This window comes from Prionailurus viverrinus, chromosome B3 (genome assembly GCF_022837055.1).
Source record: "Prionailurus viverrinus isolate Anna chromosome B3, UM_Priviv_1.0, whole genome shotgun sequence".
Lineage (NCBI taxonomy): Eukaryota > Metazoa > Chordata > Mammalia > Carnivora > Felidae > Prionailurus > Prionailurus viverrinus.
In genome coordinates, this window is record NC_062566.1 from 140,612,605 (window position 1) to 140,680,958 (window position 68,354).

General features: G+C 57.4%; 2 protein-coding genes across 13 annotated transcripts; both read left to right on the forward strand.

The window, feature by feature from the left end:
- The first annotated feature begins 9,000 nt into the window (after positions 1-9,000).
- EXOC3L4 (exocyst complex component 3 like 4) lies at positions 9,001-27,433 on the forward strand. 10 transcript variants are annotated; one of them, XM_047862774.1, is made up of 14 exons: positions 9,001-9,148; positions 9,578-9,729; positions 12,381-12,466; positions 12,986-13,398; positions 14,313-14,964; positions 15,729-15,840; positions 16,112-16,234; positions 16,600-16,700; positions 16,937-17,017; positions 18,523-18,637; positions 19,196-19,315; positions 19,408-19,560; positions 20,142-20,263; positions 21,599-22,226. In XM_047862774.1, the coding sequence occupies exons 4-14, from the start codon at positions 13,002-13,004 to the stop codon at positions 21,789-21,791; spliced, it is 2,169 nt and encodes a 722-aa protein (XP_047718730.1). In that variant the 5' UTR covers positions 9,001-9,148; positions 9,578-9,729; positions 12,381-12,466; positions 12,986-13,001; the 3' UTR covers positions 21,792-22,226. The 10 variants fall into 10 exon arrangements, with proteins under 10 accessions (XP_047718730.1, XP_047718737.1, XP_047718735.1 ...); XM_047862779.1 differs by lacking the exon at positions 9,001-9,148 and adding an exon at positions 26,982-27,433 and having other exon boundaries at positions 9,171-9,729; positions 21,599-21,822; XM_047862778.1 differs by lacking the exon at positions 9,001-9,148 and adding an exon at positions 22,872-23,116 and having other exon boundaries at positions 9,171-9,729; positions 21,599-21,822.
- Positions 27,434-30,958: 3,525 nt separating this feature from the next.
- On the forward strand, positions 30,959-44,541 carry TNFAIP2 (TNF alpha induced protein 2). Of its 3 annotated transcripts, none has more exons than XM_047862783.1 (12): positions 31,065-31,169; positions 34,056-34,422; positions 34,641-35,289; positions 37,211-37,325; positions 37,487-37,609; positions 37,805-37,905; positions 38,500-38,598; positions 39,126-39,246; positions 40,147-40,269; positions 40,508-40,663; positions 40,849-40,970; positions 43,099-44,541. In XM_047862783.1, exons 2-12 carry the CDS (start codon positions 34,071-34,073, stop codon positions 43,238-43,240), a joined length of 2,103 nt encoding a protein of 700 aa, XP_047718739.1. In that variant the 5' UTR covers positions 31,065-31,169; positions 34,056-34,070; the 3' UTR covers positions 43,241-44,541. The 3 variants fall into 3 exon arrangements, 2 of the variants coding, with proteins under 2 accessions (XP_047718739.1, XP_047718740.1); XM_047862784.1 differs by lacking the exon at positions 31,065-31,169 and adding an exon at positions 31,514-31,671; XR_007152984.1 differs by lacking the exon at positions 43,099-44,541 and having other exon boundaries at positions 30,959-31,169; positions 40,440-40,663.
- The last annotated feature ends 23,813 nt before the right edge of the window (positions 44,542-68,354 follow it).

Sequence of the window (68,354 nt, forward strand, 5' to 3'; positions counted from 1 at the left end):
GCGGGGGAGGGCGGGCGAAGCGGGGCTGGCAGCTCGGAGCCGAGAGTGGCGACCCGGTGCGAGCATCCAGCGCGGGAGGGTGAGTGTGAGTGAGGCCCAGGGGGCGCCCCCTCCCCACCCTTGTCGGGGCCCTCGCCCGCGGTGCGCCCTGGCTGCCGGGCTTGGCGAGGCTGGGAGAGGAGAGAGGGGGAGTTGGGGGGGGGGGGGTCCGAAGCTCCGGGAAAGAGGAGGCAGTGGGGGCCGTGGTCAACCCCTGGCTGCTGGGGCCGGGCTTTGGGCGACAGCAGTGCCCCTGGGGGGCTGTGCACGGCCTGACCCGGCCTTCCGCACCTGGGAGCCTGCGGAGGTGTGGGTGGTGGGGCCCCTGATGGTCCAGTGCTGCGGCTGGCACTGGCCCCGGGCAGCGGGAGGCTGACCCCAGGGACTTGCTCTCTGCCTGCCTGACCCCTTGCTCTGCCGACGTGACAGCTCTCTCATGTGTCTCTCTCTGTCCTTCTGTCTGTCTGTGTCTCTCTCTCCCTCCATCTGTACCCTCCCTCCGGGTCTGTTTGCTTCTTCTGTCCCCAGTCCTGTCATCTCTGCTTTGCCTCTGTGGCCAGCTGTTTTTCTCGCCTTCCCTCTGAGTCTCTGTGCCTCTCTGCGTCCAGTCTCTTGGTGTCCCTCCTGGCTGCCCTGGGCTCTAGCTGAGCTTCTGAGTCCTGCGGTGGGATTCCAGGAGGGGCTTGTGGAGGATCTGACCCCGGGGCATGGGGCTCTGTGAGGGAGGGTAGGGGCTGCCTCCCTGGCTCTGGGATTGGGTGGAGGCACATGGCCCCCCCTCCCAGCCTTCCCTGGGTCTCCGCGGGACCCGAACTGAACCGATGTTCGGTGAAGGAAACCCCATATCCCAGAACAGCAGCCCCCGCCCCCCGCCCTGCGTGCCCACAGGACCCCTCCCCCACTACCAGCAAGGTGGCACAAGCGATCCATCCTACTGGTTACTGCTGTCCCTCTGCCCACTTCCCTCCCAGTGCCCCCGCCCCTTGCCTGCGGCCCCCTTCCAGCCTGCCCTGAAGTCAGATGTCGCCTGCCGGACCCCACCCCCTCTTCTGCCTCTGGCCAGGTGCAGGTGGAGGGTCTGAGGCTGGAGCAGCGTAAGCCAGGTTCGAGTCAGCCCGAGGCGAAGGTGGCCAGGTCCTCTCGGAGAGCTGACACCCCACACACACCCAGGGCCTGTCCAGTGCCCCCCGGTGGCGGGCGGGCGTGGGCAGAGAGCAGTGGTGACAGAGAGCCAGGGGGCAGTGGGCAGTGGGTCCAGGGTGGGCTAGCTGTGCACTGGAGCGGTCTGAAGCTTCCAGGAGGAGAGTGGGCTCCAGCGCCTGGCCTCGTTTCTCCCTGTCTTCGTGCAGACCGGCAGCAGCAACGGCATGAGTGCTCCCCGGCCCACTGTGCAGGAGCTCAGCCCAGCTGAGGAGTCTGGAGACCCAGCAGGGAAGGTATGTACGTGGGGCCCTGGGGCCTGCCAGCCCTGCGGGACAGGAGGAAGCAGCCTCAAGCCCTGGCCCGCGATTTGGGGCGTGCCTCAGTTTACCCGTCGGGGTGGGAGAAGTGGTTGCTCTTCTCTAGAAGTCTGGTGCACAAAGCAGTGGAAGGCCGAACCTCCCTGGCTTACTCAGCACCACTTCCCAACCAGGGTTTGCTCCGCAAAGCAGTTTGCTCTCCGCTGGGTGAGGCAATGCGAGTCCCCCGCCCTCGGCTCTAGGTTTCGGGGCTGCTCTAGGTTTCGGGGTTGATAGAGCTAAAAAGTGAAGTCCCTCCACAGGCAGTGCAGTCTTGATGTTCCGAGTTCTAGAGTTGGGACTCTGTCATCGTCGCCACTGCCGGCGGGCAGCGGGGCTGGAGAGGGGAACCCGCCCCGGTCACCCAGGGGGCCAGCCTCCACGGCACGGCAGATGGAAAAGGGGGACACCGGGCCTTTGAACTCCACGTGCTGCTGGCTTGGACCTCCCCCATCCCGGTGGCACACTCTGGGCCGAGGAGGGCCCCTGGTTGGGGGTCACAAGGCCTTTGCAGAGGAGGACAGGAAGCGGGGTGGCAGGTGCGGTGGGGAGGGATCCCAGGAGAAGGGAGCCCCTGACCCGGCAGTGTGAATAGGAGCAGCCAGGATGGCCCAGCCGCTGGGGCTTGGACGGGTCCCTGCTGCGCTGCCCCTCTGATTCCACAGACGTCCCAGTCAACAAGGTCACCTGCGGTACTTGGTGAAAATGCCGATTCCTGGGCCCCCCCATTCAGAGAGTCTGGGCGGGGGCCCAGGAACGTGCGCTCAAACACGCGCAGATGGTTGTGCTGTGGCGGTTCAGGGCCGGTTAGCAAAGTCCTCGGGCTGTGTGTCTGCCTTTCCTCAAGGCACTCGTGCCACTGGGGGAAGGAAGACAGGCACCAAGCGACTCTCCTTCTATGTAGAAGGGTGGGGGGTGGGGAGGTCCAGGGAGGGAGACCTGCAGGAGCAGAGGCGTGGACGTGGGCAGGGCGGGCGTCAGTGCTGCTGTGGCCTTAGGGCCAGAGGGCTGGGCGGTAGCACTCGCAGCTGGCCCCCCCACCCTCGGTCTCAGAAGGCCTTGAATGGGAGGGAGGCGGAGACGCTGGGGGCGCCAGGAGGGCATGGGGAGGCAGCCCCCGCACACTCTTGTGGGCACTGAACAATGAGCCCAGAGCGAGCCCAGAGAGCCGCTGAGGTTGCCATGGTAACAGCTTCCCAGCTCCTCTGAGCTGGGGAGGGACCAAGGGCCCAGCAGGGAAGACCCCAGGAAGGGGCTGCGAGGATACAGGGGGCAGTTGGGGATGCACAGAAGCCCTGGGCTCACTCACCATGTGGCCTTGGCCTCTCTGGCCTCAGGCTCTTGTCTGTGAAATGGGCCTGAGGGCTGAGCCCCGGTGGGTCCTTTGGGGCCCCGGGGAGAGCTGCTGCCCCAGGTGCTGAGTGGTGCTTCAGCCGCAGTGGTGGGATGGGGGAGAGGCCCGCACCTGCACGACCACACACACATACACACACACACACACACACACCCTCCTTCCTGCCCTGCAGCCTGGGTCGGCAGGGCCCCCGATCCTCCCAGTGGACACAGTGCAGGACAGGTGTGGGAGGGAGCAGGGAGCCCAGGGCCCGGCGTCGTCCTGACCCCTGCCCACCCCCCCTGCAGGCTGCGGTAGGTGCCCGGGAGAAGGGCCCTCGGCTGGGCCAGCGACTGCCCTCGATCGTAGTGGAGTCCAGCGAGGTGGGTTCTGTGGAGAGTGGGGAGCTGCGTTGGCCCCCCGAGGGCGCCTTGAGGGGGTCAGCCCAGAGCCAGGTTGCTTCTGGTGAGTGAGGGGCTGCCCACGGGGGTCGGAAGCCGGGCTCCCCCTGCCCGCTCATGCAAACGGGGCCCTCCACCCCTCCAGCCTGTGCACACCATCACCCCCATCTACCCGTCCTTGGAACTCTGCTTGGGCGCCTGGAAGCCTCCTGGCCTTGACCCTCTCTTTGTCCACGTGCCCCCTCCTACCTGCCCTTAAGGACTCTATCGACTGTGGTGGCCCCAGGCCCAGCCCATCAGAGGGGCCCGTGAAGCGTCTGTTGGACACAGGACCACATGCTTCCCCCTCAGTTCCAATTCCTTCCCCTCTCGCTCCTGATTCATTGCCTTTGGGGCACGTGTGCGTTCAAAGGGCTGGCCCAGGTGCCCGTGAGATGGGGCAGTGGACCAGCCCGGCGGCAGGCTCCTGCACTGGCCGTAGGTGCCTGGTTAAAGGCCAAGGGACTGCCAGAACCAAGGGAGCTCCTGGGGGGAGGGTGTGTGGGTAGGAGAGGGGGATTCCGTGTTCCAGATGCCAGGGGTGAGGCTGGGCAGTGGGGGCCTTCTGCCGAGGGCACATGAGGGGTGAGCTGTGCCCTGGGAAGTTTTGTCCCCTGGGGAGTTTCCCCCCTGATGAGGAAACGAATTCAGCCTCACTGGGGCTGCCTGGCACCCCCTCCTCACGTGTCAGCCCCCCAGCGGCTTGGGCCCAGAAGGGGCCCATCCACCCCATACCCCCCCACCTTTCCCCCAAAGCCTCCTCCGCCTCTGTCAGGTTGCACCCAGGGCTGAGAGCAGCACCAGGGACCACGCCCTGGGTAACCGCTGGAACTTGGGCTGTGGGGAGGTCTCCGGGTGGGTAGAGGTGCCGGGGGAGGGAGTGCCCCTGCTCCCGGGCCTTGCCTGCCCCGCCCAGGTGCAACCCCCTCCTCCCCGTTCCCTTGCCAGCCTGTCCGAAAGGCAGCCCTACCAACAGAGGGGCCTTTGTGTTTCTGCAGCCCCCTCACCAAGTCTGCCGGGAGCACCAGGGAAGGTTCCGGATGACGCTGGCAGTGAGCGAGCCAGCTGCCAGGCCCCGGCCCCCCAGTGAGAGGACTGGGACAGGCATGGCCGGATTCTGCTGTGCTGTGCGAGGGCCCTGCAAACCCCGCCTCCCACCCCTGCTCCCGAAGCTGAGCGGCCTCAGCCCCAGGGTGGCCGGGCTGATGCTTGGAGCAGGGAGAGCTGAGCCGCTGCCTCCTGCCTCAGAGGGTCTGGCCGGGACCACGGGCCTGCCCTCTCCCATCCACAACCCGGGGTCCAGATCACACCCTCCTTGTTCCGTGGTTTGAAGCAGAAATAAAGGCTCTTCCTGGTGGTCGGCGGGCACACTTGCTGGGGACTCGAGGGGGGGGACAATTTTGGTTTTTCCATGGCCTTCCAGACAAGGGCCTAGCCTTGGAGCCCACGCTGACCAGGCCAGAGTGCCTGGGTGTTGTACACAGGGTGGGGGCCGGGGTGGGGCAGGGGCTGTCCAGGGGCTGTGGGGTTTGCTCCTCTGGAACCCCTGCCAAGGGCCCTGAGCTCTGCTCCGCTCTGCCTCAGCCAGGGCTGCCCAGGGCAGGACTGGCTTCCCCCCAAGTGGCCTCCTCCCCTCTCCCAGGGGTCTCCAGCTCTGCCTGGACCCCGAGGGCAAGATTCCTTCCTCCTCACTGGGTGCACAGGGCACAGAAATGGACCGTGGGGTGGGGTGTCCTATTCCAGGCTGGATCTTATTAACGCCTTGCAAAAGTCCCACTTTACAGATGAAGAAACGAAGTGTGAAGTGAGGTGCCCCAGCCACGATGGGATCCCTGGGGCTGGGAGGCACCAGAGCCCATGTGGGAGACTGGGTGGGAGAGGCACCTGTTCCTGCCCACGTGAGGGTCCCGTTCCTCCATGGGGTCCAGCAACACTGTTTCTTGGCTCTGTCCCACTGCACAAGGGGAGCCCCACGGGCTGGTTGGGGTTGGCATGGTGGGCGGGGGGGGGACAGAAACCCGACCAGTGCCTGGGCCCAGGTTGCCTCCCGCCCTCCCCTCCTCCCATTCTGGTCCCTTGCCCTTGGCTAGCCTGCCCCAGGGCCGAGGAAGCCCGGGGCCTGGCAGGAGGCAGCCATGGATAAATGTTAGCTTAACAAAGTCCTCAGGACCAGGCAGGGTCGGACAAGACCCCGGTGAGCCTGGAGGGGCAGGAGGGAGACACAGTCCCCTCTGTTCTTTCTGGAGGCCTTGCTAACCTCAAGGATGAATAAGGCACTTTCTCCAGCACGCCTTCCCTCTAAAAATAACCCGCCCCCCAAACGCAGGAGAGGTCGGAGGCGGAGGTGTGGAAATTTGGCTGGCAGCCTGCTTTAATTTTAACCCTGTGGCCCCATGGGCCACGTCCACGGTCCCAGATGTCTCCACGTCCTCCCTGGTCTCTAGCTTAGGCAAGGCGTTGGACTGTCCTTCCAAGTCCTTCCTGTCCTCCTCCGGTGCTTTTGTGGTTCCCCAAGGGGATGGGAAGGGGGCAGACGTTTCCCAGGAAGCCCCGCCAGGACTTGCTGACGCATACGATGTGGGGCCAGGGACTCGAGCCAACTGGTGATTTCCGTGTTCCTGGTGCGGAATGTGGGGTGGGCACCGGTGTCATTTAGGAGATTTCATCCTGGCCCCTCCCAGGCACAGTGTTCCCCCCACTTAAACACGACTCTCCCAAGGTCTCACAGCTGACAAATAGCTGAGCTGGGACAGAATCCAGATCCACCCGAGACCCAGGCCTGAGTGGTACCCACAATGCCACCGTGGAGCCCACCAGCTAACAGGGCAGGTCTTGAGTGGAGGTGACCCATAATTGGAGGTCCCAGGACCCTGTCGTGCCCAGTGAGCTGGGGGAACATCTGCTCGCCCCAAAGAGTGTGGGCCCCCACCCTGCAGGACCCAGTTCCCTGGAGTCGGGCCCCGGCCTGCTCCCTTCCGGTCGGAGCTGGTGCCCTCGGTAATGGTAGGGGGCGGTGCCGGAAGCGGATGCCCCACACATATTCCCTGAGCCCCCGCCACCAGCACTCAGGTGTGGGCGACCTGGGGAAAGCGTTTTGGGAATCATCCTGTGGCTCCCTCTGGCAGGGGCTGGGGTCACCCCTAGTGCCTTTCGGAGATGGGCCACCTAAACTTTGCAATATTCACCTCAAGATAGAGGCACCGTCCCCTGTCCAGGCCCAAAGCCAGTTAGGGGCAGTGGGTGGAGCTCAGGCTTCCTGCTCTCCCATTGGTCTGTGCCTTGGTCCCAGCAGGCTGCAGTGTGGGTGAAGTTCGCCGCCTCTGGCATCTACATTTGGGGTGTGGCAGCCTGGCGTCCCCGGAACCCCTAGGACAGGCAGGCATCTGGCGTTGAGAGTCCTTCTCCCTGCCCTTCCCCACCTGAGAGCCAGGTCCTCTGCAGAAGCGGACCCATTTAATGCCAACAACACCTCCATTTTATGGAGGAGTAAACTGAGGCTCAGAGTCAGAAGTGCCTATCCCAAGGTTGTGCGGCCCAGTGCAGGGGAGCTGAACTTGTACTCTACTTGGGGTCCCCAGCTGTGCCTCCCCTTCCCAACTGCCCCCTCTGCTCTGCCTTCTCCTGACCCAGCCTGCCCAGCCCTGTGCCCCGGCCCCTCTGAGACAAGGCTGGGACTTTTCCAAAGGGATTTTACTGAGAAATTTGGGGGAAAACAACGTGGAAATGGGATAAAAGAAACATCACAGTCTTATGCTGAAAGGTGGCCACAGGCTAGAGTGTGGAGTGGATCTGGGAGTTGGGGGAGGTCCAGGAGTGACTCCCCAGGCCCTGGGCACCACCAGCTTTTCAGGGACCTAACTCTTGAAAGGAGGTGACCCATAATTGAAGGTCCCAGGACCCTGACGTGCCCTGTGAACTGGAGACCAGGAAGGTCAGACAGAGGAGCCCCCGGTGTCTGTCCACCAGGGTCTGGCCTCTGTCCTGCCAGCTGCATGGCCACGAGCAGGGTCCTAGGCCTCTCTGAGCCTGTGTTCAAGTGCAATGAGGTGGAGAATATTTACTCCACAGGGGCTCCAGGAATCCCACTGAAGAACCCCGGGCAGTCATCTTGGGGTGTCCCCTCTGACTCCTGAATTGTGCCGCTCCCGGCCCCCCCCCCCCCAATCTCTTATTCTGACTCTCATCCTGACATGGGACAGGACCAGCCTGAGCCAGGAGGAAAGGCCCACCCAGCCACCGGGGCATGAGCTGGGACCCTTATGACCCACCCTATTTCACAGGGGGCACCCAGGGATCAGGGGGCTAATGACTCAAGTGGTAAGCCAGGGGGCTTCTTGGAGGAGGTGCTGGCATCTCTGGGTCCAACTTAGCCTGTCTACAGAGGGCTATGGGGTGCTGCCGTCTCTCAGGTGCCTTCCAATCGGTTATGGGCTGGATCTTGTCCTCAAAAAATTCTTATGTTGAAGTCATAGCCCCCAGTACCTCAGAAGGTGGCTATATTTGGAGATACGGTCTTTAAAGAGGTGATTAAGGGGGCGCCTGGGTGGCTCAGTCAGTTAAGCGTTGTACTGTGGCTCAGGTCATGATCTTGGGACTCATGAGTTCGAGTCCCGCATCGGACTCTGTGCTGACAGCTAGGGGGAGCCCGGAGCCTGCTTGGAATTCTGTGTCTCCCTCTCTCTCTCTCTCTCTGCCCCAGCCCTGCCGACCTCTGGGTCTTGGGTTTCCAGCCTCCGGATCCTTGAGGAAGTCACTGTGTTGTTTAAGCCCCGGCCAGCCACACTGTGCTGTGGCAGTGCCCGGACAACAACACACAAGCTTGTCCCTGCGTCCTCAGCACCCCGCTCGGAGCGCCTGCCCCGCTCGGCTTCATGCCGCGGTGGCTTCAGCCTGGCTGGGACAGGCCTGGATCTGTCCTCCCCGGATTTTCCCCAAGTTTCTTCCTAGGATGCTGGCATGGGATTCCCCCAAGAAGATGTGCAGCCTGCCTCTTCTGGGAAGTCTCGGCGACCCTCTCCACAAGACGTCTCCAACCTGAGCCACTGTGGAGGAGGAGGGCCCGGCTTCTCCATTCAGCAGGCTCAGGGCCCCTCTACACCTTTGCCCAGAACGCCCGCCATCCCTCCTCCCCTCTGAGTGTAATCCTTCCTTCCTTCAGCCCCCATCCCCTCTGGCTCCTGAAGCCTTTCGGAATGGCTGTGGCTTAGGACATTCCTTTGCTGTCACTGTGACATCCCCTCCCCCTCCCTGTGCCCCACGGCCCACGTTTCTGCACGCCTGGCTCTCAGGATGAGCCTGGCACACGGGCCTGGCGCCAGCATCTCTGTCCTGGAGGGAGGGGTTCTTTGGGGCTTTGGTGCGGGGGGCTGGATGTCCCCTTCCCCCCACCCCACCCTGCACGCCCTGTCCCTGCACCTCTGGTCTCGTGTGAGCACGGCGGGGGACGGCTGGTCCATTCCCCCCACCTACCTGCCCCTCCCCTCCCCCCCCCACCTGCTGCCTGGAGCTATGGAGCGCTGCCCCTCCCCTCCCGGACTCTCAGGACTCAGCCCGAGCCAGAGCCACGAGCTGCCAGGGATCAAAGGTGGCAGTGACAGTCTCTGGAATGGGGGGAGAGTAAGAGCCTTTCTGAAAGTGAAAGTCTGGGGTCAGGGTGGAGGGTGGGGCCGGGGGTGGGGCTGGTGGGCCCAGGGCAGCGTGGAACAGGCTGGGAAGTCCCAGCTGCTGGTCATTCGCTCTGGCTGACCCAGGGGCCCCACCACAGAGGCCCAGCTCCGAGGGCCCGGCTTCCCCTGGCGGCCCCGACCTGCCTGGGGCCCGATCTACTCGCTCAGCAGGTATGTTCGGGTGCAGGTGGGCACTGGGGTGCTGTGGACAGTGGGCGGGAATTCAAAGGGCCCAGGGTAATTCCGGTTCTGCCAGTGGCTTTCCAGGCCAAGGGCCTCAGCTCGGAGCCCAGGCCCGACTGCCAGCTCCAATCACAGCGTTCGTGCACAAACATGCAGAAAGCAGACAGATGCGGACATCAAGACACGCACGCGGGCACAGACACACGGACGTGGACTCATGGAGAGAGCGGCTTGCACACATACAGGGAAACACACTCAGGTCAACGCACAAAGCCCATACGCACCCCAGTGCGGCAACATACCCCCAGGCTACACTCTCACATTAGATTGCTTATCTTTTTCCCCTGGGTACCGGCCCTGGCCTGGTGGGCTCCTGGTCAAGCGGCAGATGCCCCAGACCGTGCAACTGTCCCTCAGTCAGGGGAGAAGGTACGCCCAGTGCTGGGGCCAAGCCCGGAGAGAGAGGAGCTGACGATGGTCAGGAAAGGCTGCTTGGTACTGAGGCTCGAAGGCGGCTCGAGAAGGTGGGGGTGAGGTCACTGCTGGCAGAAGGAACAGCCTGTACAAAGGTATGGAGGAGAGGCGAGGCGGTGGGCGGGTGGTGAGCGAGGGGGGACGGAGCTGAGGGGTGGGTTAGGAAGGGCCTCGAGTGCCCAGCTAAGGAGGGGTCTGCTTTTCCTGAGGGCGATGGCACCCCAGGAGGGCTATGCTTTATCGCTACTGAGAAGAGGAAACTTTTTAGTGCCTTTTTCTGGTAGGCTTTCGTAATACACAGGAAAGCCCTTGTAAGCAGGTCTCATATCGCCTATGAATAATGACAAATTTCCCAGGTCCTTCCCAATATTCAAACCTCATTTATTCTCTTGCCTTATTGCCTTGACTAATCCTTCCTGGCAAATGTCAAACAGAATGACTGAACAGACACCAGGCCTGAGCCCCAGGTGCGGCCGCCAGTGCCTCTGAACATTCAGGGCGATGGGGCCAGAGGGCCAGAGAGAGAAAGAGCCAGAGAGAGTCGTCACGGGAATGGGGAGGCAGGTACGGACGGGGCAGGGGCCGAGGTAGAGTCAGCAGGACATCCAGTCCCGCAGGTACCCGTGTGGCGAGGGGCGACCCTGATCCTGACGGTCACTCCTCCTTCAGGCTGGCTCTGGGATGATGGGGAGGAGCAGATGGGCAGAGGCTCCCAGGCCAGTAAGGAAGTGTCCCCATCCCCACCGGGACAGTGGTGCAGCCTGGCCCAAGGACACCTTGGAGGTGGGGGCACCCATGCCCCTGGGCCACGAAATCCAGGTCAGTTTTGGGGGAGCAGAGACAGGGAGGCTGGGAGCAGAAGCAGCCTGCGAGGAAGCTGGAAAGCTGGACATTCTAGGGACAGGGAGGTGCCCCGGAGGCTGGGTGAGCGCAGGTCAAGGAGGCGAGGCTGGAGAAAGTTCTGTCCCAGACTGGAAGGCTTCCAGTGCGGGGCTATGGGGAGCCATGGAAGGATTTAAAGCAAGGGGGTGACCTGGTTGGCTTGTGCTGTGGGAAAGTCAGTAAGAGCCTTTCTGAAAGTGAAAGTCTGGGAAATGGCTTGGGAAACTGTGGGAGCAGGGTCAAGGGGGCAGCGAGACTGTCCGGGGGCCTCGGTGGGCCTTCGGTACAGGTCTAGTTCTGGACGAGGGTGGTTGAGCAGGCTGGGGGGACCCGTCTGCTTGTGTGGCCTCAATAAGACCCAACTGCCAGCTGCTCCTCCTTCCCCCAGAATCTGCCTCTAGACCCCAGTCCTGGCATCTGAGAGCTGCCCCCACCGCGGGCCCTCGGCCGGGAGAAATGGTTCCTGGGGCAGCGCCTGGCTTCCCGGGGCTGGAAGATGTGGGAGCCCAGCCTCTGCTCGCCTTTCCACACAGGCCTGAGCTGGCTGAGGCTCCCCGTGCGGGGCTGTGTGACTAGAGGCAAGGCCCTGGCCCTTTCTGAGCCTGTTTTCTCATCTATGAAATGGAATGACACCCTACAACTCTGTTGTTACGGGCATCTGATGTATGCCAGGCCGTGGGCTGGGCACACAGTAGGTGCTTACTAAGTGTGAGCTCTACTCAACCAAGGCAGGGCCCACTTGTCCTGTCCCCACGTCCCCCTGGTGATAGAGCTTGAACTGCATCTGGGCACAGCACAGGCCCAGATGATTCTCATCATCACTCAGAGCCTGCTGGATGCTGAGGGGCACCAGGAAGAGGGGAGTCGGGGAGGGGCAGGGTGCAAAGAGCTCTTGCGACAATGTTCTGTGTGTGCATGGGTCAGTCTGAGTCAGGGCAGGAGAGGTGCCGGGAGAGGACAAAGTGAGTCCTGGCACCAGGAGACGACAAAGACCTGTGGCCTGGGCAGGGCAGATAAGGCCTCATCAATCATCTGGGCCTGCCCCTCTCTCGGTGAGGCCTCTGTCCAGCTGTCACATGGCATCTGGGAAGAGGAAGGTAGGCCTCAGCCAACCCCTCAAATGTCTGACCCCTGGACAGACATCGCTGGAGGGCATAGAGGGGTGATTGAGGGTCTGGGCCCTGCCTATCTCAATAGGCAGGCAAAATGGGGGCCTGGGAAGAGGGATTCCACCTGATGTCACCTAAGGGTCAGGTGCCGGCTCCAGCCTGACCTTTGTCCCAGGGATGGGGGCAGCCTGGAGAGGTCTCGGGGTTCTGGCCTCTGGTTGGTCAGTGACTTCAGTAGGTCCAGCCCTCCTCTTGGCTGCTCTCTCCAAGGCTTAAGTAAGATCTTGCTGATCTAACACAGCACCCCCCCCCACCCCCACACAACACCCTCACGATGGGGTGGGTGGGAGGTCCCAGCAGGCTATGAAATCTCTCTCCTCTCTCCCACCCCAGCTTAACCTAAAGCCAGAAAATCAAACACCACTGGGCTGTGCTTAAAAGGAGAGTGGGTGCAGCCTGGGGAGGGCCTGGAGCTCAGGGTGGGACCTAGGCAGCCCCTGCTTTGCACCTCCATGCCCTAGGGACCCCCGCCCCACCCCCTACAGGGGAGTGGCCGGAGCCCATGAGGGGTGGGTGGTGGGGAGATGCACCGGTGAGGAACAGCCTCGGGGAGCCCCAGTCCCTGGTTAAATATAGACCTGGGGCCCCTCCCACCACCCCCGCCCACAGGGCTGCAAGGCTGGGATAAGCAGATAAGCCCCTGGGGGCAGCCACGGGTGGCCACAGACCTCAAGCCTGACCCTGCCTCCCTCCAGGTCTAAACAGAAGGAGCCTCTTCCAGGGAGGGATCCCTGAGCCTCCCTCTGAGCAGAAATAGTTGGACCTGATGGGCTGAATGGGGGTGAGCTGAGGGCTTGGCGGGGGTGGGGGGGGGGCAGTGAATGCTAGGTGGTGTGGAGATTGGGCAGTTAGGCCTCAGGACCTGAAGTCCAGGAAATCCTGGATGTGGTTGCCGGGCCCAGCCCTGGGGACCACGGGCTGCCGTCTCGGCTGTGCCCCCAGAATCTGCCTGTTTAACCCCCCTCTCCAACTCTGATGATGGCCTGGCAGAGCCAGAGAGGGTGGGCACCTGGGGGTGCCCTTCGGAAGATGGTATCAGGGAAGTTTTCCCGAAGGAAGTACCTGTCTGTCTACATCTCAGTGCCAGCTGCGGTGTGGCACGGAGAGAGCTCCGGCCGTGAGAGCTGCCCGGTGACAGCTTGGGGGTCATCTCTGGGAGAAGCTTCTCTGACCAAGCCGAGCCACTGGGCCCCTCCAGGTCTCACAGGGCTCTCACGAGGTTTCTGTGCCCATTCCCCAGGGCTGCCCCCCCCCCCCCCCGCCCCACCCCAGGCCTCCCGAGACTCCTTTTCATCCCCAGCTTTCCTGCTCCCAAGATGTCGTTATCACCGACAGTGACCTCCTGGCCAGAACCGCACAGCCCTGAGGAGTCTGATAAGCTGCAGACCCCAGAGCAGGACACTCAGCAGGCAAGCAGTGGGGACGTGCCCAGCACCCACCGTGAGGACACTCGGCCCAGCCTGGGCACCCTTCGGCGGGCCTTCTCCAGGGCAAGCCGGCGGGCCTTGGGCCAGGCCCCCGGGGAGGACACTGGCCTGCTCCGACGCAGCTCCCACTTCCTGCGATCCTTACGGCGCCCCCGCCCCCGGGATGGTGGCCCGGCTGCTGCACCAGGGGGGGACCGCGGCCCAGAGGGGCCCTCAGGCGTCACGGATGGTGGCAGCCGGCCCTCAACCACTGGGGTGGGGCCTGAGGAACCAGGACAGGAGGAAGGTGAGAGCTTCACAAAGGATACCAAGCATGGGAGGAAACTGAGGCCAAAGAGGGAGCAGCACAGCCCAGGCTTCCCGACAGCTCCCCCAAACACCCCCACGCACAACTGCATTTTACATTCGCCCAGCCTTTCAAGCAGGGGAGCATCCACTGGGCAGCTCAGAGAGGCCAGAGTGAGCTAAGTGAGGCTCAGAGAGGTTAGTGATCTGCCTCACATCCCACGGCCAGGAAGTGGATAAATGGGAGTTGAACCCACATCTGTAGGACTCCAGAACCCTCACCTCTCCACAGACTTCCACAGCCTGGCCCCTGGCCAAACTAGAGTGATGGATAAGGCGCTGGTCCTCTCAGAGCACAGGGCCGCAGGGGGTGGGTGGCAGTAATGGGCCTGGAGGGGAGCTCAGGAGGGCTGCGGGCGCAGGATGCATTGGCGCTGGGCTCCAAAGGGGGGGCTGCAGGTGGAAGTAGAGGGCTGCCAGGGGCTGGGGGCTGGCCCAGAGCAGGGAACAGCAAGAAGCGTGGGAGCTGGGCACAGGGACAGGATGCGCCCAGGCTGAGCTCTGACCCCAACAGACCTGCAGTCAAGACAGCAACATGAGGCCACCAGGCCCAGCTCAGCATAGCTGGTTGCAGGGGAGAAGGTAGGGACCGAAAGCCGGGAGGGCAGGGCCTGATCCCAACTGCTGCTTTCAGCCAGGTTTGGGGCTTGGGGTTACCCCTCTTCCAGAGTGATTCCGAGGGACGATTCCCCGCAGGTGGGGGCCGTTGCTCCTGGAGCAGACCTTAGGGGAGGGCTGGGGCCAGGCGGCCCAGCTCCCGGTGGGCGAGAACAGGGCCCACAGGCCTTGGTTGGGGGCCGAGGTTCCGGCGCGGCACCCCCCCCAAGGCCCTCTCCCTGCCTGTCCTTGCCAAAGGCAAATCTGTGGCGGACCTCATCACGGAGCGGCAGCTGCTGGCGGCCTTCGAGCAGCTGCGGCAGCTGGAGACGCGGCTCCTGGCGCAGAAAGCCTCGGGCACCTTCGAGCAGGACCCCACCGGCTTCGCGCGGCGCGCCATGGACGTGTGCCTGCTCTACGACGGGCTGGCGGCGGAGATCCGCGCCATCGTGCGCGAGACGCTGGGCCCGGGCGGCGTGGACGCGGCCGCGCTCGCCGAGCTGGCCCGCGTGGTGCGCGCCGAGGAGGAGGCCCACCCGGTGCCCCCGGCCGACGGCGACTTCCTGCTCACGCCGCGCCGCTGGCGGCGGCACTGGGAGGACGCGGTGACGCGGAGCGCGCAGGAGCGCGTGCGGCAGGCGGGCGCCGGGGACGCCGCGGGGGCGGCCGAGGGCGCGTCGGGCCTGGCCCGGCTTCTGGCCGAGCTCGGCGGCTCGGTTCGCCGCGACCTGCGCCAGGTGCGGCTGCAGGTGCAGCCCGCCTACTCGGCCGCCGGCCTCCCGGCGTGGGAGGCCTACCTGCGCGCCTTCCACGGCGCGGTGGCCCAGCGCCTCCAGGAGCTCGCGCGCGACGCCCGGGGCTGCGAGCAGCTCTACGTCCTGCTGGACTGGACCGCCAATGTCTACGGCAGGTGAGGCCCCAGCCAGAGCGCCGAGCCGGGCGAGGGGAGGCCGGTATCGCCCACCTGGCCCTGCCCACCCGGAGGCCTTTGGGCGCCCGCCCCGAGGAGCCCTGGGCACCTTTTCCCTCTTTCTAACCGGGAGAGGGCTGGTGGGTGGGCGGCAGAGATCCCGGGGACTTTGACGTTCTTTTCTTTCCCCTCCTCTGGGCCGCGGTATACTCTGCCACCGGGGGTTCCTACGGTGCTACCCAGGCACCCGGTCCCGCGAGCGGGACAGCATCCGAGGGGAGGTTGCTTCCCTGACAGGGAGCCCAGATGGAGGCCTCTGCTAGTCCCCAGGACGCCGTTGAGCGTTTAGAAAAGGGCCCCCCACCCAGGCAGGACACAACCGTGGCTCACAGATGCCCGGCGCGGGTTGGACTTCACCCGCACTCTTCCCCTTGGATGGGCACCTGGGTATGGGGCCCGGCGGGCTGACAGCTCCCAGCTCCAGCCCCGCGCTGCGGGACGGGGTGGGTTTCCTTCGCTGCTGAGCCCTCCTCAGCTCCGAAGGCCAGAGAGCGGGTGGGAGGAGGGTGCCTAAGCTCCGGGGCTCATTAATTTGCTGTGTGGCCTCGGACAACTACCTGGGCCTCCCTGGCGCGGCTTGGATAGTGGCAGGTCCCTGAGCTGTGTGGTGCTTGGGTGCCTAGGTTTTGGCCAGGGGGAAACTGGGGCAGCCACTAGTGCATCAGAGCGGGGCCCAGACCCTCAGCCCCTACCCTGCCTTCCAGTCCTGACTTCCTCGGTGCCCCGGACCTGACTCTGTCCACGGAGCCGCTGCCCCCACTCCTGGCACCCAGTGTGTGGGCGCGCCTGGAGAGCGACTACACCAGCTTCCTAGAGGTGAGGCCCTCGAGGGGCAGGGCCTGAGGGGCGCCATCCAGGCTGAATGTGGCTGCCTCGCTGTGGGGAAGTGTGGAGCCCAGAATCACCCTGGGTGTGTGGCCTCGATCAGGGGAGAGCCACTCCTCACCCTGTGGCCTTCAGCATGGGCCTGGGCCCCAGCAGGGTGGGTCAGTTTCTCCCAGGGCCCAGGACAGGGCTCCGAAGGTAGGGGGACCCACGCCTCCCTCTTGGGAGGGGCTCACTGTGCCCCTGTCCCTACCTTGCACAGACCAAGATCACAAGCTGCTTCGAAGGCATCCTGCAGCTGGAACAGAGCCGCTGGGGGGCCACTGAGGCCCCCGATGTGCTCCAGGGCCTCTACCACACACCTCTGTCCATCGACATCCACATGGTGAGTCTTGGGAGGGGGGACGTATGTTTGGGCCTCAGGTGGTATCTGTCCCCTTCCAGGTGGGGACACCCAGAGCTATACAATCCAGTCCCGACCTCCCTTCCCCAGTAGGCGAGAGCCTGAGGCCCCCACCTGGGTGGAATCAGGGACCCTGGGTCGCCAGCCAGGCTGGGAGTGCCAGGGCACAGCGCCCAGCTTAGCAAGTGGCCCGTGGATGTGGGGGTGCTGGGAGGCTGCTGGAAGCTAAAGCCAAGACCACTGGAGCAGGGCAGGTTGGAGACGTCATTGGGCCACAGGTGAGGGACAGGGGGCATCAGGTGGGATCTGGGCTTCGACGTGGGTTCAGCATGTGGCGTCTCTTACAGCTCGTGGCTGAGCATGTGAAGGCGGCTGGTGCCATCTCTGCAGAACTGGAGGCCACCACCCTGCGCATCTGCGCACGGGCACTTGGCCTCTTTCTGCCCAGGTGCAGGCATATCCTTGGCCCAGGGTGGGGTGGGTGGAGGGACCAGGGTAAGGATGGTGGTCGTCCCTGGGGAAGGGCCACCTGTTTGCTCAGAGTCCGAGATCCAGGGACAGATGAGAGAGAGGAGCCTTCTTATAAGGCCCCGGGTCTGGGTAGGGACCTGAGGGGGAGGGCAGACCCCAGGTCATCGCGCCATGGGTAAGGGTCCCTAAGGCTTTTGCGTACTTTGCCCCCAGGTTTGAAAAGGCTTTTCTACAGTCGGAGGCGGTGAGCGAACCTCATCTGGGCGCCAGCATCAACGCCTGCGAGGAGCTCAGGTGGGTCTCCACCCTGCTCCTCCGCAGGGAGGTGCCTGGCGCGGCCAGCAGGGGGCGCGCGAGCTCGGGGAACCGGGAAGCCGTAGGCTCCCGTGGCGGCCGGCGCGCATTGAACAGTCTGGACCATGCGCCTGGCGTTGGAGGGACTTCCCGGAAAGCCTCCCAGGAGGGCACCCGCGTCTCAGCTCCCGCCCCCGCTGGAAGGTCCTCCCTCCTCCCCACAGGGGTGAGGCCCTGGAAGGGATGCAGGGAGTTTCAACGCTGAGCAGAGGCTAACAAATTCCAGCCACCCCAGTTATCGCCTGTTGTCTGCCCAGTGTGTCCCAACCCCCCAACCCCCCCCCCCCCCCCGGCCCACGCCACCCTGGGCTCCCTTCTTTCCTCCCTTTACCCAAGTTGGCCGGCTTCCTTTTTAAAGACACTCCCTCCTCTTCCCCACTACCCTGGGTCCCTCTGCCCCCAGAAGGCAGATGCAGGCAGTGGCTGCCCCCCTCCTGGGCCTCCGGTGTACCCCACATTATGGATGCACCAGCTGCAGCAGGTACGGCCATGGACTTTGAGCCGCGCAGTCTGGGTTCTGATCCCAGCTCTGCCACCTGCTCCCTGTGTGCCTAGAGATAAGTCCCTTCCCCCTTCTGTGCCTCCTTTTGTCATCTGTCAGATGGAGCCGTGGGGCTCCACGCCCTAGAGGGAATCATTTCGTACTCACTTTTTGTGAGTGCTTGAGATCCAGGCACTGAGCTGGAGCTTTACCCGCCTGATGTATTTCGTCCCGAGGGCAGTGTCCCCATGTACTGGGACAAGTGGAGGCTCAGAAAAGGAGTGCCACCGGCCCACCATCATGCACCGTCCAGTATGTGCTGGACCTGGGACCTGAACCACACTTGTCTGAATGCAAGCACGACCATGACGAGGACCACTTGTCTAACACTCTCTCAACCCTGATCGATGCCAGGCTGGTCCGTCCCCTTCAGCCTCAGGAAACATTCTCTGCCCCTTGGTAGGGAGCCTCTGACCCAGCCCCTGATGGAACTTTTTAGCCTGCCTTTCTGTGTCCCTGTTCTGAGGACTGGGCATAGCCTGGCCCTCAGTCTCCTTGAAAGTGTGTGACGGGGTGGGTTTGAAGTGGGGGACATTGTCACCTTCAGAGAGGCAGTTATGAGGCTCAGGGGAGGGCCTCTGTGCCAGTCATGGCCAGGCTGCCCTGTCTCATCACCAAGATGGTTGGAGGTTTGACCCAGAGACACCACAGGGGGGTTCTGCGATGCAGTGGGGACACCACCATCACCCTGCTGACCTACCCTCTGGGATCAGCTCCTGGGGCTTTGGAGCCATCTTCTCACCTGACTGTGCCTTCGGGGCTACTACACTGTACAGCCCCAGGGGCTGCCCTTCACATTATAGTCTAAGTGAATGGCACCTGGCCTCCTCGGCTGTCTACCGGAGCTTGTTCCACAGCCTGCTCCTCCTCGCCCACTCCATCTCCTGTCCTGGCCCCTCCCCAGGACCAGTCTTCTGGCCAGGTTCCCAGGAACCTTTGAAGAGCTGGAGAAACCTCTAGTGGCTGCCATCTGTGCCTTCCAAAAGCGGCTGCTCCAAGGCTTGCAGTATGATGTGCAAGTGAGTGGGACAGGCCCTTCTCTCCCCACTTTCTACACCCAGCGGCTGCTTCCTGTGCCCTGGAGCCCAGGGCCCCCAAGTCCCAGCATAACCTCACCTCAGGGGCAGTTTCGGGGGTGGTGCGTTGGGGGGTGGGCAGGGGACCCAGATAAATTCCTAGTTGAGCAGGGAGGTCAGGAAACGCCTACCTACTTGAGACTCTCAGAGAGGGTGTGTTCAAGGAACCAGACCCCTCACCCTGCCCCTCAAGGCCTCCCCAGGCTCCCCTAAGCAGGGCCTGCCTAGAGGCTCAAACTCAAACCCTGTCCCCTGGAGCTCAGGGCTTGGAGGAGTCATCCTTGCAAGAGGCTTAATGACATTCATGGCTGAGAGAGATGTTACTCGGGTGACATTAGAAGGGGGTCAGTCCCCCCAAAGTTTCTTCCTGGCGACAGATTGTCCATCGGCCTGAAACACCTCTGTTAGGAACCACGCACTGGCTCTGAGGAGAGGGTCTAGGGGATGAGGAGGAGACGGTTTGAGGAGGGTTAGAAGACTCCTGTCCCCCTCTGCCCCCAGCCGCTTTTCAGGGTCCTGTGTACCAAGGCCTGGCTGACACACGACGTGCTGCAGCCCCTCATGGACAAAGTGGTGGCCTTCGCCCATCACCTGGAGCACGTGGCCCCACTGCGGGCACAGGTATTTCGGGACAGGGCTCTGGTGGGGCCGTGCCCTGGGCTGGGGCCTGTGACTCTGACTCTGACCCTGGCCCTGATCCCCCGACGGCCCAGGAGACTCTGCAGGAGGCACACCGATACGTGGTCCGTGAATACCTGGCACAGGTGCTGAGGCCTCGTGAGCGGTTCCGCGGTGTCGATCGCGTGACTAGCTCCCAGAAGATGGGCCTCGACGCCCAGGCCATTGGCAACACCTTCCAGGGCTTGGTAGGAGCATTGACTGACTGCCCCCAGTGCTCGCCTCCTCCTAGGGCCTCTGGCGTGAGGAGCCTCCCCTGGCACCCCCTATTCTCATTTCCGGGAGGGGGGGCTCCGCAAGAGCCCCCTGGGGCGGGCTTTGGCAGAGGTGGTTGTCCCCACTCTGCAGCAACCGGGAGAGGGTTTGGGAGCGCTGGCACAGCGGGGGCGGGGCCAGGTGGGATCATTTCCATATATTTGCATACGGCCCTCGCGACGTGAGCAGCCAAGGGGCGGGGCCTCCGGGAGGCCCCTCCAGCATCCAAGACCCAGCCTTTGGAGCCTGGGCACCTGTTGCTTACGCCGGCGCGGATGCGCTGTAGGATTCCCGGCAGGACTTCCGGGCCTGGGTCTCGGTTTACCCACCTGCGCAGAGACCGGAAGACCTCTCTGAAAGTGCTGCGGCTCCGTCCACAGCGCCAAGACCCCCTAACGCCGCCCGTGCAGTCACAGCGGGTGTCGGTGCCTTAGTGTTGGGGCTGCAGGCAGGGGTGGCAAGGGGGCTCCCGCGGGAGGCGGCCCGTGCCCTAGGAGGCTCCCTGTCCCCGCAGGGCTCAGAGGCCACGTGGCTGGGCCAGGCTATCCCATGCGTCGCTGACATTCTCGGCGAGACTTACAAGGACGACATCGGGCGGCACCTGGAGACACTCATCGGGAGCTACCCAGACATCAGGTCTGTTCCCCACCTGCTCCCTCACTGGGCGCCGCCGGCCCCGGGGTCGGGGGACCGGGGCCTTCAGAAGGGTCCCTGTGGCTCTGGCGGGGGGGGGGCAGGGGAGGAACCAGAGGGAGGTGCAGCGCGTCCCGTACGGAGCGGGGCCGGCACCGGGCGCGGGCTCGTGCCCAGGTGCGTGAGGTCCTGGGCGTGCGGGGTGGCCCTTGACCTTCAGGCGGGGGCGGGGCGTGAGAGCCGGGCGGCCCCTCCTTCTACCGCTGTTCTCGGATTTGGCGTTCGGTGCCTGGGGTCCCCAGGCCTCTAGAGTGTGAGGGGGTCGGGGCCCCTCCTCATGCGTCCGAGGATGGGGACAAGTACCCGTCCCGGAGTCTGAAGGGGAGACGCCCCCTCTACGAGAAAGCCCTATTGGCAGCCCGGGACTCCTGAGACCTGGCCAAGAGGAAAGAGGCTTTGATTCCGGGGTTTGGAGGGGAGGTGGGGGGGATGGTGAGTCATCGAACCCGTGGAAATTCCAGCCCGAATCTCTCCATAGCCTTGGAGATTCCGGGATGGGGAGGTCGCAGAGAGCCTGGGACAAAGCCCTTTTCCCCAGCTCGGACTGTCTCCGCCTTTGGCCGGGAGTGACTACTTCCCCCACAGTGCTGCGGGGTCCCCGTCCCCCCCCCCCCCCCCCCCCCGTCCCTGGGGCTTGTCTACTCTTGGCTGCCTGCCCCTGTCTACCTCCCCCCACCCCCTCCCCGCCCCCATTCCTGGAGGCGGCACTTCTAGTGCTGTGCCTGGGCCTCTCTTCTCGCTGCCTGTCGGGATGGGGAGGTCGCAGAGAGCCTGGGACAAAGCCCTTTTCCCCAGCTCGGACTGTCTCCGCCTTTGGCCGGGAGTGACTACTTCCCCCACAGTGCTGCGGGGTCGTCCCCCCCCCCCTCCCCCGTCCCTGGGGCTTGTCTACTCTTGGCTGCCTGCCCCTGTCTACCTCCCCGTCGGTGGCTCCCGGCACAGTGCTCGCAGGAAGAAGCCTCAGACACCTCTGGGCCTGGACCCGCTGTCCTTGAGGCCTTATCACTTCTCTCACTCCACTGATCTTTGAACCTCTGCTTAGACTGTGCTCCCCCACGGGCATGCCCTTTCCCCTCCCCACCCAGCTCAGCCCCCCTCGAGGCCCAGCCACGCTGTCCAGGGCCCTGCCCCTCCCGCTTCCGTCATTCGCAGCCTTTCTCGGGCCAGCTTCCGGGAATGCCGGGGGCACCCGCACTTGGGCCCAGGGGCTCGCCTCGCTCAAGGCTGGAAGTGCCGCGGAGATGCGGGGCCTACAGCGATAGGGGCGTGTCTTTGCAGGCGGGACCACGTGCTGGCCATTCTGGCGCTGCGCAGACTGGGCCGCCGTCGGAACCAGCGCCTCTTGCAGCATGCCCAGAGCCTGCTGAGGGCTGCGGCCAAGGCAGAGGGCTCCGAGGCTGCTGGCGGCCATGTGCTCTTCGAGGAGATCCAAGTGCCTACCTCCGTGGACCTGCTGATCACCTGCATCTGATGCTCCAGGTCTCGGAGGGAGCGGGCCTCAGGTGGGGGGCCGCATTAACTGAGGGGTCAGCACCTTCACCCAGGCATCACCCTCACCCAGACGCTAAGCCCCAGGCTGGGGGTCTAGGGAGGCGCTCTCAGCCCTGCCCCCAACCTTGAAGCCCGTGATCACACGACAACGTTCGTCCTCAGCTGTGCGTGGTTGCTTACCAGAAGGAACAGCACGAAGAGAGGCATTTCAGGCATTTGTGGGGGAGTGTTTGGGGGTGGCGGAGGTTCCTTTCAATACTGCCTCCCGGCCTAACGGTCCAGCACCACCCCCAGTCTGAAAGTGAAGCAGAGAGTATTTATTTTTAAAATAAAGGTGAATTAAAACGGTGCCTCCCTAAAGAGGGGGCAGGGCCAAGTTGACGGTCTGAGTCTCCAGGTACCAAGGGGTCGGGATGGAAGGTTCTGTGGTGACTCCATTTGGTAGATGGTCCTTTCCTGTGCATTGCACAAGTGGGGAGACTGAGGCAGGCCCAGAGCTGGGAAGGCTTGTGCCTGTGGCTGCAGAGAAAAACGGTCTTCAGCCCTGGGATCCTGGGTGCACTGGCCTCATGTGCCAAGTGCGCCTCACCCAGCAGGAGTTGGCACGGTTCTGTCCTGTTCTAACAGGCCTGGGCCCCTAGGAGACAAGAAAAGGCCGAGGCTTGTTCTGCAGCCTGAAGTATTTGGGTTAGACGTGAGAGGGACTTCCCAGCAGCGAAAGCGGTAGAACTGGTGGAGGGCAAGTGTCAGCCCTGGAGAGTGGGGTGGGGGTGGGGTGGGGTCATGATCCTACCGGTCTCAGCTTGGCCGGCAGGGCTGCAAGGAGATTGCCCCACCGTGCACCTGTTATCTACCCCCATCACCTGGTTCTTCTCTCCCGAAAAGCTGGCACTGAAATCTGACTCTAGCCTCTGGCAAGGCTGCTGAGAAACCCATTTGCATTGGCAGCCTCCAGCTTGCCAGGGAGGCTGAGTGCTGAGATGGTGTGTGCGTGTGGAGGGGGTGGGGTAGACGCCGAGGCAGACAGTGATAGGTGCCTTCCTGGCCCATCCCTCTGCAGCAGACCCCCCATGAGCCTGACCGTGACCTTGGCAGAGGTGGGGAGCAAGGAACTGCAGGTGGGCCAAGGTTCTAAGAACCCAGTGAAGTTGAGCCTCCCAAGGACAAGGTGAGAGGTCTGAAAGGCTGCAGGGCCAGGCCTGTGGGGGATCTGACTCCCCTAGCTCCTTTCAGGCCCATCTCCCTACACTGTGGACAGCCAGGGGCGGGTCTGCCACAATCCCTACACCAAGGCTGGAGAACTGCGTCTTGTTGGGGTGCTGAAGGGAGCGGGAGCAGGTACCAGGGGCAGCCCCCTCCGTGGATACATGGGGGTCAGGGGTGGGCGGGCAGGAGGCCTGGGTGTCCAGCCCTCCCTAAGCAGGTAATGCAGAGGGGTGGGGTGGGGTGGGAGGAGCAGGAGTGAGGATCAGGAGTGGTTGGGGCTCCCGGGCTCCAGGCTAAGGATGGGGACAGTGTGTTCCAGTGTCGACACTGACGAGCAGTCCTGTGTCTTTCCTTTGTGGGGAAACTGAGGCCAGCAGAGGGTAGAGGTTGCTTCACATCAGGCCCCAGCACAGGTAGCCTGAGACCCTCACAGTCAGGAGGAAGGGAGGTATCAGAGGGGTACCTCCTTCCCCAGGAAGGGCAGGGACTGACAGGTCAGCCTGACTCCACACTTGACCTCAGTAGCCATCAGTGGCCTGGGTGAGTCCAAGGCTGGGTGGGGTGGGGCATAGAAGGTTTGATTTGGTCCTGGCCGGGTTCTCCCTAGGGAGCCCATACCCCATGTTTGAGCCCCAGTCTCCTCACAGAAACTGCCCCCCCACCGGCAGCCCCTGCCCTGACCCCGGCCCTAACATGCCTGCCCTGACCCCCGCCCCCCTGAGCCCCTGGCTAGGGTGAGAGCCCTGGGGCTGGGTTCCCAAGGCAGGCTGCAGAGGTGGGGAAGGGTGCAGTCCCAGCCCTGCCACTTTCCCGTCATGAGACTGTAGGCACATTCCTTTACTTCTCCGTGCCTCTGTTTTCCTCGCTGTGAAATGGGGGTGCTGTCTGTGCCCCCCAGGCTGGGAAGGGTTACATACGAGCCAGCCAGAAAACCAGATGCCTGGCTCTCTTGTAATGCCATCCCCAGGGCCTGGCCAGGCCATGCTCTGCAAGCAAAACTTAAAAAGGCCCTGGTGCAGGAGTGGGGGCCAGCGAAGCCTGAGGCCGGTGGGGTCGGTGAGTGGGGAAGGCGCCCAGGAGGAGGCTGGGAGGAGGCGCCAAAGTGGGGGAGCCCCTCGCTGACAGGAGCATCCTGTTGCAGTGGAAAGGATTCAGGCTGAGACCCAGGGCCATCTTCCGGAGTGTCTGGGCCTGGAGACAGGAAATCAGATTCTCCTGGAATGCCAGGCGGGTATGTGTGCCTCATGTGTGTTCCTGTGAGCCCAGCAGCGCCTGGAGGCAGGGGCTGGCTTCCCGAGGCCAAGCTGAGATGCACAGGAGGCTGGACAGCAGCTCCTCCGAGGCTGTGGTCAGGACGGTTGGGGCCCAGAGGTGGGCCAGGCCAGGGGCACCGGACTCTGGCCATTGACCATTCTGCCTCAGACCCCCTGGCTCTCCCATCCCGCCAGGTCTTATGAGGCCTTGCGGAGAGCCTGGAGTATTTCGTTGGCCATCCTGTTGTCCGGGCCAAGTGTGGGGGAGGGGCTGGCCCTCAGAGGGCAGCTTCCTGACTTGTAGGCCAGGTTGTCTGGCTGACAAGGAAGCATGTGCGCATGGCTGTTCCTGGAATGTGCCTGGGGACGGAGGGCCCTTGCCCCGTGTCTGCACTCCCCAGGTGGGGCAGGACATCCGATCTGCCCCTAGAACTCGGGTCCTGGGCCCTCCCAGCTGATCCCTGGTTCCGTCCCTGTCTGGCCACCCTCTTTCTCCTGCACGGCTCCCTTCTCTTTCCTCTCCAGCTCAGCCTGGCTTCCTTCAATGCTCACGTTTCTTGGGGTTCCTTCCTGCCTTGGGGGTTGCTTCTGGCCTCTGGCCCCGAGCCTGCGGGCTCTTGAAACAAGGCTTGCTCTGAGAAGTTTTGGGGACCCCAGCCCAACCTGGGGAGGGCAGTGAGAATATGCGGAGGGCCACCCTGCCCAAGGCAGAGTGCCCAGGTCCCAGGACATGGTGAGCCACAGCCTGAGAGTCCTGCTAGCCCCAGGACAATCCTGGGGTGACAGACGGGGACTGGAGTGTCACCTAGGAGCCTCGCCCTAGCTCAGCCTCGGACTCGTGCCTTCTGTGGGCTCCTCTCCCTGCTGGGACTCGTGGCTGGGCCCAGCTCCCCTGGAGAGTGTTGTGCCGTACGAGCCCACGGGGCCATACCAGGCAGCAGTGTTTTCGGGTCTCGGCTCTGCCCTCCTCGCTGGTAACCCGGGGCCATCTCCTCCCTGAGGCTCTGTCCCCTCATCTGCAGCACCCCATAGGTGAGGGAGGGCGGGAGTAGATGAGACCGTCCTCAGATCCGGGCACGCTGTGAGTGACAGTGTGTCGCCTCTGTCCCCGTACAGCCTCTCTCTCTCTTCCTTGCTTGCCTGGTGACCCCAGCCCCTTCCTTCCTGGCCCCTGACCACATGGAGCCCCCGTACATAGGGCGGCACCCTCATCGGCCAGCAGGCAGTCCTTACGGGGCCCCCACCCCTTCAGGGGAGGGGAGAGGAGGCTGCAGTGTTCCCAGAGTCACCCTCCAGCCGCATTGTCACTTCCTTCCTTTGCTGCCACCAAGTCCCTTTGGGAACTCCAGCAGGCCAGAGGAGCCCTTCTCCCAGGTCAGGGCCCGCCCTTCCCCTGCTGGCTGTGGAGCCCTGGGTGCTGAGGGGCCCGTAAGGATGCTGCTGATGAGGGCCAGCTCCACAGAGGCCTGGGTCTGGGAGGACCAGGCCCCCCTGGTGGCAGCGCAGGCCCTCTTGTGGGAGAGATGTGCCCGGTGCCGGGAGCTCCCCTGGGCAAGTGCTGCCAGGGTCTCAGCCCGCGCCCCCCCCCCCCCCCGCCCCGGGCCCTCCTCTGGTGAAATGGTTCGAGGGGACCAAACCCCAGACAAGTCAAGCCCACCCCTGGGTCCACTCCTCTCCTGGGGCCCGTGGGGCCTGGACTGGTCCATTGCAAAGACTTTCCTCCTCTCGAGATTCCCCTACTCTGCACAGTATAGCTCCCCACCTGTTAGTGGCCTTTAACATTTATTTGTGAAATGTTTTCATTTTTAACTGTCATAATATTTTGGATAGTGACACAATCACACAGCTCAGAATTTTTGTTAATGTTTACTTACTGATTTTGAGAGAGAGAGGGAGAGAGAGAACCCCAAGCAGGCTCGGGGCTGTCCGCACAAAGCCTGACACGGGGCTCGAACTCACAAACTGTGAGATATGATCTTGATTTCAATCAAGAGTCAGATGCTTAACTGAGCGAGCCACCCAGGCGCCCCCACATAGCTCAGAATTGTAAACGTACAAAAAGGTTATAAGGTGAGATGTCTCCATATTCCCATCCCCTATATCCTTCCCCAGAAGCAACCAGGGGATCCTCACAGGATACTGGCATTTGTAAAAAGCGATGCTCATCCGAGGAATATACGTGAATAACGAAATGTCAGGCATCCATGAAGCCTCTTGCTGGAGGCGGTTGGGGACGCGGGCAGTCCTGTAAACAGAGCAAGTGATAAAGAACCTAACACGTCAGATTGCCAGAGTCCTCAAATCATGGAATCTCAGGATGTTGGAAAAGAGGAATGTCATGAAAAGCCCCGCGGTTTCTGGGGCACCCACTGGGTGCCTGCCTGGCTGTGCTCCGTGACTTATGGCTTCCCCCCTTCCTGTGGATTCGGGGCAGCGGTAAGAGTCAGCTTCTGGATTCAGACACCCCGGGCTGGGACCCCAGCTCTGCACCTTCTTGGCTGTGTGGCATTGAGCAAGTTACTCTCCCTCTCTGGGTTCCATCTCCTGGTGTAAAATTGGAAGCATTACATGAGAAAACGCAAATATGGTGCCGGATGAGAGCCTGGCTTGTGGCTTGCACTCACCAAGAGGAGCGTTACTGCTCTGTGCACGCACGTCTCTCGTAAGCCTTTCCTGGCAACCTCCTGAGAGTGTGTCCCCTCCACTTCCAGGAGGGAAGACTGAGGCCTGAGGGATGGAGCCACGTGTCTGAAAATACAGATGTGAGTGACGCAGCTCCCCAGGGGCCAGGTGGTCTTCGCGCCCAAGCCCCCATCATCATGCCTGCCTTCTCCAAAATCCAGAAGCTCGCAGCTTCCGGTGCCCTGTCGGATGAGGGGGAGTTCTCAGCACCCAGGCTCTGAGAGGCTGCGGGGAAACATCCCTCTCGTCCCCGCCTGGCCAGGCCCGTGCGGTGCTGGGATTCCCAGAGAGCCCCTGCCATGTGACTTGCCTCTGCCGCTGGTGGGGCCTTTGGGGGAGCAAGCCTCCTGGCCGTTTTCCTGGAAATCCTACGGACTCGGAGAAGGGCCCCAGGGCAGCCCCAGGCCAGAAGAGACAGGAGCTGAACTTGACTTGCACTGCCCTGCACTCCTTGGAAGAGTGCTGGGCTGGAGGTGGGCCAGTCTCATGGAACAGCTGCAGGAGCCATTTCCCCTTGCCTCAGTTTCTCCATCAGGCAGACGCTGAAGGGATGGTGCTGCCGGCTTCCTCTGGGGGAGGGGGGAGGGGAGAGGCTTCATGGGTGATGGGAGGGGCACTATCTATTGGTAAACATTTGGCCTGGTGAGTGCGCGCGAGGGCGGGCATGCCCTGTGAGGGAGGTTCCCGGTCAGCTGTCCTGGCCATCCCGTGGTCCCTGGGGAGGTCAGCAGACTCCAGCTGAGGTCTGGTGCAACTTCAGACACCCTTGAACAAGTGACTTCCCCTTTTGGGAAAGGTCAGTGGCAGCAGGGACCACAGACTCAAGGCCTCAAACTCTGTGTCCACTTACACTCTGAGACTCAGTTTCCTCATCTGTCAACAGGGGATACAATGGCTCTGCCCAGTGCCGTTGGTGAGTGGGGTGTCCCCAGGATGAGGGAAGGGTCCCAGGTCGGGTGATGGCCTGAGACGGACAGGGAGAAGTAGAACTGGAGAGCTGGTTTAGGGTGGTGGTAAATGCATAGTCTTCTCGCAAAAGGAAGTGGCCTGTGCCATGGGGGAAGGGCTCAGTGACATCCTGGAATGCCCTAGACACCCGGTCCTGGGGAGTCCACCACACGGTCAACACTGCCCTTGCGACCAAGGCACTTTGGCCGGGTCTTCCCAGTGAAGCCCAGCCCTTCATTCCTGTGCGATCCCCTCCCTGGGCCTTTGCACCTGCTGACCCTTGCTCCAAGCTGCACCCTCCTTCTGCACATGACTGGACCTATCTGTGCCTCTGTTTCCCTCGTCTGTAAAGGAGTGTCTGCTAATGCATGTAAAGCACTTAGAACAGAGCTCGGCACCTGTGGAGGCCAACACACGTCAACTGACCACCCTCAGAATTGCAAGCAGGGTCTCTAACAGGTATTTGCACACCCACGTTCAAAGCAGCATCACTCACGACGGCCACAGGGTAGCAGCAATCCAAGCGTCCACCGACAGGCCGTGTTGCATAAACAATGAAATATTCAGTTGGAAAAAGGAAGGAGAGTCCGACCCAGCTACAACATGGGTGACCCTTGGGGGCATCGTGCTGAGTGACATAAGCCAGTTACAAAAGGAATAATAATGCTGTTTTGATTCCACTTCTATGAGGTGCTTGGAATAGTCCAGTTTACAAAGAGAAAGTGGAACAGTGATTGCCAGGGGCTCGGGGAAGAAGAAACGGGGAGTTAACGTTTAATAAGTACAGAATTTCATTCTTGCAAGGTGAAAAATGTTCTGGAGAGGGATGGTGGTGAAGTAATAATATTGCATAAGAATGTACACACCACCGAACTGTATACTTAAGATGGTCAAAATGGGAAATTACGTTATGCGTGCTTCATCACAACTTTAAAAACCAACCAGCTGTCATTTCTGAGCAGAGGGGAGGGAGGCCGACTCACTTTGTCCCGGGCTTCTGAGCCCTGGGCTGCCGGTGAGGAGCTGACCGCTACTGCTGGCCGGGGGCTGATACACCTGACTTCCGGGCTAGGCTGGAGGGGTCTGATGCCACTCTGCTCTGCCTGCTGTCCACCCCTCTCTTCCGGGTGGAGCTGGCCTGCTCTCCCCTACCCATCCCTCAGGGAGGTGGCCACTGGGACAGCAGCTGGCAGGAACACCCCCAACCAGCGTCTGATGCTCATTTCCTGCTGAGGGTGGAATCCTTGGCTGGCCTTCTCTGGAAGTGTCTGGCCTCTTGGGGAGGTTTCCTCATCTCTCCAGACGGGATAAAAGCAGCACCTGCCCCACTGGCTGTCGTCCCCTGGCCGTCTATGCAGCCCTGTTTTCAGAGGATTTCCCTTGTGTTGGGGGCTCCGTGTAGGAAGCACTTGACCTCCTATCTCAACTCAGGGAAAGGGGAAGGCAACTTTTCCCAACTCGTGGCTGCTGCCCAGGGTGAGGCCATGGAGAGGGAGCCCAGGCAGCCTGGGCATCCAGGGATGAAGTTGGCTGCCCAGCACCTGCCCGGTGAAGTGTCCGCCCTGTCTCTGCTGATCAGGATCTGGGGCTCTGATGGGTGGTGGGGTGTGTGGGCCTGACAACCCCCTCCCCCGGACACACACCCGCAATGACCCAGAAAACTTCAGATTCTCCAGTGATTTCCCAATCTGTTTGGGGAGAGGAGAGGAGGGCTGGCAGGAAAGTGTGGGGATTGCACAATGTGGCCACAGGAGGCAATGAGCCAGGACCCCTAGGCTCCCACCCTCCTGGCCCCTGTCTGGCTGGATGAACTTGGGGGAGTGGCCTTTCATCCCCACAGTCTGTTCACCAGGGAGGAAATGGAATGACCCTCCCAGCCCCGGGGCACTGTGGCTCTGCTGGCTCCTCTGCAATGGTCACCGCCCCCCCCGCCCCCCCCACCAGGGACTTAGGGAAAGAGAGTGTGGAATCCGTCTTACTGCCATTTCCTGAGGTCCCCCCACAAGTGCCCCCCAGGGGCAGGATCTGTAGCCAAGCCCAAGCCTGGTACTTGACCACCACTCCCAAGGAGGAAGAGGAAGTTCTTAGTGCAAAGGGCACCCCCAGCTCCCCTCTACCCCACCTACTCCCTGACCTCAGAGATCTTTGCCCAGCTGGTACGGGGAGCAGGAATCCACACGTTGGGGGAGAGAGACCAAGGGCAGAGGCAAACAAAAGGTTGGAAGGGGCAGAGGCTCTAGCAAGAAGTAAAAGGGAAGCCGGTGCCCAGCTGGGGAATTCCTCAATGACACCACTCTTTCCAGAAGGCAAGAATTCCTAAAACAAGAAATGGGGAAGGGGGTGAGGCGCTAATGGTTGCTCTTCACCAGCAACGCCCCCCCCCCCAGCTCCCCCAGACCCAGAGAGAGGGAGAAACTGGGTTTGGATGAGGAAACTGAGGCCCAGAAAGGGGCCTGGCCTGCCCAAGGCCAGTAAGGACAAGACTGCACTGCGTGAGGATCAAGCCTGAGCTGCAGGGGTCTGGGCCTGGTGCCTCGGAAGACGTCCCGGCCCCACCCCAATCCCAGAAAGGGAAGGTGCCCCCGCGGGAGTCCGCAGCACGGTGTGCAACCTCGGGCGACTTGGAGGTCACGTCACCTTTCTGAGCCGTTACCCCCTTTCGAGCCAGGCTTGTGAACGAGCGGATGCCAAGCCCCCAGCACGGTGCGCTGCGTCAGTAGCTGGCCAGCCCTGCGGCCCCCTTCCCCTCCCCGCCTCCTCCAGCAGCGCCGCCCCCCTGCCTCCCGGACACCCGGAGCGGGGACGCTCTACCCAGAGGGGGCAACCCTCGCGCGGCCCAGGGAGTCAGGGTGGGACGGTCCCCGGGACCCCGCGGGGAGAGAGCTCGGGAGCCGGGGCGGGTGCTGGCTCTGTGACGCGGGACAGAGGTCCCGAGCCCCTTCCAGCCGGCCAATCAGAAGCCGTGGTCGGACAATGCCAGCGCCTGGCGGGTCCCCGTCCGCCCAGGGTGCGGTTCCCGCGCCCCCAAGCCACGGCGACGCCCGGCCAGCCCCCCCACCCCGCCCGGGCTGGTGCCAAGCAGTGCCGCCCCCACTCCCCTCGGCGGGGCGCGCGCGGCTCGGGACTCGGGGACACTCGGGCCGGGCCCCCGCCCACGGGGTTTCCGCGCCTGCCGCGGGCGGGGCAGGAGGGCGGGCAGGGGCGGAGTCTGCGACTATTTCAGGCGGCGCCGGGCTCTGCGGGGACAGCGGCGGCCCGGCCCGGACACAGTAAGTGACCTCCACCCGCGCAGCGTCCGTCCCCCGCCGCTCCGCGCGGCTGCCCGCCCGCCTCCGCCCCGGGTTCCCGGCCGATCCCCCCCCGACGGAGCGGCCAGGGCACGTCCGGACCGAGGGGGCAGAAGGCTCCGAGGGCCCCAGGCCTCCGGCGGCCCCACTTCTAGGGAAACTGAGGCCCCTGCGCTGAGCGGCGGCGCGTCAGGGTGCAGGGGGCCCGGATTTGGTGCCCCCAGCCAAGAGCTCCGTCCTGCAAGAGGCAGGGGGGAGGAGTGTGGGGGCAAGGCGCAGGGGTCTCTGATCCTTCCGCAGTAGGGAGGCTGAAGGCGGTGGGGCTGGCTGGCTTGTGTGACCTAGACCAAGTCACTCTGCCTGCCTGGGTCTGGGTGTCCTCACTTGGGGGGATGGCTGTGCCCTCCGTCTCTGGGCCAGGACAGAGGAGCCAGGGACAGAGGCCGTGAGAAACTGTGGACCTCAGCCCTGACCCAGAAAGGAGGTAAAGGGGTGTGCAGTGCCTGAGAAGAAGCTGGGAGGCAGGGATGGGGTGGGGGGGGGGGTGCTGCTGGGCCACAGGCTGTGGTCACATGATATGACTGAGCCGGTCCCTTGTGTCAGCGTGCCTAGCCTAGAGCCCAGGCTTGAAGGGACGCCTTTCCTGCCCTCCTCCGCTCTACCCCAATGCTGAGGTTGGCTTCACAGACAAGGGGACACACGACAGCCTCCCCTTCCTTACAAAGGCTGGCTGGGGGCCAGCACATGGCGGTGGGGTTTTGCCACTTCCTTCAGCAGCCCTGTGAGGTGGGGGTCGTCATCGTCATTTCACAGATGGGGAAACTGAGGCCAATGAAGGGAGTTATTGCCCGCATGCTAGTGAGTGGTGCAGCTGATCCCCTATCCTGTTAACTTGCCACTGCACCAGCCGCCTCTGAAAATCGAGTCCCGGGACCCAGCCAAGGGGGCTGCTGCAGGACCTCAAGGTGTGAGAAAGATTTTGTGTCATAGAGGCAAGGAGGCAGCGATGTCGTGTGGGGACCCGCAGGAGCCCGGTCTGGAGGCCAGATAGAGCCTAGCATGTGTGGGGACCGAGGAGGTGTGGGACAAGGAAGGGAGGGCAGAAGTGGGGCCTGGCCACTCAGGGTGGTGCCCAGTAGCCCCGGCCTGCTGGCCAGACCAGCTCCTGAGGGTGTGCAGTGTGACAACGGGACGGATTGGGAGAGGGCTGGGGCAGTGGGTGGGAAGGGCGGGAGAGCCTGGCGGCCTTGCGCCTTGGCTTTGGGGCTCCCCGGAGCACCCCCTGCTTGGTCCTGGAGCGGAACCCTCAGCCCAAATGGCACAGGGAGACAGCTGAAGTCCAGCGGTGTCGGACTCTGCTGAGGGCACTCGGTGAAGCCACTTGGGAGAAACTCAGGCCATCTGCCCCCCAAGCGGCTCTGGCCAAACTCAGGGGTTTGTGATGAGGCCCTGGAGGGATGTGGGGCGAGGGGTAGTTGGGCTGGTGGGGATGCAGCAGGGGCTGTGAAAAGGGTCTGACAGCCCTGATCCATGCCTGCTAAGGGCTTGTGGCAAGCATCTCCCACACCCCTCCTCGCCTCAATTTCTCCTGCATGATGGATCATTCCATCTGCCTTGCGGAGTTGCCGCAGAGGTGAATCAAAGTCATCGTGTTCCATGAGTCACAACTTGTCGTGTTTGCTCTTGGGTGGTGGGGCAGGCACCAGGGTGGTGGATCGCCCCAGTCGTCAGGGAGGCCTGATCCTATCTGCTCCCCATTCCCAGCCCTGCCTTGCTCCTCTCTCCTGGGCTCAGCCATGTTCCCCTCCACCGGCCTTGCTCTGATAATGGTTACGGTGCTGGGGGGGCGGTGGTGCTGGGCACAAGGGGGTCCTGCCTCTCTGAATGCAGCCTGCGAGGCGGTGGGGGACAGGGAGGCAGGAGGACGCAGAACCAGGTGATCTGAGTTCCAGGCCCAGGCTGTTGACCGCAGGCACATTTCCCCGAGTCAGTTCTGTGTGATGAGGACAATAAATCCCCCCCTTGAAGGGAATGAGGAAGAGGCGTGATGGGCACCTGGGGAGGGCGTGGGAAGTGGAGGCTTTTGTGGTGACAATGTCACCAAGTTTGGGACCGGCGGGGTAAAGCAAGAGCCAGGAAGCCTGGCTTCTGGTCTGAGTTGCTGGGTGACCTCAGATAGCTCGGTGCCTCGTCGGGCCTCTGGCCTCTGCTGGCGTGTGAAAGCCTCTCTGAGGTCCCTTCCCACCCCTGGAAGTTTGAGGGGCACTACGCTTCCCAGACCTGAGCCCCAAAGCCAGGATGGTGGGTGGGGCTCTGCTCCCCTCATGGTCCCAGCAGGAGCAGCAGCCATGTTTCTGCTCAGAGCATCCCTCTGGGACGCCACACAGACAAGAAAAGAACCAGGCAAGATGGAGCGGCCGCTGGTGCCGTGACCCTTGTGGACTTCAGTTCTTGCTCTGTGCAGAGGCACAGCAGCCCGGGCTCTGCCTCCTCTCCCAGGGTCTCACGGGATGCAGGATGGCACTCGCACCCTCCGGTCCTTTCTCCTGGCCCAGGAGGATTTGCCGAAATGAAGTGAAGGCCCCCTCTGCCTGGGACACCTGACATGCCCAGATTCCTCCCTGCCTCTGGTGATCTCGGGAGGGACTGGGCAGTATTGGAAGAGAAACCATAGGTGCTGAGAAACTGGTGTCCGGGGAGGGTGCTGAATTGTTCGTGCCGCTCTGGGCCGGGATCACCAGACCCGGAAGGTCACACGGTGAAAACAGGCCAAGCAGGCTCATGGCTGCCCCTGCGGCTGTGTGCTGGGGCCTGTCTGCTGCAGCCGCTCTTACCTTCCCTCTCCCCTTGCCTGTTGCCCGTCTGCAGGCCCGAGTCGGGGTGATGCTGAAGATGATGACCTTCTTCCAAGGCCTACCCGGCCAGCAGACTGTCCCAGGGGTTCCCGACCTCCCCAGAAGCTCCCAGAAGTTGCCCCCCGCCTCAGAGGTGGAATCAGAGGCCTCCATGTCAGAGGCCTCTTCTGAGGACCTGGTGCCACCCCAGGAGGCCAAGGGAGCCCCGGACAGGGATGAGGAGGAGGCTACCAAGAAGAAGAAGAAGAAGAGGCCAAAAGGACTGGCCAACGTGTTCAGCGTCTTCACCAAAGGAAGGAAGAAGAAGGGTCAGCCCAGCTCAGCAGAGCCAGAGGGCCAGCCCGAGTCCCAGCCTGAGCTGAGTGGCCCGCTGCCCACAGGTAGGCCGGGGCCCCGGGCGGCGTGGGTACCCGGGATCGGAGCCGGCGGGGGCGCCCCGGGCAGGGCTGGGGCGCATCCCGGCGAGCGGGGCGCGAGCCCGGGAGAGACGGGCTTGGCCCCGCCGCGCCGGGAGGAGGCCGACCCGCTTCCGCCCGGGCCCGGGGCGCGCGACGCCCCCTCCCGGGCGCCCGCTGACGGCGTGTCCCCGGCCCCGCAGCGGAGGAGCTCAAGGCGGACCTGGAGCGCGGGCGGCTGGAGGCGGCGCGGCCGCTGCTGGTGCTGGAGCGCGAGCTGCAGGCGGCGGCGGCGGCGGGCGGCGAGAGCGCGGAGGAGCTGGTGCGGCGCCAGAGCAAGGTGGAGGCGCTGTACGCGCTGCTGCGCCACCAGGTGCTCGGCCTGCTGCTGCGGCCGCTGGACGTGGCGCCCGAGCGGCTGCGCCAGGCGCTGGCGGTGCTGACGGAGCAGGAGCGCGAGGACCGCCGGGCGGCGACGGCGGCGGCGGCGGCGGCGGCCGGGGGCTCCGGGGCGCTGGTGTCCGCGCGGCCCCGGCGCTGGCTGCAGCTGTGGCGGCGCGGCGTGGAGGAGGCGGCCGAGGAGCGCCTGGGCCGCCGGCCGGCCGCGGGCGCCGAGGGCCTCTCGGAGGCCGAGCGCACCTTTCTGCACATGGGCCGCACCATGAAGGAGGACCTGGAGGCCGTGGTGGAGCGACTGAAGCCGCTGTTCCCCGCCGAGCTGGACGTGGTGGCCGCCTACGCGGAGAGCTACCACCGGCACTTCGCGGCCCAGCTGGCGGCCATGGCGCAGTTCGAGCTGTGCGAGCGCGACACCTACATGCTGCTGGTCTGGGTGCAGAACCTCTACCCCAAGTGAGTGAGGAGGCCGCGCTGGGAGCGGTGCTCGGCGAGTCTCTGCCGTCTGTCTGGCCCCAGAGACTCAAAGGAGCAGGGCCCGAGCTGCTTTGCACTCGGAACCCTTCCGCCACCTTCCACAGCTGGGGAAACTGAGCCGCGGAGAACGGCAGGGACTTCGTCATTGGTTCCTGAGCTCCCATCCTGAGGAGGGGGCCAGGTGGTGACCATCCGGGGCAGGGAGGGCGGTGGCAGAGGAGACCAGGGACCGTGGGAACCAGGAGCGGGGGCCCTGACCAGCCTGAGTCACTTGAGGAAGCCGTCCAGGAGGTGGTGGAGGAGGAGGAAGAGGAGGGAAGGGAGGGGGAACCAAATTCTGCCCGTGGCCGGAAGTAAGAGAGGCAGGCAGGGGAGGGGACACGGCAGGCCTGGAAGAAACTGGAGAATGATGTCCCCGCAAAAGGAGTCATCTTCCACCGCCCAGAGGCTGAGCCCTGACACGTTCTGGCAGCTGTGCAGAGCTTGCCAGTGTTTGGATTTACCCGGCAGGCTATGGGACACTCCCAGGGGTGCAGCAGGGCTGTGTGGCCATCGAGCCGGGTCACCCCGTGAGCCCACTGCAGAGCTGGGTTCTGGCCACTGAGGCCCAGGGCTCCCTGGGTGGGAGGCTGGCTCTGCTAACAGAGTGCCTCGGGGTGTCTCGGGTCTCCTCTGATTGACCCAGACTCCGCGGGGCCCTGAGCGCATCTGTCATTTGTACAAGCAGGGTGAGGAAAGACTGGCAGCACCGTGTGGAAAGGTCCAGGGCATGGAATGCCGGGGGCTCCTATGGGGGCTGACCCTGGTCCCCAGTGTGAAGCCTGCAGGAAGCCTGGAGGTATAGACAGCGTGAGCAGTGTCTGAGGGTCTCGGAGATAAATCTGGGTGGCCAGGGGTCTCAGCTGGTGCTGGTGGGTCGGCCTCCAGCGGGGGGCGAGAGGAAGGGCCCTGCGGGGGCAGTGGGCGAGGCAGCAGGGTGCAGGGAGATTGGCATAGGGCAGGAGCCGTGGGAGAGACAGGCCGGTCGTGAGCCAGTTTCTTCTTGCTTATCCTAACTCACCAGGAAACGCTGGGCACTTGCACCTCAGCCTTCCTGTCCCAGTGACCTCGGGGCTTTTGGCCTGGGGCCCACTGGGGTCAGCGCAGCAGGAAAGTGAGGCCAGCTGAGTGGAGCCGTGGGGAGAAGGAGTCTCAGGAGGTGCCGTCGTGGCCTTTGTGGCCAGAGTGGCCAGAATGCAGGGAGCAGAGGCACGCAGCCACATCCAGACAGGGGAGAGGGGCAAGTGTCCAGGCGGATAAAGGCCTCTGAGGAAGTGCCAGGGCTGGGCAGTCCCTGGGGACCCGGGGTCCCACACAGGCGCCACAGAATGAGTGGAGTAGCTGGGGTGGGGCAGCCCTTCCGGCCGGGACTGACCCACCCTCCGGGGGCAGCAGGGCCAACCTGGGGGTGGTGGAATAGGGCTGGCAGGATGCCTGAGGCCAGCAGTGAGGGGATGAGGTCGGGGCGAGGCCGAGAGCGAGTGGCTTGTCTCACAGCTGCCACCAAAGGAGCCGGGTTTTATCTGTATGAGACGGAGGCCTTGTGGCAGGGAGGAGGCCGGAGTTGGGTTCGAGAGGCAGTTCCGCTTGCCGGCTGGAGGAGGGATTGCTGGGGACGAGGGTGGGAGCCAGGAGGCTGGAGAGGAGGCCTCTGCCATGACCCCGGGGAGAGCTGGTAGAGGCCGGGCATCGGGCGGGCTTCTGACCTGAGCCAAACTGGGCAGAGACGAGAAGCAGGGATGGGGGAGGGCAATCGAGTTCTGGGCCCGCCAGGGACTGAGGCTGCGAAGGCGGGCTCTCGCTCGGGCGAGGCGCCGAGGGGGGTGCAGGCTTCCTCATGCTAGCCCCCCTTTGCCTGCAGTGACATCATCAACAGTCCGAAGCTGGCCGGGGAGCTGCAGAGACTCAACCTTGGGAGCCTCCTGCCCCCCAGGCAGATCCGGCTGCTGGAGGCCACGTTCCTGTCCAATGAGATGGTGAGTCCAGCGCCGCGGCGGGGGGGGGGGGGGGGGGGGGGCAGGAAGGAAGCTAGGGGAGGCTCGGAGACAGGACGCAGGCAAGGAGCTTGACAGGGACTCTTCCACGTGGGCAGGGTGATGGGCTCTGTGCTACCCTAACCTGCCTCTCCTCCCCGCAGACCAGTGTGAAGGAGTTGATGGCCCGTGCCCTGGAGCTAGAGTGTCAGCGCTGGGCCCGGGATGTGGCTCCCCAGAGGCTGGACAGCCACTGCCACAGCGAGCTGGCCATTGACATCATCCAGGTAGCACAGCCGGCCCCTCGTGCTCTCGTACAGGCTGCGTGCGAGAAGCCGTGCACCGTGCGGGGCCCACACCCATGGGATGCCCGCGTGTGCGCACGCACGTGTCCACTCCAAGCACCACCGCCCCTTGTTCCCGCATGTTCCCCGGTCCTGGTCCAGGTGGGCTCTTGCTCAGCTCTCCCCTCACCCCTGCAGATCGTCTCCCAGGGCCAGGCCAAGGCCGAGAGCATCACCCTTGACCTGGGCACGCAGATAAAGCAGATGCTGCTCCTGGAGCTGGCCACATTCCTGAGGAGGTGGGTGTGCGGGGGGCGGGGGGGGGGGTGTCTGCCTAGCCACTCCTCTCAGAGCCGTCTCTCCTCCCTTGTGGCCCAGGTGGGTATCCCTTTCCTACCTCTGGGGTGTCTGTCACTATAAGCAGGAGTCCTTTCTGCCCCCACACCTCTCCTGGGACCCCTGAGTGCCTCAGGTGATCTGACCACCCACCCCCTCCCACTCAGCAAGAAGCTCTCAGCACTGCAGCCTCCAGCTGCAAAGAGGACCCCCCCCCCCCATGAGGCTGCTGGCTTCCCTTCTGGTGGCGTGCCGTGTCTCCAGCCCTGCATTTCTCTTGGCTGCTCCCTCCCCACCCCTCACCCCCTCTCCAGTCCTCCAGCTATAGAGGGATCTGGAGGGAGGAGTGGGGGCAGCGGGAGCCTTGACCCCACTGGCTTTAGCGTGTGAAGCCCGTTCCGTGATGCTCGGGGGCCAGCAGCCCCTCCCTGGACTGCAGGGAGCCTGTCAACCGGAAAAGCACTCCGTAGACCCAGGGAGGCTGCTGGGCTGGCCGGAGGCTGCTATTGTCCGGGTGTTTGTGCGGGTCTGGCATGTGCCCCTTCCGGTTTCAACAGCTACCAGCGAGCCTTTGATGAATTTCTGGAGAGAGGCAAGCAGCTGAGAAATTACAGGGCCAATGTCATTGCCAATATCAACAACTGCCTGTCCTTCCGGTAAGGGCGCTAGGAGGGGTTTGTGGGAGCGGGAATCACTGGGCCTGCCAGCCTATTGGAGGGAAGGGCAGCTGGAAGGGGGAGAGGAGGTGCGGGGTTCGGGAGGGGGTGGGGGGTGCAGCATAAGCGAAGATGTGGAATTCGAACGAGCATGGCCTGTGAGTTGATCGGGGTCTGTAGGGGCAGCGGCAGCAACGTTTATCAAGTGCTGGTGGGCCAGCACTCCTGCGGAGGATTTATTTCTTATTTTATTCTCATGACACCCTTGTGAAGTAGGCGCAGTGATTACATCTGTGAAGCAGATGTGGGTTAAGAGCATGTGGTGCAGGTGTTTCCAGGGGCTGAGAAGGGCTGGGTGCTGCCTGGGGCGCAGAGATGGGTTGACTTGGACTTGCTTCCACAGGGAATGGGGAGTCACGGAAGGTTCTAAAGTGAAAAGGTGGTTTAGGAAGATTTGCCGAGGGCATTGGGCTCTCTGGGTGTGGGGCTGTAGGTTGACCTCCCTGCCTCCATCCCTGTCCTTCCAGGACAGCCATGCAGCAGAAATGGCAGACACAAGACCTCCCCGGCCACCTGCTGGGCCCCCTGAGTGAGCTCAAGAGTCACGGCTTTGACACCCTGCTCCAGAGCCTGTTCGGGGACCTGAAGGTAGAGAGAGACCCCCCGCCCTGGGATGCACGCTGAGCTTAGCATTGGAGGGGGGGGGGGACGGAGGGGGCCCGGGAGGGGAGGAAGGGCAGAAGCCAGTGCCTGACACTTGTGCGGCCAGCTGTTGAGGCCCGTGCTGCCCAGGCGATGGGGGCCATGAAGGGCCTTGACCTCGTCCCCACCACTTCAGCCCGGGCTTGGCCTCAGAGGGGTTGCCCAGGGCTGGGAGCACGCAGAAAAGCTTTAGTGCCCCTCCCCACATCAAGACCCCTTCCTGAGCCTGCACACTTTTTCTCCAGCTCCGCCAGACCCACCCGCCCATGCCGTGTCCCCATGCCCGACTCCCAGCTGTGATGCCCAGAGCCTTTGATGGCCACTGCCTCATTTGTTCTGGGCCAAAAAATACGCAGAAAGCCCTTGGCTCCCGTAGCAGAGGGCGAGGCAGGGGTCCCTGAAAATGAAGAGGAGGGTTCCCTGCCTGCTTTCTGTGGGAGCCCGCCTTGTTCCTGCTGCTCAAGACAGGCGGCCATGAGTGGCCAGCCAGTGGTGAAGGCCGGGCAGTGACCCTGGGTGACTTGGCACAGGTCTTTAGAGGCTCAGCCAAGCACAAACCCTTGTTTATGCAGGAATTTATTTATTTCAGAGGGGGCGGTGGAAAAGGCCCCAAGGCAGACAGATGGTTGTCCTGGCTCCGGGGCTGCAGCTGGTTGACCTTGGAGAAGGGTACACGGACCCTGTCTCCACTTCCCGTCTGTGAACGGGGACTTGAGTTCCCTGGGGAGTCCTCGAGACCCCCCTTGCCCCTGCACTGGGCCCTGTGTGTCCGCGTGCGTGTGTCTGCGGCTGGTGGCCCTTCCTCTGGAGGGCGTGACCAGACATCCTGCCTCTCTCCTGTCACAGCCGCTGTTTAAGAGGTTTACACAGACCCGCTGGGCCGCCCCCGCGCAGACCCTGGAGGAAATCATCTCCACCGTGGGCGAGAGGCTGCCTGAGTTTTCGGAACTGCATGACTGTTTCCGGGAGGTGAGGAGGTGCCGGGCTGATGGCTGGGCCCGGCGGGGAGGGGCGGGAGGGACAGTCTGGACACACGCTATCGTGCACATACACACTCAGAAAACACACGCACACACACACATGCACACGTACCACTCTTTTGCTTGGCCTCTGCCCCTCCCCGGACTCCTGGCTTCAAGGCTTCGAGGGAAGGTGGTGAGCTCCCCACCGGTGATGGCTCACGCGTCCCCGCCCGCTCGCCTCCCAGGAGCTCATGGAGGTTGTACACCTGCACCTGGTGAAGGAGTACATCGTCCGCCTCAGCAAGCGGAGCCTGGTCCTCAAGTCCACGGAGCAGCAGCAGCAACTGGCGGGTCACATCCTGGCCAATGCCGAGCTCATCCAGCGTTTCTGCACTCAGAATGTAAGCTCCTGTCTACCCTTCCCAAGCGCCACTGGGATGGGCGGCCCCTCCCCCCAAGTCCCTTCAGGGCCAGGCACGACCCCAGGCCACTCCAAACCCGATCGGTTCTGACCTGAACTTCTCTGAGCCCTTGGGTGCCTTTTGGGGAAGGGGCAGCCTACGTCCAACCACACCTGTGCCTGCAGGGCTCCCCAGCGACCTGGCTGCATCACGCCCTCCCCAAGCTTGCCGAGATCATTCGCCTGCAAGACCCCAGTGCCATCAAGATCGAGGTGGCCACTTATGCGACCTGGTACCCTGACTTCAGGTGAGAAACAAGGGCGTCACGGGACATGGGCAGTCAGCATGGCCCTGCTGGACCCGGTCGGAGCCTGGTAGGGCCGGAGTCGGTCCCTGCAGGGCTGGTAGAGCTCAGATACTGGCCTTGAGGATGCAGTCCCAGCAGTTAGCCTGTGCTGAGGGCTGACTGTGTGCCCGATGCTGCCAGGACCTTTACAGCAGCTCATGCGTCTGAAGCTCACTGACCACCTTATGATGCTGGTGAGGCCTGAGCTTAAGGAACTTGTCTAAGGTGACACAGCTGGTCAGTGGTAAAGCCGAGATGGCAAAGCCAGGTAGCCTGGCTCCACAGTCCATGGTTCTAGCCTAATATGATACTGCCCTCAGAGGGGAAACTGAGACCAGAGAGACTAGGGACCTGCTAGAGGTCATGGCAAGTCAGGAGTGAAGCTGGGGTCCACCACTGAGGTCATCCTAGGGATCCTCAGAGTGGAGGTGCAGCCCCCCGCTGCCTGAAGTTCTGGTGAACTAGGGCAGTTTTTTCTCTAGGCTGAGTCTTCTGACATGACAGGGAAAGTTTGCACAGTCTTGAGTTGGAGTGCTTAGCCTAGTCCAGCCTAGTCTAGTTTCTGGCTGATCCACTCCATCCATCCACCTACCTGTCTACTTATCTATACACTCACCTCCATCCATCCATCCATCCATCCATCCATTCATCCATTCACTCATCAACCCATCCACCCATCCATCCACCCAGTCATCCAACCAATCAATTATCCATCCATCCATCCATCCATCCATCCATCCAATCATCTACCCATTCACTCATCAACACATCCACCCATCCATCCATCCAGTCATCCAACCAATCAATTATCCATCCATCCATCCATCCATCCATCCATCCAATCATCCATCCATTCACTCATCAACCCATCCACCCATCCATCCATCCAGTCATCCAACCAATCAATTATCCATCCATCCATCCATCCATCCATCCATCCATCCAAACACCCATCTACATGTCTACTCATTTACCCATCTGTGTAGCTATCCAGCCATCTGCTCATCCACCCTTCTACCTATCTCCAACTGTCTAACCTTCCACCTACTCATTCATCCATCCATCCATTTAGCTACCTATTCATCTACCCGTCTACGTCTACCCATGCATCCATTCATCCCATCCATCTACCCCCTAACCTACCTATCCATCCACTCATCCACTTACCCATCCATCCACCCACCCATACAAACACCAATATACTCATCTACCCATCCATCGAGGTATCCATCCATTTGGTCACCCACCTGTCTACCTATCCAACAATCCATCTACCTCCCCACCCACTCATTCATCCATTTATCCATTCACCTACCTAGTCATCCATCCATCTACTCAGCCATCCATTCACTGATCTGCCTATCCATCCATTTATCCGTCTACCCATCCGTCTACTCACCAACCCACTTACCCATCCCCTCATCCATCCACCCCCTCATCCATCTACCCACCTGTCCCCCATCCATCCATCTATCCATCCACCCACCCACCCACATGTCCATCCATCTACCCATCCATCCTCCCTCGCTCCCTCCATCTACCCATTATTGAGTGGTCTCCTGCTTAGTGCCAAACTCTGTTCTAGGTATATGCATTACTTCTGCAACGAAGTAGAAGACAGAACAGTCTCAGTCCTCCCTCGTGTAGGTTGCAGCGTGATGAGAGTTAGTCATAATGAAGTGATCAGGCACAGAAATAAACTTACGAGCTGTAAGGATTGTTTAAGCAAGGTTGTGAATGACAGGAGGTGCTGACTTTAGAGATGGGAAATCTTGGGGGAGCTGACATTTTAGCTGAGACCCGACGAGTAAGAAGGAGCCGCTCACCTCCAGAGTGTGGGGAAGAGTATTTCAGGAGGAACAGCCAGTGCAGAGGTCTGAGGTGGGCAGGAGTTCGGTGCACTCCAGGGAAGGACAGATGTCCAGTGTTGCTGGAGTACAGGGGGCAAAGGATCGAGTGAGTCCCCCTCACGGGCAGGGGCTTGGCTGCGGGGCCCTGTGGCTTGGGCCAGGTGTCTGGGGAGCTGGAAAGAGGGGTGAGCAGGGGTGTTGGTGACTAGACCGGACTGACAGGATGCTTTCCTTGCCAGCAAAGGCCACTTGAGTGCCATCTTGGCCATCAAGGGAAACCTATCGAGCAGTGAGGTCAAGAGCATCCGAAGCATCCTGGACGTCAGCACGGGGACACACGAGCCCTTCAAGTCCCTATTTTCGCTTATAAAAGTTGGTTAGCTTTTCCTGCCACCTGACCTGCTTGTGAGCACACAGTGAGCATCGGGCACCACCCCCCTTGGTGGGCAGCCACCCACTTGGGGGCTGTTCAGACCAGCCCCCGCTTCTTGGCTCCTCGACAGGCTTCTGGCCTACTGCTGCTGCTTCTGCCCAGCCTTGGCTAAGGCACAAACCCCTGGGCAGCTAGAATTGGATAAGTCCCAATTTGTTTACCGGTCCAGCTCGGGGCGGGACACCCAGTGTGGGGAGCTGCATGGAGCTGGGCTCAGCACGTCTATGGACTCGAAGGCAGAATTGGAAAGGCAAGGAGGCAAAAATGAACTCTTATCTGGGGCCTCAGCCTCCTGGGTCCTCCATGCACTGACAGGGGTGCCTCCATGGGTCCTCCTGGAAGTCAGCCTGAGGGCTGGACAGGGCAAGCCTAACCTCTGACCCCTTGGCCTCTGTATCAGTGTCCCTGTTGCTGCTGGAACACATTTCCACAAACGTGGCAGTTTCAGTTGGAACTTATCCTTCGGTTCCGGAGGTTAGAAGTCTGACACAGGTCTCATGGGCTACAACCAAGATCCCAGCAGGGCGGGCTCCTTCTGGAGGCTCTGGAGGGGATTTCGTTGCTTTTCCCAGTTTTTAGAGGCTGCCTGAATATCGTGGCCCGTGGCTGCCTTCCATCTTGAAAGCCCTCAGTGGCCAGTCAAACCTTTTTCACATCACAGACCTCAGACCTTCTCTCCTGCCTCCGCTCCCGTCTTCCAGCTTTAAGGACCCTTTTGATTACCTTTGGCCCACCTAGATAATCTGGGATCATCCCCATTTTAAAGTTAGCTGATTAGCAGCCATAATTCCTTAATTATGTCAGGTCTCTTGGCCGTGGACCCTGACATAATCACAGCTCCAGGAGTCAGGACGTGGGCATCTCTGGGGTGGGGGGGCACTATTTTGCCCACCACAGCCTTCATGCATCCCTGCCCTGTAGGGCACCTTATCCTACCCCTCTGTCGCCCCCCCCCCACCCCGGCCTCTGCCCACCCACGAGGCCCTCCAGTTCAGCCAGTGCAGTTCAGACTTAGGCACGCCTCAGCCGCGTGCCTCTGACGGTACTGAGCTGGGGTTTGTCCCCTCTTTCCAGGTACTGTGGCCAGGAGCTGGCCTGTGTAAATGGTGCACAAAGGCCTTTGTACATTTGTAGGAGTTAGTGTGTGTTAATAATGTCATTAATATTATTTTTGATAGTACTGCTTTTGTATGTATGTACTCAGGACATGGTCCGGATTTTTATAGCTTAATATAAAAAACTGATTTCAGAAGTGGCTTGGAGTGATTTATTTGGGGAGCAGGAATGGGGAGCAGCAGTGGCTTTCTTAGCCTCCGGGGGCCTGGGAAAAGCCCGTCTCCCAGGCTCTGGGTCAGACCCCCAATGTGTCCGATCTACAGCGCCCCTCCCCCTTCTCACCCATAAGCATGAGCTTTGGAAGGGTTTGCCTTTGGAAGGGGCATGACCAGTCACTTCACTCTCTCGTGCCTCAGTTTCCTTACCTGTAAATAGAGGACCATAAACCAGTTTGGACTCCCCACTGTCCTTCTGAGGATGCAGGGGTAGGCAGTGGACCCCAGACAGTCATGTCAGCCCCCCCCCCCCCCGTAGGCCCCTGTGGGGACTCACCCTTGTATTTCTGGAACCGATCTCACAAAGCTGCAGCTGTGATCAGGGGAGCCCCACAATCTACCTTCAGAGATGGCCCCAGCTCACCTGGACACCAGTTCGCCTGGCCCAGGATTTGGGGAGGGGCAGAGTCCCTGGGACCAGGGTCCCCTCCATTCCACATAGCTGAGGGAGGGTCCCCAAGGGAGCCATGTGTGGCGTCTGGGGCTCCTTGGGTGAATTCCAGAGGAGGGGAGAGGGGCCTGTGGAGGTGGGGATGGGATGGAGCCAGCCTCTCAGTGGGGAGCAAGGAGGGAGGGGGACAGTGGCCCCTGGACATCCTACTCCCCAGAGCTGGGGCCCCAGGTCCACGCCACGCAGATCGAGGGTGGGTTGGAACCTCGCTGCTCCCACGGAGCACGGGGTGGGAGGGGAAGGGGGTCCTGGGACCAGCGCGCCTGCCCCCCACTGGATAGGGCCTGCGGGGACCTATGGCACCGGCACCCGGGACAAGCTGGAAACTTCAAATCCTTTGGGCCAGGACGACCTGATGGACCTAAAAGCCCACCCTGGCTGCGGCTGGGATGGGTGGGGGTCCTCAGCACAGAGCTCCCCTCCCGGCCCCAATGCGCCCCTGCACCCCCCATCTCCAGGAAGCAGAACTCCAGGAGGAATGAGGAAGAAGAGGCACAAGGGGTGGGGAAGGGACAAGTCGCTGGCCCTGGCTACCACCAAGGGTTCCACTTCAGGAACTTCCCCATCCCGCAGGAAAATCCCCTTAAGGGAAGAATTTGACCCTAGTGGTGGAGTGAGTCACCAGGCTCAGAGCACAGAGGGGCGGCCTGGACAGGGGGCCTTCTGTGGCCACCTGCTCTCAGCTGTACATGGAAATGGGGCCCCGTGTGAACGGGGAGTGAGGGGCACAGCATTGATGGGGCCCTCCACCCCTCCCCCATCCCTGCTGGGGGCGGAGCAGCGGGGAGAGCTGGCCAAGGCCGCCCAGAAGGGCTGACATTCCCTGAAGCCCACAAGAAACACAGAGCCACTAAATAAACAGTTCAGGTCCAAGTGCAGTGGGGTGATGGGTGGGAGTGACTCAGTAGAGATTAAAGCGGGCGGGGGGGAGTGCTCACGCAGGAGGCGATACTTGGTTTGGGACCCCAAACTTGGCAAGGCCACTTACACAGTCCTCGACAGAGCAGTGCAGGGGAGGGGAGCAGCCCGGCAAAGGACGTGGGGTGGGGGTGGGAGCGGGGTGCTGGCAGGGTTCCAGTTCTAGGAGGAGCTCCAGGGTTGGGTGGTGAAGGTAGGAGTTGGAGCAGATCCCCCCGGAGAGGCAGGCGAGGGTCCGAGAACCTTAGCTGGGCCTGGGAGTTGGGGTTCACTCCAGCTGTACGAGGAAAGCACTGAGGGTTTTGAAGAGGCAGTTGGGACTGATGTGATGTAGGACTTGGAAAGACCTCTCTGGCTGCTGCATGGACACTGGAGGGCCGAGGGGAGGCCAGGAGACCCCTTAAGGGGTGTGGGGTTGCCTGGGGGAGAGATGACGTTGTCAGTGAGGGCTGCGGTGTGAAGGGAGACAGGGCTGGCCCCGGGGTGGCATGTGAGACGAGCAAATCCCCGAACCATTGAAAAGACACTGACTCAGACATGGTGCCACCTCCCACACGAGGAAGGCCTGAAGGGGAGAGTGGGGAGGACCCAGGAGAGACATCTGGGGGGTTAAGTTTGAGAGGTCTGCAGAAAGAGTACGTCTCCTAAGATTGTCAAAAGCATGCGAGGCCGACAGCCATCAGGTGCTCTCACCCCCTACTCTGGGAGGGCGATTTGACACCCCCATGGAGGGCCATTTGACAATATCAGTCAAGTCAACAAAAACTCTCTGAACCAATCATTCCCCTTCCAGCAATGTATCTTTTTTTTTTTTTTTGAGAGAGAGAGAAAGATAAAGGGGGGGAGGGGCAGAGAGAGAGAGAAAGAGAGAGAATCCCAAGCAGGCTCCATGCTCAGTGAGGAGCCCACCGTGGGGCTCGATCCCTAGGATCTTGACCGGAGCCGATCTCAAGAGTCGGTTGCCCAACACACTGAGCCACCCGGGCACCCCCTTCCAGGAATGTATCTTATCCATGTTGGAAACTCCCTACATGTCCATCAGTAACCCCAGGCAGATAATTGCAGTGCACCAAACAATGGAGTACTATACAGCCATAAAAAGGAAGTTCTCTCTGTCCTGATGTGGAAACTGTTCCAATATATAATGTCAAGGAGAAAAAAAGCACACTGCATAACAATTTGTGGTATGTTACCTCCAAATAAACAAACGTGGGAAAAGATATCTATAGAATCTCATATTGACCTACCATACGTATATGCATATGCATTATATTCATTTGCATTTGCCTACGTGTGCATTGAGGCAGCCTGGAGGAATACGCCAGGAACTAATGAGAGTGGTTACTTGTGAGTGTGTGAGCTCACAGGTGTGTGTCTGCACACCGGAAACGGGGAGGGGAGAGCAGGAGGCAGGGAGGTGATGGGGAGGGAGATGGGGAGGCAGACATTTCACTGTATATCCTGTTTAAAATTTTTATTACTGAACCACATGAACGTGTTACACATCAACATGTTATAATATGACATTTAACTGAGAAATGCAAGCCAGCGTGGTTGGAGGTTTGAGGGGAGACTAAATGAGACCCGGGGTCTCAGGTGTAGGGCTGTCCAGCAATGTCAAGTGCCCTCTGAAGTGTGTTCAGCAGCAGCCTGAGACCTCCTCCAGCCAAGTTCAGTACTCAGGTGCCCGCCTGGAGTCCCAGAGTTGGATTTAACTGAGAACAGGGCTTTGGTCAGACAGTCGCATCAGGGGATGAGCACAGCTATGGCGTTGAGGAGGGCTCCCTGGGGAGGTCATGGCCTGGGACCTGGGGGCTGGGGAAAGTGGGAGGGGCTGTGATATCAGGCTGGGTCAGAGGGGGTGGAGCCAAGGGCTGGAGTGGAGTCACAGGAAGAAGAGAGTGACGGGAAGAGGGTTCTCCGGTCACGGAGGAGGACCCTTACAATTGAGGTCGTGGCAGTGACGCAGTTGCTGGTGAGGACGCCCCCGGGGGCATGACCTTGAGAGAGTGTGGCTGACATTGGCAGTGTTGAGGGCTCAAGGAACAGGAGGCAACCGGTGGGTGCAGAAGCCCCCAAGAACATTGACGAAATCATGGAAGGGATAATGGGCGGGGGCTGCTGTCCTCTGAGGGTGCCACGGAGGGACCCAGCGGGGAGCAGAGGACAGCGGCGGGGAGGACAGGGGAGCCCGCAAGCTTGCCAGCGGCAGGGGGCGCGATCAGCTTAACACCCCCCCCCCCCCCCCCCCGGCGTCTGTCCCTCACCCTAGGGCAGCAGACAGTCCTTGGCTGAGCAGACGCATTGGGCTTGTGACGGATCACGGCGCCAGAGCTCGGGCGGGAAGGCTGAGCCTATGGAAGGAGCGGTGCCTTCTTGTGGGTGGTGCCGACAGTGGACCTGAGGACTGCGGGGAGTCAGGTGGCCGGTGCTCCCTAAGGACAGTTACTGTCCCTGCAGAGACACCCTGAGGGCCTGGGGTTTGTCAGGGGCAACTAGCCCGGGAGGCTAACCTGGGCTTGTTCACAGACCACCAGAAGGTTCTAGTAGCAAGTGAAGACGAGCCTGGGTGCACAAGTGCATTTCCAGCTTCTGTTCGTGTCACGTTCCCTCATGTCCCCGTGGTCAAAGCCAGTCACTCAACCAGATCCAGATTCAAGGGGAGGACTAGGTGCCCTTCTGATGGGAGGGACTGGAGCGCGTGGTGGCATCTCCTCCAATCTGTGTTGTGACTACAAGTACTTACACTCCCCCTCGTGAAACTCAGGCTCCAGCTGTCCTCAGGTCTCCCAGGGTTCTCCAGTTACGGGTCAGACGGACCAGGTGTGCGGGACCGAATGGTGACAGGCTTCTCACGCGTGTTCCTTGGGTCAGCAACTCCAGACCCACACGCCGTGAACTAAGAGGACAAGTCAGTTGCCGGACACACTCGGTGGTGGGCCCAGGGACAGGACAGCCACCGTTGGCGACATCACTCAGAAGGGGAGGGGCAGGAGACGAGGCGCGGTCTCCTCCGCAGCCCTAGACTCCCCGGCTTTGCCCTCCGACGGGACTTCCTTTGCCTTTTTTGTTTTTAATTTTTTAATGTTTATTTATCTTTGAGAGAGAGAGAGAGAGAGAAAGTGAGAGGCAGGGAGGAGCAGAGAGACAGCGAGATATAGAATCCACAACAGGCTCTGAGCTGTCAGCACAGAGTCTGACATGGGGCTCGAACTCACGAACCATGAGATCATGACCTGAGCCAAAGTCGGATGGTTAACCGACTGAGCCACCCAGGCACCCCGGGCCTTCCTTTGCCTTAACGCACAGCCTGTTTGGTAGCTGAGCAATTTCCTCAGTCTTTCTATCATTCAGGGTCCAACCAAGAGGAGGAAACCCCCCCAGTCACTGGAACAGGGGACGCTTAAAGAAGGACTGTGGCAGGGGGTTGGGGTAACAAGGGGTTGGCTACGGAGGGTGAGGGGAACTCTAAAAATGCAGGAACAGCAGACATGTGGCCGCCACCCCAGAGCGGAGGCAGAGCTCCAAGGAAGGAGCAACTCCGGAAGAGTCTCCTCACCCCCCAAACCCGCACTGGGATCCAGTCAGGTCTCATTGGATGCAGCCTTGGTGAAGTTCACGGGGGTCTTCTGCCAGCAGAACTGGCTGGAAAGCCACTCCCTGGGATGCCAGGTACGCCACGTGCAGGCAAGTGCCGTGCCCGGGACTTGCTGCAAAGCCCCGCGAGGAAGTGGTGGAAGAAGAGTCCCTGGGGAGGTGTGGCCGGTGCCAGCCCACAGCCAGAGTGATCTGGAAGAAAACCCCCTCCCTCCGTTGCCGTCCCTCCAGTGCCCTCTACTGACAAAGTTTAGCACTCTGCCGGCAGGCAAGGCAGAAAAGTTCCAGAATGCCCAAGAGACAGATGAAAGATGAGTTTGGGGCTCAGTTTCCAGACACACTCCTCTACGCACGTTTAACCTCTGTGAAAGCGCCCAGCAAACACTATACATCTTCCTACAAGTGAAGACCCTCCACGATGCGGAGACGCAGTCCCAAGAGTAACCACCCGTCCCTGGGGGTGTCTGTAACTCCTCAGGTCAGGTCCATGGCTGTCCCGTTACCTACAGACTCACTTGCACAGTTAACCTCTGACGCGTTGCACCCACGGGGAAAATGTCAAGGGGAGGAGAGCGGGAATGGTCAGCATGGGCGAACAGGCACGTTGAACAAGCAAAGAACACAAAGCAAAGCTGCCACAGCCCCTGTTTCTGGGACCCTCCTCGTCCCAGAACTCCCCCCTCAGCCAGAGCCTCAGGAGTCGGGGATCTTTACTCGATGAGATGGCCTGGACCTTCATGCCCGAAGGGTCTGAGTCCCCAGTTACACTGTCTTCTGTGCGGGGCAGGGGGTAGCCTTCCATGAACCTTTCTTCTGGGTCATGGAAGTTACGAGAAGAGCTGCGGAGAAGCCCTGCTTTCCTGACATGACCCTCCTGCCCTGACTGTGTGGAGGCAACACAGCTTCCCCTGAGGGAGCGGGGCCAGGAGAGCAATCCCTTTGTCCCCGCACCCGTGTACTTGGCTAGAGGGGAGACACGCCCATATGATGGTCTCTAATTCAAAGTATATATGGAATCCTGTGGAACAGAGCCCCATCCTCCCTGAATATGGTCTCCCAGCTGGTGCCATAACTGAATCTTCAGTAGGTCACTCGGCCTTTCTGTCAGGCCAGCCGCTTCCGGGGGATACGGCATGTGGTAGGACCAGTGAGTTCTCGGCCATGAGCCCGCACTGCTGGATTTCTCTGGCGGCGAAACGAATTCCTCGGTCAGAAGCAATGCTGTGTGGATACCATGATGGTGGATGAGGCGCTCTGTGAGTCTGTGAATTGTGGCGCCAGGAGCAACATGATGGGCGAGGAAGCCAAAGCCACGTCCAGAATGCGTCTATCCCAAAGAGGGTGAATCGTTGCCCTCCATGATGGAGGAGCTCCACTGCAATCGACCAGGCTGGCTGCTTTCCCCAGAGAATGATGCTGGCAAGACCTACGCACTGGTCTGTGCTGTTGTCACATAAGCCACTCAGCAGTGGCCAGAGCAGCATGGGAAGAGGATGGCCATGTTGTTGAGCCCACGAATAGCTCTCATTCCTGTCACCATAGCTACTTTGTTTGTGGGTTGATTGCGAAAGCACTGGGGTGATTGGGGAAAGAGACTCTTATGGGCTGGATTGTGTCCCCCAAAATTCATGTCAATGTCCTGATGCCCAGTACCTGAGAATGTGACAGTAACAACAAAGAACAAACCCTGGAGAAGGGGCAGAATCTGATTTCCAGAGTTACTACATTATTACATTTAAATGTCCATGGTTCTAAATAAATAAATAAATGCCCACCATTCAACAAAAAATTATAAGACATACAGAGAAACAGGAAGTAAAGGGGCGCTTGGGTGCCTCAGTTGAGCGTCTGACTTCGGCTCAGGTCATGATCTCATGGTCCATGGGTTCGAGCCCCACATTGGGCTCTGTGCTGACAGCTCAGAGCCTGGAGCCTGTTTGGGATTCTGTGTCTCACTCTCTCTCTCTGCCCTTTTCCTGATCACTCTGTCTCTCTCTCTCTCAAAAATAAATAAACATTAAAAATTAAAAAAAAAAAGAAACAGGAAGTATGCTTTATTCAAGGAAAAAAAGAAATGAATCAACAGAAAATGTCCCTGAAAAAGACAAGATGACAGATCTACTACACAAAATCTTTCAAACAATTACCTTAAAGATGTTCAAAGACCTAAAGGAAGACATGGAGAAAATCAAGAGAGTGATGTGTGAACAAAATGGAAATACCAAAAAGAGAGAGAAACCTAAATAGAAATCAAGAAGAAATTCTGGAACTAAAAAGTCCAATAACTGAAATGAAAAATCTCTGGAGGGATTTGAAGGCAGATTTGAGCCAGAAGAATCAGTGAAGCTAGAACAATAGAAATTATCAAGGCTGAGGAACAGAATGGAAAAGGTGGAAGAAAAGTGAGCAGGACCTAAGGGACCTGTGTATGCAGAGGACCGATATACACATCGTGGGAGCTGCAGAAGGAAAAGAAAAAGAGAGACAAAGAGAGAGGGGGTAGAGAGAATATTTGAATATTTAATGGCTGAAAACTTCCCAAATTCAATAAGAGACATGAATATGAACAATCAAGAGGTTCAACAAGCTTTAAGTAAGATGAACTCAAAGAGATCAACACCATGAGACACATTATAATCAAACTTTCAAAAGAAAAAGAGAATCTTGAAGGCAGCGGGAGAAGGAAATCATCACATCTGAGGGATCCTCAGCGAGATCCCAGTAGATTTCGCATCAGAAACTTTGGAGGCCAGAAGGCAGTGGGTTGATATATGCAAAGAGCTAAAAGAAGATCATCAGCCAAGAATCCTGCATCTGAGATAAGTGAGAGAGAAATGAACACAGTCCCAGAAAAACAAAAATTGAGACTTTGTGACCACTAGACCTGCTCTGCAACAAATACCCAGGGGGGTGCCTGGGGAGCTCAGTCAGTTAAGCAACCGACTCTTGATCTGGCTCAGGTCATGATCTCATGGTTGATTGGATTGAGCCCTGTGTCGGGTTCTGTCCTGACAGCGCAGAGCCTGCTTTGGATTCTCTCTCTCTCTCTTTGCCTCTCCCCCTTGCTATCTCTCTCTCTCAAAATAAATAAACTTTAAAATAAGTAATACATACATACATACAATATTCAGGGGAGTCCTACAAGATGAAATGAAAATACATCAGACAGTAACTTGAAGACATATGGAGAAATAAAGATCTCGATAAAGGCAAATAATGGGCAATTTTAAAAGCTAGTATTGTTGTAACAATGGCTTATAACTGTACATTTGCTTATTTTCTATGTGATTTAAAACAATTACCAGTGTAAAAGCTAGTATTACTGTAACTTGGTTTGCAATTCCAAGTCTTGTCTTCTACATAATTTAGGACACTAATGTCTTTAAAAGAATTATTAGTTTATGTTTTTGAGAATGCAAGTGTAAGTGCCTGGCATTAAGCTTTTGATTGCTGAGACATTCATTTCAAAATACACCATTTTTTGAAGTTTATTTATTTACTTTGAAAGAGAGAGAGCGTGCATAGGGGAGGGGTAGAGAGACAGAAGGAGAGAGAGAATTCCAAGCACACTCCATGCTGTCAGCACAGAGCCCAATACGGGGCTCAGTCCCACAAACCGTGAGATCATGACTTGAGCTGAGATCAAGAGTTGGACGCTTAACCAACTGAGCCACCCAGATGCCCCAAGACACTCATTTTGAATAAATATATTGCCAGCTATAAGACACAGCATAACAACCAGATAAGGAATGAGGCCACCTACACCCATGAAGTGTCCCTTGTGGAAAACTGTGGGCACGTAGATAGCTGACCACTTGATTGGCCCTACCTCCACCCTCCCCCACCTTAATTCCCACTCCTATGCTTCAAATTAGCCAATACTGAGTGACCCCACAAAATCCCAGACACCCCACCCTGGGACCCTGATAGAGGCAGAGTCCCAGGTCCACATTCTCTCTCCCTCTGTCTCCCCATGACCTCACTTTTTGGCCCTCGGGTATGCCGTGTACCCTCCAGAACCTGTAATAAAGGTTTCATGATTTTTTTTTTTCTGAACTGCATCCTGGGATCACAATAAGAAATCCAGGGCTGGCCCAGCTATATAATTTGCCCCCTCAAGGGAGATGTCTGTGGAGCTCTCTGTGAGCAATACTGGTCTGGGCCAGTGCCCCAGATGTTCCTAGCTGAGGGGATTACTATCGGTGCTGGGACTGACACCACAACAATGTATAAGGATGTAATTTTGTGATATCAGTAACCAAAGGGGTGGGGACAGAACTGTAAAGGAGCAGCATTTCTGTATGTTATTGAAATTAGGCTGGTATAAATTCAAATCAGGGCGTTATAACCTTAGGACGTTAAATGTAATCCTTACGGCAATCACAAGGAACATAGCTATGGAATATACACAAAAGGAATTTAAACATTTCACTACAAAAAAAAAAATCACCTAATCGCAAAAGAAGATAGTAATGCAGAAAATGAAGGATGAAACAGCTACATGGCATATAGAAAACAAACAGCACATTGACAGAGTGAGTCTCTTATCAGTCATTACCTCAAATGTAAAGGGTTAAACTGTCCAATCCAGAGACAGAGGTGGGGGGAAAGGATAAAACACACGACCCAACAACATACGGCCCACAAGAGCCTCAGCTGAGATCCAAAGACACAAACAGGTTTTTCAAGGGATAAAAAGGGATAAAAAAAGATAGTCCATGCAAATAATAACCAAACAGAGCAGGACGGTTCTACCGACATCAGACAAAATAGACTGTAAATCAATCAGGTTTATAAGAGACAAAGAAAGACTAATTTATACATTAATAAAAGGTTCATGTATAAAATTGTCAAGTCACTAAATGGGACATCTGCAAATAATGTAGCATTGTGTGTCAACTCTACTCAAATAAAAAACTTTATTAAAAAATAAAAATAGAATCACAGATAAATAAATAAAAAGTTCAATATGGCTAGAAGATACAGCAATTATAAATATTTACACGCTTAATGACAGACCATCAAAATATAAGACCTAGGGGAGCCTGGGTAGCTCAGTCAGTTCAACGTCCAACTCTTGATTTCAGCTCAGGTCATGATCCGAGGGTTGTGGGATCAAGCCCTGTGTTGGGCTCCGTGCTGGCAGCATGGAGACTTCTTGGGATTCTCTCTCTCCCTCTCTCTCTCTCTCTCTCTCTACTCTCTCTCTCTCTCTCAAAATAAATAAATAAACATATATATATATATATATATATATATATAGTAAAAATTGACAGAATTGAAAAAGACAGTTCTACAATAACAGAGTCTTCAATACCCCACTCCCAATAATGGACAGAACAACCAGACAGAAGATAAGTATGGAAACAGGATCTGGACAACACAATAAACCAAGCAGATCTGACACACACACGTGCAGAGCACCCCACCCAACAACAACACATACCTTCTTCTCAAGTGCACCTGGGCCTTCTCCAGGATGGACCATAAGTTAGGCCATAAATTAAGTCCCAGTAGATTTAAAAAGACAAATATCACACAAAGTATCTTCTCCAACCATAGTGGGATGACGTGAGAAATCAATGATGAGGAAAACTAGAAAATTCACAACGTTGTGGAAATTAAATAACACACTTTTAAACAACCAGGGGATCAAAGAAGAAATCATAAGGGAAATTAGAAAATACCTAGAGATGGGGTTCCTGGGTGGCTCAGTTGGCTAAGTGTCTGACTCTTGACTTCAGCTCAGGTCATGATCTCACAGTTTGAGTTCAAGCCCTACATTGGGCTCTATGCAGCACAGAGCCTGCTTGGGATTCTCTCTCTCATCGTAAGTCTCTCCCCGATTTGTGCACTCATGCTTGCATGCTTTCTCTCTCTCTCTGCCCCTCCCCTGGTTATGTGCATGTGCTCTCTCTCTGTCTCAAAAATAAATAAATAAATAAATAAATAAATAAATCAAAGAAACTAAGAAAAGAATAACAAACTGAACCCCCAGGTACCAGAGAGAAGGAAACAATAAGGATTGGAGCAGAGATAAATGAGAGAGGAAATAGAAAGGCAATAGAGAAAGTCAATAAAACTAAAAGTTGGTTCTTTAAAAAAAAATCAACAAAATTGACAAACTGTTAGCTAGATAGATGAAGAAAAAGAGAGAAGACTCAAATTTCTAAAATCATAAATGGAAGTGAAGACATTACTATTTATTCCTACAGAAATAAGAAGGATTAAAAGAGAGTGGTATGACCAATTGTACAGGAAAAAATTGGATAACTTAGATGAAATGGATAAATTCCTAGAAACAGGAAACCTACCAAGACCCAGTCATGAAGAAATAGAAATGTGAATAGACCAATAACTAGTAAGGAGATTGTATCAGTCATCAAAAATCTCCTAACATAGAAAAGTCTTGGACCTGATGACTTCACTGATAAATTCTACCAAACATTTGAAGAAGAACCGATACCACTCTTGTTAAACTTTTCCAAAAAAAAGTTGAAGAAGAGGGAACACTTCCTAACCCATTTAGTGAGGCTAGCATAACCCTGATGCCAAAGCCAGACAGACACCACAGGAAATTACAGACCAGTATTCCTTACAAACATTGACGCAAACATCCTCAACAAAATATTACAAACCAAATTCAGCAGCACATTAAAAAGATCATGCACATGACCAAATGGGATTTATTACTGGAATGCAAGGGTGGTTTGACAAATGCAAATCAATCAGTGTAGTACACCACAGCAACAAATGAAGTTTAAAAACAACATGATCATCTCAACTGATGCAGAAAAAGCGTTGGGCAAAATTCATCACCCTTTCATGATAAAACACTCATCAAAGTAAGAATAGAAGGAAAATACCTCAACATAATAAAAGCCATATGTAAAAACTCCACAGCAAACATCATACTCAATGGTGAAAGACTGAAAGCTTTTCCTTCAAGATCAGGAACACAGTAAGGATGCCTATTTTCACTACCTTTCTTCAACATAGTATTGGAAGTTCTAGCCAGATCAATTGGCAAGAAAAAGAAATAAAAGGCATCCTAATTGGAAAATACTTAAGAATTAACTAGTGGCAGGGGTGGTGGTGGTGGTCAGAGATTTGCACAATGTAAACTACAAGAGTTGGCCAAAATAAATTAAAGAAGACATAAATAAATGGAAGCACAATGATGTTCATGGATTGGAAGACTTAATATTGTTAAAATGTCAGTACAACCCAAAGTAATCTATAGATTCTATTATCTGCAGAAATAGAAAAAAAACATTCTAAAATTCACATGGAATTTCGAGGGACACTGAATAGTCAAAAAATTTTTGAAAAAGAAGCACAAAACTGGAGGACTCACACTTACCGATTTCAAAACCACTACAGAACTACAGTAATCAAAACAGTGTCGTTTTGGCATGAAGATAGGCAAAGACCAATGGAATAGAACGCAGAGCTCAGATATAAACCCTCCCATATATCATCAAATGATTTTTTTAAGTTTTTTTTTTTAGTACCCTCTACATCTAATGTGGGTCTCAAACTCACAACCCTGAGATCAAGAGTTGCTTGTTCTTCCACTGAGCTAGCCAGGCACCCCTCATCAAATGATTTTTAATAAGGGTTTCAAGACCATTAAATGGGGAAAAAGACAGTCTTCTCAACAAATGGTGCTGGGGAAACTGGATAGCTACATGCAAAAGATTGAATTTGTACCCTTACCTCACACCATATACAAAAACTAACTCGAAATGGATCAAGGACGTAAATGATAGACCTAAAACTATCAAACTCTTAGCAGAAAACATAGATCAAAAGCTGTACATTGGAATTGCCAGTGATTTCTTGGATGTGACACTAAAGGAACAGGTAACAAAATAAGATATCTACAAATTGGACTTCATGAAAACTTAAAAAATGTGTGCATTAAAAGACACAATCCACAGAATAAAAATGCAGCCCAGAGAGTAGGAGAAAATATCTACAGATCACAGATCTGATAAAGGATTAATAGCCACAATATGTAGGAAACTTCTAAAACTCAATAATAATAATAATAATAATGAAACACAACCATTTGGTTCAAAAATGGGCAAAAGACTTGAATAGACATTTCTGCAAAGAAGATACATCAATGGCCAGGAAGCACATGAAAAGGTACTCACACTATGCAAACCACAACTGCAGTGAAATACTAGTTCCTATCCAGGAGGGTGGCTACCATCAAAGGCAAAATAACAGAAACCAGGTGTTGGTGAGGATTTGGAGAAATTGGAACCCTGGGCACTGTTGGTAAGAATGCAAAACGGCACAGCTGCTCTGGAAAACAGGATGGTGGTCCGTCAAAAAATTAAATGGAATATGATCCAGCAATCCCATTTCTGGGTGTGTACCTTCAAGAGGAGGAAGCAGGATCTCAGGGGGAAATTTGCACCCTTACGTTCAGAGCAGCAGTATTCACAATAGCTAAAATGCGGAAGCAGCCAAAGTGTCCATGGATGGATGAATGGATAAGCAAAATTCAGTATATACATTAAATGGAATTAAATGGAATGTCATTGAATTAAAATAGAATTAATCACTCAGCTCAACACGGGGCTCAAACTCATGAACTTTGAGATCATGACCCGAGCCGAAGTCAGACACTCAACTGACTGAGCCACCCAGGCGCCCCGGGACTTTTAGAAATCTACAAATAGAATTAATCATTCAGTCTTAATTATTTTGCAATATGCTACAACGTGGACGAAACTCGAGGGCATTATGCTAAGTCACAGAAAGAGGAAGACTGTATGATTCCATGCAAAAACAGAAAGAAAAGCAGAACAAATTTAACAAATAAAGGCGGAGATAGAGAGACTCAGTGCCTCCACCCGACAGCCAGTTGTGAGTGCTTTCTCCTTCTCTTGAGGTGAGGGAGAGGGGAGGCTAAAGAGGTGAGGTCAGGGTCATGGCTCTCATGGATGCCTCCCGAATGCCTCTGCACGCACACTTCCCCTTACCTTGTTTCTTGGAGCAGTTTCCACATCAGAACAGAGAACTTCCTCATTCTTTTTACGGCTGTATAGTACTCCATTGTCTGGTGCCCTGCGATTATGTCCCTGGTTTTTGCTGATGGACATTTAGGGAGTTTCCAATATTGTGCTGCTACAACCAAAGTAACTGATGTGATACCTGTGTCATTCCACATAAATGTTAGAGTATTGATAGGGTAAATTCCTAGAAGAGGGATGGCTGGCTCGCAGGAGTCTTTGTCAGTGGGACTGATATGGCCAAATGGCCCTCCACAGGGGACGTGCAAAATTACACTCCCGGAGCAGCGAGGGAGAGCTCTGGTGGCCGTCAGCCTCACCACTAGAAAATGTTAACTGATCTAGTTAAGAAAGCAGATGGGTCCGTGTCTGTGCACGGGTGAGTAGGGAGGGCCAGGGGCAACTTTCAGTAATAATGGACATGTTAATTGTCTTTATCATTGTGATAGTTTCATGAGTATATGCACATACAAAAACTTATTAATATACTTTAAATATGTGCAGTTTATTGTATGCCAATTATATCTCTGTAAATGCAAAGACATGATAATTTTTTTTTGTCTTATTAGATTGTCAAAAAAGAAACAAGATAATTGCCTCCAGGTCTGGCAAAGCTGTGAGGAAACTGGCTTCCCTACCCGTGGAAAAATGATTTGGCCTAAGTCTTTTTGGAATGAATTTTTGCAGGAGCCATTACAAAGTGTTTCTATTCTTTGGGGAAGAAAAAATATTATAAGCTCTTATTAAGATCCTATTCATTTGTTTCTTTTTTGTCTCAGTAAATTTGAATTCCACAGGTTGTAAGGGCAAGTAATGAATTTCCGGAGCCTGGCTTTTTTTTCCTTTAATCTATGCTTTTTAATTTTTTTTTAAGTTTATTTATTTTTGAAAGAGAGAGAGATAGAGTGAGAGCAGGGGAGGGGCAGAGAGAAGGAGACACAGAATCCGAACCAGACTCCAGGCTCTGAGCTGTCAGCACAGAGCCCGATGCGGGGCTCGAATTCATGAACCGTGAGATCATGACCTGAGCTGAAGTCAGACACTTAACTGACTGAGCCACCTAGATGCCCCCCCAGAGCCTGGCTTTAAAAAATGAAAGTCTACGTAATTAACAAAAGGCAAGGAAGGCGCCTGCACGACTCAGTCACTTAAATGTCCATCTGACTCTTGATTTCGGCTCAGGTCATTATCTCACAGTTTCGTGAGTTCGAGGCCCACGTCGGGCTCTGCACTGACAGTATGGAGACTGTTTGAGAGTCTCCCTCTCTCTCTGCCCCTCCCCGGTGCGTACTCTGTCTTTCTCAAACATAAATAATACATTAAAAAACTTTTTAAAAAAAGGACCTAAATGTTAAAGACGTCTCTTTCCCCCTGAAAACACGGAGGGTAAGATATCATTCTGAATTATAAAACTCAAAGAATTTGATTTGGTAAGGTGTTGAATCAGGTCACTTAACAAGTGTATAAATCTTGTTTTCCTACAAAACTGGGACCTGTCTGCACATTCATAACTGTTACCAACCTGCTCATTTCTCAGTTTCAACCTGTCATTTAAAGAAAAGGATCTTGGGGCGCCTGGGTGGCACAGTCGGTTAAGCGTCCGACTTCAGCCAGGTCACGATCTCGCGGCCCGTGAGTTCGAGCCCCGCGTCAGGCTCTGGGCTGATGGCTCAGAGCCTGGAGCCTGTTTCCAATCCTGTGTCTCCCTCTCTCTCTGCCCCTCCCCCGTTCATGCTGTCTCTCTCTGTCCCAAAAATAAATTTAAAAAAAAGTTGAAAAAAAAAATTAAAAAAAAAAAAAAGAAAAGGATCTTAGGGGCGCCTGGGTTGCTCAGTCAGTTAAGCATCTGACTTCGGCTCAGGTCATGATCTCCCGGTACGTGAGCTCGAGCCCCATGTCAGGCTCTGTGCTGACAGCTCGGAGCCTGGAGCCTGCTTCGGGTTCTGGGTCTCCCTCTCTCTCTCTGCCCCTCCCCTGCTCATGCTCTGTCTCTCAAAAATAAATAAACATAAAAAAAATAAAGAAAAGGGTCTTGCAATCTTTCTAAGAAGATGCCTTCAGACGGAAAGCTGGAACTCTGCTCACTTGTCTTACTTGGTAACTGTTGTCCTGGAAATGTGTGCAGTCATGTTTCTGGATTCCTACACAGTGCAAGTACCTGGCAGATTTCTCCAACAGAAGACAGTTTGCATCCCTGCTACATTTCTTACCGTAATAAAGACATTGAGTCTTGGCTCACCTTAAATGAGATCCTTGAGGTACTAATTCTACTCCTAGGGAATATATGTTTCAAAACAATAGGACAAACGTGTCATACAGATACAAGACTTTCATTGTAGAGAAAACTGGAAAATCCCCAACTATCCAGCAAGAGGGAGGGAGCCAAACAGTTACACCACATATGACGGTGTGGCTATTCAGATGACAGGCTGGGTCCATTGTCACTGGTGGGGAAAAGGTCCGTGACAAGGCATTCAGTCAAAGTTCAAATTTGCAGACCAATGTCGATAGCAGAATGGCTACATAAATATGGATGTGTTTGTGCCAAAACGCCAACACGGCCTACGCCTGGGGTGCGGGCATTGGGCATTGCACGGACTGAGGGGAAGGATGACATCCAGTGTATGCTTTACATAATTCCTTAGAATCTGTTATTTCTGAAACATACATTCCCTAGAAGAAGATCTTGTTTAAGGTGAACCAAGACTTTCAGCCGAGGAGACTCTTCCTTGTTCAGATTTTTGAAAACAGTATTTTGTACAGAGGGGCCGGGGAAGGCGTTTAAGACCTATGTTTAGTGCTTGAGTCTTTTGGGATTTGTGAGTAATTTTAAATTCCTTATTTTGATATTTTATTGGGTTTAGACACTTTCTCCAATGAAGTGCTTTTGAAACTAGGAAAAAAAGGTGAGGGGGAGGGGTGGTTCTTGCCCAGGAAGGTGTCATCGGCCGTGGAGTGAAAGGGGACTTGGGTCAAGTGTGGCCAACAGTTGAGCTCCTGGACTGGCAGGGTGTCTGTTTCTCAGGGATGGGCAAGGTCTGGAACTTGAAGGGCAGGAACAGTCTCCCAGGACCAGCCCCATCAACCCAGCCCTGCCGGCCTGTTGCGCTGGCCGTCATCCAGCTCCCTGAGAAGTAGAGACACAGCCCTACCGTGTGCAGGAGCCCTTGGGTCCTCCTCCAGCTCTACCAGAGGCGTGAGAGTTCCACTTTAACCAAGAGGGCCTCTGCCTCAGGTCCCCCAGCCCCACAGGGAGGAGAGGGCAGCTCTGTCAGGTGCCCGAGTGCAGTGAGTACAGCAATCCATGTGGAACTTGGAGGAACAGGAGAAAGGGGAACTCTTATTTTTTCCAAAGTGTCCATGGATTGCTTCAGAATTGTTTAGCAAGGGCTGAGCTGCCTTGTAAGCATCTAGACGGACTTAAAGACGAAGCAGTGTTGGGATTCCCAAGGAAAGAGGGCACCATGGCTGGACCGAGCAAAACCAGGTGGGCAGAGGGGCCCAATGAACCCCAGAAAGAGGAGGCCACGGGAGCCATTAGCAGCCCCTCCCTCCTGCACTCGTGGGGAGGGGCCCCTAGTCCCAGGGACAGAGAAGAGGCTGGGTCACCCATGGGGACGCCCAGGGATTGTGGATGCTGGGCTGGGAGCCCCCCTGGCCTCCCTTTGGTAGTTTCCTCACTGGTCAGATGCAAATATGTAAAACCACCTCTCCAGTAGTCTGTGGGGACGATGGGTGGGCCAGCTCCCGGCTGGCCAGGGCCATCGTCACTCTGGGTTCCTCAGGCTGTTGTCTGAGGGTGTTGTCCTGACGACATCATGGTCCACATCCACTCTGTTTGCATCACTCAGCCCTCAGATCCGTGGCCCTTGGGTCAAGGCACGGGACCTGGACCGTGCCACCTTTCCTGTGTGTCCACGTGCTGCCCTGGGCAGAGGGCAGCCCAGGTTCCCGCCTCGGGCAGGCATCTCCAGGGAAACGTGCGGCCACCAGAAGGAGGGTGTCAGTCAGGCAGTGGCCCCAGGGACTGCCCCGGACTGTGGGACACTCAGCTTCATAGAGCAGTGCCTCTGGACGCTGAGGAAACCGCGGCTATAGAGAAAGCTGGGGGGGGGGGGGGGGCTGAGGGGATTTCCAAGAGCCCTCTCCCCCTCCCCCAGGGGAGCCCCAGAGAGCAGGGTCCCCTGGCCATCTAGGTTTTGCAGGAAGCTGTCTGGGGATGGCAGGCCCTGGCCTGATACCCTGATGTGGAAGCCATGCTGGTTCTGCCCCCTCGTGTTGGCAGCTGGGGCGGTGCCTCTTCTGGACACATCCCTCCCCCTTCATGGGGCACGTTGGTTACTCCCCTTGAGTTAGGGATTTATGACCCAGTTCTCACTACAAGGTCAAGGCAGCTCTCATCTGCACCCAATGGCATAGAAGGTCAGTCCAAGGGAAAGCATGGAGTAGACTTTGACACCTGTTGCTAAAGTACTTGCTGAAACAATTTTGAAACCCATTGAACTCACATTTTTTAAATGTGAATATGCAACCTTTTTAAACGTAAGTTTAAATTGTTTCTAGGGATGTGATTTCTGGGATGGTGCCAACCTTGACACCTTAAAGTAAAACAGTCATATCACTCTCCTAAATGTATCTAACTGAATCTAAATATCTCAGTGATTTATGGAGCTGTAACTTAAGTGCAGCAGAGTGCATGAATGTGGAGTGTCATTTTCACATCTGTTTGGCTGGTAGAACCAGATCAAGACATGGACAGTTTCCTGACCCCACTATTCCTTTGTGCCCCCATCCAGGCAATATGTCCCTACCCCCCACTGAAGGGCAGTCCTCATGGCTTCTATCACAGATTGACTGGTTTTGATCATAAAACTGGAATCATACATCGTGTTCTCTCTTATGTCTCACTTCTTCCACTAGAACTGTGTCTGTGAGATGTATCCCTCTGTCCCTTGTATCTGCACTTAATTTTTTTCCACTGTTGCAGATTATTCCATTATATGACTACACCACAATTTATTCATTCTACTATTGATGGGCATTTGGTTTCCAGTTTGGGGCAATTGTGAATAAAGCTGCTATGAACATTTTCACACACGCCTCGTGGGACGAGAGCCCTAATTTTGTTAGTCACACATACACCCAACCGGGAGTGACATGCTGGCCTGGGTGCCCACACGCTTCTCTCTAGGGGGCGCTGCTGGCTCTTCTCCAGGGTGCTCTTGTCTTCTGCTCCCCACCGCCATCCATCCAATTATACCTGATTTTTCTTTTCTGTGTCTTCTTATATCTCCTGGACTCTGGGCCAACAGAAGTTAAACTGACAAAAGTAATAAAGCAGGTGACGGAAGATCTAAACAACATAATCAATAAGGTAGATCGTGTACACGTACACTGTGCAGCCAAGTAAAAGAATGGCACATCGCCATGCTGGCTGCCATGTCCCAGGGAGCCACAAGGAAACAAGCAGATTGCTTAGCACATGGGACTTCTCTGGATAAACTGGAAGGAATTTTCCTCAGTGCTTCAGAGAGGCAGGAGAAGGAGTTTATCTGCCTAGATCCTTCCCATCTTTGGTTTTCCATTGGTCAAACTTTGCCCTATGAGGATCTCACTTCTTCAAGCTTCTAAGTTGCGTCATTGGTCCTTCAGGGGCCAGACCACAGATCCCACCGCAGGGGGTGTGGCGCTTCATCCAGAGGAGTAGAGAGGAGGCCAACAGGCCACATGGGTGTTGGGTGTGTTTGACCACAAAGTGGCGGCCAAGGGGGAGAGTCCGGCATACCCTGGGCACACAGCCAATCTGTCACGGGTGCCAGAACGATCTGGGCCTTGGGGGAGTCAATCGAGGGTGGAGACAGCTAAGGACGAGCAAGCAGCAGAGGAGTTTAGGAGGTGAGTGGCACGTGGGGAAGTGCATGACACTTGTGTCCATCACAGTCCTCCTCCTGTTGCTTCATGGGATTGTCTCCTCCTATATCTAGCTTCCACACTGTACTATGGGGTCTCCTTTTTTTTTCTTTGTAATGAGAACAGGATAGTGTCATTCCAAATAATCACAGATTCCCTTTCAGGGTGGAGGCCAGTAACTACCTCTTGGAAGTCTTAAGATTAGATGTCCTGGTGAATCCCCCCCAGGTTCCAGACGATCTCTCGCTGCCCCCATCGCATGGGAGCAGCCATAGCATCTCGTGGTAATCAGGATCTAGTACCTTCCTGCCTGTTGGTTCACTAGCATGAGAAGCTGCACGATATTCAGAGGAAATCTCACCAGTGATAACTCGTGGCCAGGTGACAACCAGCAAAACCGATAGCGTTAAGAGCTCTTTCCTGGGAGAGACCTACAGACCATAATTTGGCAGACTTTTAGGGGTGGGAAGCACCAATTTCACAGGTGGGTCACTGGCCCAAGTCCATCTTTTCCTGTCAGTTGGACTCCTCATGAGTCCATAGGTGTGGGTGGACCGAGAAGAGGCGGCACATGTACTGAGAGAGTATATTCGTGTCTTCTGGACTGGTTTGAGCCTGATGTTGAAATATATTACATGATGGATTGCTCCTGTGCGTGCCTGTCCTATGACTCTGCTATGACTCAGTGGGTCAAACAACAGCTCACGCTGGGGAATTCTGGTTGCATAGTCACTTGCGTCCCGTGACCCCCTGCTGTTTGTCTTCTAGCGCCTGACAGCTTGCTAGCAGCTGGTTCTCAGGTGCTCGAAAGGGCACAGAAATGTTCCATATGCTAGATGGCTTTGTAGCAATTCCCTGATCAGGGATTGTCAGAGAATCCAAACAGTATTCAAATCCAATCCAGATACTTCGATTTCCATTAGATCTCTTGGGTCTGTGACTCAAGAGGCATCCTGGACCTTTTGCAAAGCTCTCCCTCCCTCTCTCTCTTGTTCTGGGCCCTATCCAAAACTGGAAGTCTCTGGATCACTAAATAAATAGATGCGGTGTTTGTTACCTCCTAAACCCAAAGGGCCCCCTCAAATAGCTGTACCTCTTACGTAGCTACCTAGCTGTACCTCTTTTTCAGTGGTAGGAGAAGCAAGAAGTAGCAACTTGTACTTTACCTTAGGAGACATGGTTCAGAAGGTCCATACCATTGAACCCCTAAAAATGTCACCATTGTGGCAGTTCACTGATTATTCTTTAGGATTTCCCTTCTCATTATCTGTACATATGAGACTTACTAGCATACCCAAAGTAGTTGCCACTTCCTTTTTAACAGGTTTTTTTTTAAGTTTATTTATTTATTTTGACATATTGGGGGTGGGAGGGTCAGAGAGAGAGGGAGAGAGACTCCCAAGCAGGATTTGCACCGTCAGCGTAGATCGTGGCACGGGGCTCCAACTCACAAACTGTGAGATCATGATCTGAGCTGAAACCAAGAGTCGGCCGCTCAACCGACTGAGCCATCAATGCACCCCCTGTTTAACAGGTCTAATTAGCATGATGCCATCAATAGGGTGGACCACCATGATGTCATATAAAACATCAAGATGATCAAACCTCTATAGACTCTATATCACTGAGGCAAGACACAGAGGTAAATTGCTATCCTTATCACACAGAGATGAACTCTCTTGCCCTTCTGTCTTCATAGGTATTGAGATAAAACCACTCACTAAATCAATAACCATTTATCAAATTCCAGAGGCTTAGCTGATCTGCTCCAGTGAAAATACCACATCTGGAACAGCAGCTGTAGCTGGAACCACCACCTGTTTAAGTTAACATTAGTCTATGATCATCTGCCATCACCCACCTAGGCCAGACAGGGGAACCGAATGAATATTTTGGAGGGGCCATCACCCTTGTATGTTTTAAGTCTTTGATGATGGTGCTTTTACTTGGCTCTTTCTACCATACTGGCCTGCACTCGGTAGGCTAAGGAATGACTGGAAAGGCAGGTCTCAATGAACAAGTACTTTTCAAGCCTCGGTTGCTAATGTTTGCTAATGTCACCTTGGCCAAAGGGACTCACGTGTCCAAGCCTGAATTCAAGCAGTAGAGACAGACAACGCCTCTTGATGGGATGAACTTCAGAGAATTTGTGGCCATTTTTAAAAAATTGACTCCAGCCCTGCTGAAGAGTGGAAATATCTCAAAAGTACCCTCTTGACTTGGGATGAGTCTGGGGTGAGTCTCAGCTTGCACGGACTCCTCCATTGCACTTGTGGCTGATGGTCTGTGACATGGGGCATTGGAAAGGTCAGCCACAGCAGCGTCTTGCATCACTCAGGTCTTCTCATGCCACCTGTGAGTCCAATTTCTCAGTTTCTTTCAATTCCTCTAAAGGCTTAGTGCACAAAAACCAGGGGAATAAGCTAGAACTGTTAATGCAACTGAATCTCCGATTGCAATGGATATTGTCTTCCTTCTCCACCAGTCACTGTAGATTTCCCTCCCCTTCAACAATAACATTAGTTGGTCTAGGTTTCTTGCTTGGTAGCATGTCCAAGTCTTTCAGACCTGAGGAGTCCGAGACTTCAGATGTCTTTCCTTTGTCAATATATGCTTGCCGTGATGCCCATTCATCATTTTCATTTAGTACATAAGCACCAAGCGATGCCCTAGAGAATCCTGAGTTCCAGACCGATTCCTCTCTGTCTTCATTGTATGGTAGCACCATAGCTCCTCATGGTCATTAGGGTCAATTACCTACCCAACAAAGTAACTCCTTTTTTTTTTTTTTTTTGCCTGTGGGTCCATCAGGATAGAGTTCAGAGTGATGAGACGGTAAGCGTGGCTTCGAAATCTTACAGCTCCTGGAGGAAGAATTCACCCCCCAGACAGTAATGTAGTAGAGCATAAGTTTTCAGTGACTGAAAGCACAGACTCTTCACGTGGGTTCTGGGAGTGATGTTGAGTGTGGTCACTCCTATCTCCACCCAGGGTCTTCTAGCTATTTGGATATGGCACCGTATGTGGCAATTCTGCATCCTGGCAGACAGAACCACAACCCTGCAGGGTGAGGACCTCAATCTGGTGCCTCAGCTGAAAATTCCAGTCTTGTGTCTGGCCAGCTGCTTCAGGGTGATATGGTCTGTATTAGGAATAGGTCACAGCCATAGCCCATTGTCCCACCACTGACGCTGAGGTGACGTTATGTAAGATCTACAAAAATCTATATCCAGGGTAGGTGTTGATTCTTTTGAGGGAGAATCTCTTCCCCTCCTGGTTGGAAGAGGCCTGATGTAATAAATGGTCAAGGGAGTGGTCGGTCTCCTCAGGGGACAGTGCCACACTGAGGGCGACGGTGGAAGATGCCATCTCTTCAGCTGTAGGGCAACATTTGGCGACTTCACCAGTGAGATGAATCTCAGTGAGGAGTCCACGCACAGCCTCCGCCTCTGCCAGCATCGCTCTCCTGGCCAGGGTCCCGTTGTGCAAGTGTTTGGGTCGAGGAGGACAGAGGCTGGCTGACTCCTACTGGAAAAGTCATCTTGTCTGCCAGGTTGTCAGGCACTTCCTTAAGGGAAGGGGCTCTAGGGAGGGCTCTGGTGAGATGCAAAGATCTGCTCACTTCCTGCCCAGCCCCCTCATGTTCACATGTTCTTCCCCAGAACCCCTGATCACCAGTCTTCCAGCCTTGTTCTTTTCTCATCCCTAACCCAACGGCCAACCATTCAGCGCTGCCCAGGAATCAGGTATAACCTTACCCGAGGCCTCTCCCCCTCCCCTAAATCAGATGGCCATGTGTATTTCTCATAGCTCTGCCTGCTGGCAG

What these genes read in the sequence shown, in the direction of transcription:
- EXOC3L4 (XM_047862774.1), top strand. Translation starts at nt 13,002, where the DNA reads ATGTCGTTATCACCGACAGTGACCTCCTGGCCAGAACCGCACAGCCCT. An exon ending in ACCGCCAATGTCTACGGCAG is followed by an intron (nt 14,965 to 15,728) that starts GTGAGGCCCCAG and finishes CCTGCCTTCCAG; the next exon opens with TCCTGACTTCCTCGGTGCCC. An exon ending in TGGCCCCACTGCGGGCACAG is followed by an intron (nt 19,316 to 19,407) that starts GTATTTCGGGAC and finishes CCGACGGCCCAG; the next exon opens with GAGACTCTGCAGGAGGCACA.
- TNFAIP2 (XM_047862783.1), top strand. Translation starts at nt 34,071, where the DNA reads ATGCTGAAGATGATGACCTTCTTCCAAGGCCTACCCGGCCAGCAGACT. An exon ending in GAGTGGCCCGCTGCCCACAG is followed by an intron (nt 34,423 to 34,640) that starts GTAGGCCGGGGC and finishes CCGGCCCCGCAG; the next exon opens with CGGAGGAGCTCAAGGCGGAC. An exon ending in TGCATGACTGTTTCCGGGAG is followed by an intron (nt 40,270 to 40,507) that starts GTGAGGAGGTGC and finishes CTCGCCTCCCAG; the next exon opens with GAGCTCATGGAGGTTGTACA.